Here is a 72,089-nt window from a genome sequence, read left to right as displayed (position 1 = left end):
AGAGTTTGCATTATTTCCGGATCTACCCCCGGTCGGTCTTGATTTCTGATTACGCAATTTATGAGGAAACGTAACAGTTCCCCCTGTATCTCCACTTTCTGGTATTCCATAGCTCTGTTAATACATTCAGAGTCTCGCCCTGTTTGGACATAATGATATATATTATCTAGATGCACAGTCATTCCTGGTAACTTCCCTAAATACACCGCGGCTCGTCTGATACGTAATGATGCCATGATCATTTCGTCCTCTTTGCCGGGCACAGGGTCATATCTACAATCTACCAGAAGTTCCTTAAGCGTGCGGGCATTTATGAGTTTGGGGGTACGCGGATGTGCTGACTCTTGAAAGGTAAGTTTATTTATTCTGGGGGGCGTAGAAAAAATATTGGTAGCACCTCCAGTAGCCCCGTCTGGAGTATCGGGCGTGAAAGGATTCGTAGAACGCGATACAGCAACTATAGGTGTGGACACAGCTATAGAAGTAGCTGTAGGAACAGATGTGGAAACGGACGTGCTTGCCGGAACTTGTGTCAGGATTTGATGCTGTAAGGATACAGATACAGGATCTTGGCGTTGAACCTCCCCGGCCGACGGTCTATGTGGGGCGGGGTTAGCATACTCGGGAGCTGCGTCATCTAAATATGAGGAAAGAAAAACATCTTCTGCGGTTCTAGGATGCCCCTTAGGATGTACTTTTATTGGAAATAATGGGGGTGGCAAGTCTTTTGGTATCCCCGCAGTAGCCTTAGGTAATCCTTCGGCCAGAAGGGGATACATACCCTTCATAAGGGCATGTCTTTGTCTGTCTACTTGTTCTGATTTCACTCGTGTACCTTCTTCAATTAATAGATTTTCTTGAACTTTACTTGAATTCTCTTTACTCTTCTCTTCCTGTCCACGTGCTTTTTCTGTACGTCTATACGATTCTTTACGCCATAATTCAATGGCGTCTTTCTGTGATTGTCTAGCTTTCTTTTTCCATAATTCTTCCTCTACTTTCACGATGCACTCTGCTTCCCAGGTCCCAGCTGCGGGCCACCTCTGACTTTCTGGTAATTCCTTAGTGTAGTCTACCCATAGATCAAGAAATAATATAGCGTCTAGGCCTTGTTTATGATACATGAAGTACCCTGGAGTGTCCCTAGGAGGAATAGGAACAGCTTCTTCGAGTACCCCTTTTCTAGTTGTGATCTGTCTTAGTTTCGAAAAGAGCGGCATATTGAGAACTGGTCTGATACTTGGTCTTGAACAAACTTAATACAATAAACCACGATAATGAACAGTCATTCACACCACAATATGCAGGACGTATTAATACATTTAACATTTAACATTTTTAAATGAGCAACAATGAAGATGACGATCTAAGAAAACTTAATCATAAAACGTAATTCTCGACATTAAACGTAATTATTCTGAATTTATATACTTGATATACTAGATATACTGCTAAACAGTACAGATACACTGCTAAAACAGTGCAGACCGGATTTGTGTACCCAAACCCGTCTGGACCGGCACAACTTATGTGCACGCCAGAACGCCTCCCCAGTAATGGTACTCACCGGGTAGCTCGGAACGGAAGGCCTCGGAACGGAACTGAACTGAACTGGACCGGACTGGACTCGACTCGACAACTTCGGACACTTCAGGACATCGGAAACCTGGTGGGCCTCTGTATACCTCGGATCTTGCTCTCTCAGCTAGGCTCTGGTCGGGATACTTCGCACTTCTCACCGCCTCGTCTGGGTGTTGATCGCAGCCTCAGTCGCCCCCGCTTGACCGGAGGGAGATACAGGAAATCCTGCTGGTACGCGTTGTTGTCCGTCCAGCTGTGGCAGGAGACCGGGCCTGCAACGCACCGCCGGCGTGTGAGATGAGAAAGTGTCCCTGTTCGGGCGCCATTTATGTGGTAAATAATTTAATTACCGGGACTTAATTTGATACAGAACATAATAAAAAAATAGCTCAATAAATAAGAGGCAGAATCCGTGGTATTAGAGGTTAAGAACGGGCTTTATTCCAATGGACGATTTCGAAATCGTGGACTCCAAGTTCCATCACCACGGAGGCTCAGGAAGTGAAGTACATACATTATTGATAATTAATAACTTTTATACAATAGGCATTACAGCGAAGCAAATGCAAGAGGCGTAACAATTGATAGCAAAGATAACATTTCACGTGCGTAGCTGAAGGAGGCGTAATTGGGAGTAACAAGGAAACGTCATTGGTTGTGATGTTACATATGGGTGGACCTATGAAATAATTTCGCAATGTCAGCAGAAATATTTGGCAGAGATGCGTGCGCAGTCGCATGACGTGTGATAGACGTGCAACTAGAGGGAGAAAGGGACTTGACATTTAGCTCTACATGTGGAGACAAAAGTCTGGGGTTATGTCAACCTAATCCCAAATCATATCTAACATCCTATGTTTAAAGAACTATGTTATCCAAAAGAGAGGCCTTCTTGGAGTAGAATCTTATTCTATACTGACTATACTGACTGTTAGTGCGTGTACAAGCGTCTAAGTGTCTGCACTAGATGCGAGGGCAGGAATCTTCCATAGTAACAGGGCTATGAATTACTTGCATAAAGACAGAGAAGCCGGGCCTTTGCTCGGTAGCTGGCAGAATGTTTACTTAAACTACTAGACAGGAATGCATTGGGCAGGGAGCGGAGCAGATAATTTCCGAAGGTGAAATACAGTTCTTGGCAGGCAGCAAGCTGATGTCAGGCATCGTGAGCCGCGCAGAGGATGAGACAAAGTTCATGGTCACAGATGCAGGCTCAGACTGGAGCTTTCAGAGGCAGAAAGCAGAAAAGCTTGATGACAGGATCAGGGCCTACTTGCCTGGACTGTAAAATGGCATAAATGAACCATATAAAGGCGGTGGCCTTTCGTACTTAGGAATGGAATATCCGGCTCATTCATGGCGGATATAAAAGAGGACATGTTAACGGTGGACGCACATGTATTTGCGTCTTCATAACTGGAACTGGAGGGAACATACATGTACTTGTAACATGCACATAGAACCGTTGGGGTCCAAGATAGGGGACATAATTGACCAGAAAAATCCATATTTCCACAGGTCTCTTGCCTCAAAATGCAGGTCCAATCATGGTTAAAGCATTCTTCTTAGAACATAGATATAGGTTGTGAATACATGTCTTGCCTTAAAAATAGGCAAAGATGCAGACAATAGAAACAAAATATAGCCTTTTATAAAAGTTTGGATACCGGGCTTCCCATGATATGGTTCTCTATCACAACCCATAACGGGAGGTTCCAAACATGAGGCTGCATATAAGTCTGTTGTGTCAAATGCAGGGCCATACAATTATGCTCAACAGAGGGGATACTAAGGCCAGCAGAAGATCTTTGGGCAATGAGTTTCCCAATGGCCAGGCGGGACTTCATCATCCCCCAGATGACTGACTTCATGCCCCTGTCACCCTGCTCCAGGATCTTTAAGGGGAGTCAACAGAAGGAGCAAGTCCAACACATAGGTAAATTATGGAAAGTCACCACTTTCACCACCTGCGATCTCCCCCTCTACTACAGGTCCGGGTATGTCCATTTCTCGAAGTCAAGCCACATCCACTCAAAGAGCGGGTACTAGTTGTCCACCACCATACGCTCAAGACTCCTATTGACATAGATACCCAAATACATAGGATGGGAGGCTCTCCACTGGAACAGAAAGCCGTCTATGGTGGCTTGGGTGATCACCAATCGAGAGCGGCAGGGCTTCGCTCTTCACCCAATTAACCTTGTATCCTGAGATGACTGCAAAAGGGTCAGTCGTCTACAGCAGCATTTGATGGAGGAGGGGAGTGCCCAAAGAGTGAGAAGGATATCATCTGCAGATAAGTAGAGTGCCGAAGGCCACCTGGGTTAGGGATTCCCATTATCCGGTCCGACTTCATTTGCACTGCCGCCTGGGATTCCTTGGCGAGGAGGAAAAGCAATGGGGGCAAGGTTACCCCTGCCGGATACACCAGTAAACCGGTGAAAGGTCAAAGAGAAAGCCACGACAAATGACCTGCACCGTGGGGGAATCATATAGCCAGAGGACCTTGGAGATAAAATCCATACCAAGTCCAACTTTACGGAGTGTGGCAAACAGGTAGTCCCACTATATCCTGTCAAAGGCCCTATCAGCATCCAGTGATCGTAGAGCCTCCTCCAGCAGATCTGTAGCCAGCCACACTCCATGTGCCAACGTACGCATATATTTTAGGACGATCAACGAGAACAAACTCCACTTGGGTATGATGAACCAGAGAGAGAAGAGCCCATTTGAGGCAGGCTGTTAGAATACTAGTGTAAGAAGGTGGCTCTGTATATACTGTTCCCAAATAGGTACAGTGTGCACAGAGTCCACAGTCCCCTGAGGTTTGGCAGAGGCTAAAGTTAGATATAACCTTACTCTCTTAAGTGGTAGCTTGGTCGAGCAGTAAGGCAGTATCAGAGGACAGTGTAAAGCATTTGTTGTACACCCTCAGTCAGCAAATGGTCTCACACACTCAAGAACTGAACTCTAGGCGAATGGTTTTGTATAAAAATATATGGTTGTTTTATTTTAGAACCAACAATTGGTATTAAAATATAATTTCACAGAATGAGATGCTTTAGTTAAATACTTTTCAATAGGCAATTGACTATTGAATGCAATAGTTACAGTTGTTGCAAAAGGCAACACAATTTCAAACACAATTTTACTTTGAGCTCAATGGGAATTTCTAAGTAAATGCAATTGATTACTTTTAGGATTACTTTTCTCACTCCAGGACTGGATCCTAGAGTCACTCCTGGGACAGTTCCTGGAAACAGGTAGGTAAATACGTTTTGAAAATAGGAATGATTTTCAAGGAATATTATGGTATTTTAAAAGTTGACAGAAACTTTTTCACATAGAATTACCAATGTTATCCTATGGGAGGAAATTCACATAGCAGGTAAGTAGGGTTATGGTTACTTTTTCTAACTCAGTGTTGGATCCTGGATCCAGCACTGGTGCATCTCCTGTAAACAGTTGGAAGAATGCGTTTTTGTTATACCGGCGATTTTTAAGGAATATTTGTAAGTTTCAAAAATCGACAGAAGAATTTCTGGCAAAAAACAGGCAATGTTATTCCATCGAGGAAAATCAAGTTAGCGGTAAGTACTTTTGTAATTACTTTGCAGGGTCACTGTTGGGCACCAAGATCCAGCACTGGGATCTCTCCTGATAGCAGGTGAGTACATTCGTTTTCGTTGATCGGCTGATTTTTAGTGAATATTTTAAAGTTTCAAAACTTGACAGAAGAATTTCCAAGTGAAACCAGTCAATGTTACCCTATGGAAGAAAAGTGAATTATCGGCTTTTGGGTAAGTACTCAACTGGCAGAGTTAAGGTTCTGGGCATAGACTCAAGGGTCTCCCAGGGTAAGGTAGGTACAGTTGTTACACCCTCAGAGGCACAGGGGCAGCCGGGTGCAGAGTGAGTTAGGCCCAATGTTATCCTATGGGGGGCCGGGGGGCCGGGGGCCCTTGGTTGGTGGCTGCTGGCTAGCAGGCCACGCGGGTGTGGGAGCTGAGCTCCTGGTCACTTACTCAGGGCAAGTGGGGAAGTAGATGAGGATAGGTGTTGCACTTCCAGGGGCCCTCGGGCGGCTGGGTGCAGGGTGCTTTTGAGCCGTCGGGCGCTCAATGGATTTCAATGGAGAAGTTACAAAACGAACAAAGGCTGCAAGCTCGGGGACGGAGATTCTTCAGGTGCGACCACCACTTCGAGAGGTAAGTTGGGAAGCTGTAGGTTAGGTTGGCACCTAGGAGCTGGGCACAGGGGGCCGCAGGGCACCGGGTGCAGGGGAATCTTTTTGAGTTGGGAAATCTTACCCTCAGCTGGCCGCGGTTGGAGGGGTCCCTGGTTTGGAGGCTGCAGGCGTCATCAGGAGCGTCGAGGTGGGTCCTTGGGTTCTGGATTCAGGGTCACAGTCGCTGGGGGGACGTCCTCATGGTGTTTGTCCACTCCGGCACAGGCCATGCTTGGCGGGTGCAGGGTGTGCAGGGTTCGCGGTTCCTGGCTGGTGCCAGATGTTGTTACTTGCTGTTGAGCAGGACCACTGCTCGTGGGACTCCCAGTCTTGGTAGAGTCACAAGGCAGTCAGGTCCTCCGGGGTTTTTGAGGTTTGTGACCACTGGAGACGCCGGGGTATAGCAGGAGCAGGTCTGAGGGTCGACAGACCTGTAGGGCTGGGACCAAATCAGTTGGTGTCTTCCTCTTTTTAGCAGCTGCACGGCAGGTCTTCTTGTTTCTTGATCTTGTTTCGGAATTGGGATCTGAGGAAGGAAGGTTCAGGGAGCCCCTAAATAGTAAATTTAGGGGTGTTACAGGTAGGTAAAGGGCAGGGACAAATGGGTCCCTTCCCTGGGGTGGGTACACCCCCTATCCTGCCACTCTCCTGTGGGAGGGGGCAGTAGCCTAGTCCTGATTGGGCAGGGTTCCCCATCTTCAAGATGGCGAGAGCCCCGGAGATGTGCTTCACCTCGCCTCTACCACCTGAGGGGTGGGGTTGGCAGAGGCTGGCACACCCCCTTTCCTCCCTTAGCTTTTCCCGTCGATCTTCCCGCCAGAGAGGGGGTCAGAACCAGTGGGGGCCAGTTGCTGAGTACAGCAAGTGGCCTGGAGAAGCTCACAAAGGTGGCATGCCTTTGAAGCTTCGCCTGCCCATCCTGGGGGAGGAGACCTAGCACCTTGCCCAGGATGTGCATTGTTGCGGGCCCAGGACAGCGGATGGCTCTCTACCCAGTGGTCCAGCAACATGTCTGCTGTGTGGCAGCCTAGGCAGCCCCTCAGACATGACGTGGATTGTAGGTTAGGTTCAGGGGGCATCTTTAAAATGCCCTCTTTTGTGCATCTTACAGTAAATCCCACACTGGCATCAGTGTGGGTTTACTGTGCAGAGAAGTTTGATACCAAACTTTTCAGGCTTCAGTGTTGCCATCATGGTGCTGTGGAGTTCGTGTTGACGACCTCCCAGCACTATATACTCGTAATGGCAGCGCTGCACTTACAGTGCCCAGGAATGGACCTGGGTACTGTAGGGGCACAGGGCTCATGCATCTGTACCCTCACCACTGGCATGGTGCACCCAGCTAGAGGGGTGACGGAAGTATGCCAGGTCAGTGTGTTTGTGTGCATGGCACACAGGGATGTTTGCCATGTCGACTCTCTGTTTTGTTCTGCACCCAGACACTCAGCCTGCAAAGGCAGTGTGTGTGTGTCAGGGTACAGGGCCACTAAGGGTGGCACAATGAGTGCTGCAGCCCTTAGGGGTCTTTTCTGGTCACAGTGCCCTGGGTACCTATGGTACCATTTACCAGGGGCTGACCTGTGGCCAGAGATGCCAATTGGGTTTAGGCTGTTGGGCAGTTATTAGGGAAGGAACACAGGCCCTGGGCACCTGATTGGCAGGAGTCCAGGGCACACCAAGACAAAGAGCATCAGTAGCCTGGCAACAAAAAATTAAAAAAGGGGGGTGTTTACTGCATCAGAAGCCCACTTTCTCAAAACTAGCCAAGATCTTGATGTCACCATTGAGGAGGGCGATAGGGCAATAGCTGTTACAGAGGATGGGGTGTCTTTCCAGGCTTGGGGAGGTCCATGATAAGGGCCTTTTTCGAAAAGAGGCCAAGGTAGCCCTTTCGGTCAGTCTCACTAAAGGCATCTTGGAGCAAATCCACCGCCTCAGTTTTTGTTCACTTGTAAAACTTGCCCGGGAAGCCTTCATCCCCGGGTCCTTCATAATATAAGAGAGTAGAGATGGCTTGCACTATTTCCTCCTTAGTGATCCATCACTAGAACAACTCATTTACCTTCTCTGTGAGGCAGGGCATTTGGACAGACATGAAGAAAAAAGTGATCTGTGCCAGATCTGAGACTGTGTCTGGGATGTAGAGAGCTTGGTAATAGGAAGCAAATGAATCAGCAATTTGCTATGGGCGGCTGGCAAGGCTGCCAGAGTCAGTTTTAATGGCTCAGATGGCAATCCCCACATCCGTGTGTTGAAGTTTCTCTGACAAAAGCCTGCCTGCCTTTTCTCCATGCTCATAGTGCCTGTACTTCAATTTCTAGAGCCGGTATTCAGATTTGGAAGTAAAAAGAGCATTAAGATCCCTGTGTGCCTTTTCAGGCTGCACCTAGGGGCAAAATAGAGGTGGGATTGTAGATGTGCTTGAGGCTAGCTATGCCCCCCTTCATCTGTTATTACCATGCCTCTTTTTGTTTGTTGAGCACAGCTGCATTCCTCATCAGCTGGCTCCTGATGGTCCTCCTTGCCGCGCCCACCAGGTCTGAGCTGAGAACACAGACCCTTTATCATGCTCTAGATAGTTTCAGACATGGGATTTGAGCTGTTCCTTACACACTGACTGGTTAAAGAGGGAGAGGTTTAGGCGCCAGAGCTTGTGGATTGGCTTTTGCAAGCCCCTGGTCAAACAACAAGAGAGTTGAGGAGTGGCCTAAAGCGGACCCTCTAGAATGGTGGTGTCGCTCATGATGTGGAGCATGGACTGGGTCATGAGAAAGACGTTCAGCCTCAATTGGGCCCATGCACTGGGGCGATATAGGTGTATTCTTTGCCTAATGGATGCTGGAGGTGACACATGTCCAGGAGGCTGTGATCTGCCTGAAGGTCACCCAGAAAGGCCAGGTCTGCATTATTAACCACATCAACCAGACTGGTGCAGTCCAAGATAGCATCCTAAGCCAGGTTCCAATCAACCCCTAAAAGCAATCAGTTAAGTTGGAGGAGAAACTGCCATACTGGTCCATCAGCACATAAAAGCAGCCCACGTAGAGCACCCTGTCACAGTCTGCACAGAATGAATAAATGAATGAATTTATTTATTGTTTCAATTAATTAAAATTGTTACAAAATAAAAGATTGGGTGTGATGTCTCCATCCACAATCCCTCTTCAATCATTGATAAAACTTGATGAATTCATTTAAAAAGTCTAATAATCACAATAAACAACAGTAAGAAACAATAAAATGAAGTATGTAAACATTGATTTGAAGCTGTGTTCAGCCTCTAATCCTTGGCTGAGTCTTTTCTTATAAGTCCTTTCAGCTGGTGTGCAAATGTCGCTAGTGTGGCCAGTTCCATTGGAATCTCAAAATTAAAAAGAAGTTTCATTGCATATGTGCAAATATGTGTGCCATATTTTAAAAACAGAAGTTTCAATAGAGTGCAACGTGAATAATTCTGTCGGTGGCAATTGCATACCAAGTGAGCCATGGATTCCATGTACTGGTGGCACAGTCTACAGTTGGTGACTGCCTCTAATGTTTTCCCGCGAGTATTTATATCTTTTATTGGCAATACCATGAGTCTCACTGACAGAATTTCCTCTACGATTGCTTTGCTCAAGGCTGAGTCAAGATATGGCTGTCTCAATTTGTCTTTGAAGGAACTAGCTATTAACCTGATGTTGCTGCTGGAGGACTCAATTGCCTTCATGTCGTCTTCCTTGGATAATAATCTGACTTGTTTTAAAAAAATAGATTTTAAAATTCCGGGTTGATGGATAAAGTCTTGCCAGTTGGACAGGTCAAGGTTCAGTTCAGTGCAAGCAGTGAGGAGGCCATTTGCCCACAGATTGTTGCCTTTTGTAAACATTTCCATCAAGATTGCTTTCATTGTATTCAGAGGTGCTGCACAGGCCCCAAGATAATACCAGACAATTGAGGCCCAATGTTCGTAGCATTGTTTGTTTAGCCCGAATTCCAGCCATACCAAGGCATTCCTTGTGTGGGCAGGTATCTGAAAGATCTGTTTGAATGCTTGGCAATTGGCAAATTCCATGGTGTTGATAAATGCCACAGGAAATACCAATTGGCCATATGTAATTGAAGGCAGTAACTTAGCTCTTATGACCTTTCGAATGGGCTCAGTTGTCGGGCTACTTAGTTTGGAGTTCAGTTTGCATAGGGAGTATGCCAGTGCCTTAGCTTTTAATTCAATGGATGCAGTGTGTGCTGTGGACTTCCCGTTGTTCATGATCCAGACCCCCAGATAGTCAATTTGAGTTGTTGTTGCTGTTTCAACTTGCCCATTCTCCATTCTTGTTTAAGTTTATCAACATACTTCCCAAAAATAACTATCTTTATTTTTCCTACGTTTGCTGTTAGATCATTTTCGTTATTATAGATGCTTAATACACAGTTGTATATATAATTTGCTGGAGAAATTGCATCAGCCTTGAAAAATGCAAACACCAGATTTATTAAGGACGTGTGTTCTCCATGTGTGATGCAAGTTACTGTGAATCACCTTAAGGGCCTCATTTATGGGGATTTTGTGTAGGGCAGTGCAGCAAGTCATCTTGCTGCTCTGAACTACATCACAGTGAAAGGGCAGGAATGCACTGCATCTATCCATTTTGGTGCATTTTCTGTCCTTTCCCCCTGTGCTAGTGCTGTTTGGGCAGCCTTGCGCCAACGCAGGCATCCTTGGACCATGGTGTAAGGGTGCATGTGTTGTCAGCAGGATTGTTTAAGTGCAGGTAGGGGCACTTTCCTGCACAGAAACAATTCATTGACGTGTGTTCCTCTTTTCATATGTACTGCATAATGTAGCACACATGGAAAAAAGAATAAACGAGGAAAAAAAGTAAATTTCTCCATGGTACGCCTCCTTTCGGGAGGCGTAAGTTTTTGTCGCATTCCCAGGTTCACAAGTCCTTTTGAATCTGGGAATGCATCAAACCCATGGGAGTTGCATTGGAACAACCTCCGCACCACCCATGGAACACCTCCCTTTCCCAGAGTAATGCAATGCATTAAATCAGCGCTGCATTGCCTTACTCAAGATTTATGAAGCCACGCAATGCAGCTTTGTGCGGCTTCATAAATCTAACTCATAGATTTGAGTCACACATGTACCACTTTGCATGGTGCAAATGTGACGCAAGTCTCTCATAAATATGTCTATAATTTCCTAAATGTTATTTTGAAAGCCTTGTAAGGGGCTATGTGTGCCGCCTTACATGTCTTTGTAAAGGAATGTAATGCCACGCAGCAGCTTGTGTTGCGTTGCATTATATTTTTTTGTAGTAGGCGTTCTATGGTGGAGCATGGGCTCTTCCATGCCTCCACCTATGGAATCTGACGCAATCACAGATTGACTACAGGTAGTAAACATGGGATGGCAACAAAAGGATGTGCCTGCACAGAGATGCATAATGAAGAGGATTATCTTTATTTCTCCTTAGTATTTCCTCTTTCCACATGTGCGGCCTTCTGCAGCACAATAGAAAGAGAAATAGCCTCTATAGATTGTTTTTGTGTGGGAAGGATCGCTTTTTGCACAATAACAATCCTGCCCCTAATGCAGACACCCTTGCAGCATGGTATGAAGGTGCCTTCATTGGTGCTAAACAGCACACAGTGTGACTGCACTAGAAGGTAACATAGGTTCACCACATTTTAGTAGATATGGCATATTTCTGCTCTCTCCTTTTCACATAATGCAGAGCAGTAATTTTGCTTGCTGCCATGTGTTGCCTGAAACATGGATAAAAGTTCCCCCAAATGTATATATAATACATGTTCTCCAAATTATTTTTTAAAACTGCCCAACGATTGTCATATTCCCCAAGCCAGGAATAGATCCAGTGCACGAGTGCATCTATATCCCTAATAAATCGGAACTCTCTATTGGATTATTTATCAGATAATTAGTACGCAAAGTCCAATAGGGATTTATTAAAAATAGAACTGAATCATAAGCTATCAGGCAGATTTCTAAAAGTAATATTCCTATTATTTGCTTCAAATGAAATACTAAGTAAAAATGCTGCAGCTGTGCAAGGCTAAAATTCAAATCCTGAAATAGCTTGGATGCTGTCAATGACTGGATTGAGTGTGTGCAAGGTCGGGAACCTTAAGGCGCCCAGAGATTGCACTTGAAAGGGAATAATATAATTCCCAACCTATCTAATTTAATTCCCAAGCTTCAAAAAAATGTCCATATATTTTTCTCAGGGAAAGTTTATGATGGACACAGTGGAGCCACATAGTTCACAAGACAATTAGCTGTGATGATAAGTTTAACATTTTATTCCTGCCAGTGAATATGAAAGATCCAAAAGATTAAAAGGAAAAACAAGTTTGAAATTATTTTAATACTCAAGAAAATATTCCACATATTTTTAGCAAGATGCTCTAGAGCAAAATCACAACTTTTAGAAATTTTGGTTGAACCTTTTTCCCATCATCGGAACCTGTTGCCCACCTCATGTTTTTTCGATTGGGTAGCACCCAAGCTCATATTTTAGGGGTGGGCGACATAGTCTGTTCTGCTGGCAGAATTGGTGGAATTTCAGGCACTCTGTGTTATGCGGAGTTCCAGCCAAATTCCGCCAACCACCATGTGGCAGAGTTTTTTCTCGCTCGTGGCTCAAAAACCATAAATTGGTGAGTGCGAGCAAGATTTGCTGTCCACTAATGTGATTTTTGGTCGCTAGGAGGTCACCAGGAGAGATTCCTCCAGCACAGACGTTTGCGGTCAGAAAGCTGTCTCTTGAGTAGAAAGTCTACTTGAGCTGCAGCAATATCAACTCGAGAAGCTGCACGTTCTGGTGTACTGCTTTGTGCCATTTGCACTGACTTCAGCACGGAATGAGCTCCAAGCACTAACTCCCAAAAAGACGTGCCTATTTCCGCCCATTGGCAGAATTCCTCTGAATCTCACAGAGTCTTTTTATATCACCGTGAAATTCCATGGAGTAACACTCTGCAAGTTCCACCCAGGCCTACAATTTATCTGTTTCATCTTACTTGTCATTCTGGTAGGCAACCTCTCTAGTTACTGCGGTGTGGCTGAGAGGAGTAAAAATTAAAGAAATGATTAATATACAGTGAGCCATGTAAGATAGATTTCTTTAATTTAAAACTCTTCATAGAGGTCTCTAGGCAAAAATGATTTTGAATCCACATTTATTGCGCAAGGTCACTTGGAAACAATCCCTCAATATCATTCTGTCCAAGATTGAAAACTACTCACTTAAGGCTCAATTTAGACTTTGGTGGACAGGATACTCTATTACAAATGCCAAACCCTCGATTCGCATGCCTAATTTAGAGACAGGCAGAACTCAATTTCCCCCAGCAGAGTCCACTTTTGCTTTGCTAATGGAATAATTCTTCTGATGGCCCAATGGAGTGTGGGCTGGCAGCGGTTGAAAATTACACAACTGACCCGATTTAGGGAGGATGATATAATGTCTTTTTTTCTCCTGTCCATCCAAACCAGGAATAGCCTGGTGGTGAGGGACTGAAAGAAATAATGATTTCCACACACTAGGGGGACACTTCTAGGGTGTGGGGCTCATTAGTTTTTTGTTTTTCAGACACAACTTTAGCTTTGGGAGTTTGTCTCTGTAAAAAAAAAAGGTTAGAAATTTAGAAACCGGCTGTCAAAACTGGCAGTGGCTGTCTATCAAACATTTTGTACATTAAATGGAACTGTGATGACAGTGATTCCTTTCAATGCACAGGAATGACCACTGGAATGACGGTCATCTCTAAGTTTCATTGATTGTGGTCCATCAGGATGGTGGAAGTAATTCCTCCAGCACACGGAAGGATGGAGTATCATCTATATAATCCTAAATTAGACCCTACATTGCCACATTTATTTGAGTTACTCATTCCAAGAAGGTGGAGCTATTTACAATAATCAAGGGGCATATTAACAATGGCCAGCGATAATTATCGCTGGTCGTGCTTTGCGATAAATGTATTATCGCAGGCTATCTCTTGAATTTATCGCCCTGGTAGTGCGTTATTAAAAACACGTTACTCCAGGGCGATAAAAATTCCAGAGATAGCGAGGTTATCGCCCTTTTGCAGGGAACATCGCTGATTTCCCAGCGATGTTCCCTGCAAAACGGCGATAATCTTGCTGATACGACCCACAGGGTCGTAACAGCATAATCCACCCCAATGTTGGGGATAGGTAAGTCTGTATTTTAGCAGACGTTAGTTTTTCTCCAAAAACTAACGTGTGCTAAAATGCTGGGGCAGCCTTGTAAATATCGCGATGTGAACATCAGCGATATTTGCAAGGTTGTCCATCCGGGGTACGCCCAGTGACGCCCACTTTGCATCTCATTAGAGATGCAAAGGGAGGCGTTGGGAAAAAGGGTGCTAACATGCGATTATGCATGTTAGCACCCTCTTGTAAATAGGGCGATAGTTTTATCTCTGCTTTTTGAGCTTTTTAAGCCAAAAAAGCGGAGATAAAGCCCTTGTAAATATGCCCCCAAGATGATTCTGGTAATTGCTTTATTGAAACTCAAAATCTATGAGATTTCTACAGATTTAGAATTTGATTTGGTAATGGGATGAGGAAACAGTTTTGAAGACTGCGCGTTTAAACGGGTGACATTGACTTCATCTTTTTGCTATGCAAGTGGACATTGATTTACTAAAAGGACAAGTCGTTTTACTTCATTTTTTTCTACTACTACTGTCTCGAAATACAAAGACTGTGGTAAATGCGCATAAAACCAATTGCTGCACATTTAGCACGATTTTCCTCTCCCTGGATTTTATCAAGCAAGAAACCTCATAATGGAGGAAGTCCTAAAATTAGAAACTGAAGCATTAAAGATTATTAGAAGGGCATTTCAGTTAGTAAGGGATTCATTTAAAAAGGTTGCTATCCATGTTGTTGGATGTGTGCATGGTGGTACTTCTTGTTGACAAGCTGTTCCCTAAGGATGTGGTTCTTCAGTTTCCCCCTTAAGGCTGGAATGATGTTGTGAGACAGGTATGTTATGTTGATGATATTTGTCCTAGATACATATCAGGAAATAGCCTACTTTTTAGCCTTCTGCCACTTGTACCTCTTTGATCGTATTGCATGTTGCATGTATGTATACGTTTTTAACGTGTTTACAATTATATTGATGTTAAAAATACAGTATACTGCAATATAGTTTTGTATTATGATATTTTATTTTATTGTCTTATAATTTTCTTAAATTATTTATGGGATTATTACATTTTATTCGTAACTATTGTAAATAATAGCATAAGACTTTATTTGTTTCATTAGGGTCTTTGAGTTTATTAATAGATTTATTGGGTAGTGTGCTTTAAATATATATATATATATATATATATATATATATATATATATATATATATATATATATATATATATATATATTCATATATATATATATATATTCATATATATTCACTTAAAAAACCATAGATTTCACACATGTTATAGTTAGGTGGATATTTCACTCGTAAAAATCCACTGAAATTCCACCATTATAGTTAGTTCAGATAACTATAACTCGCGCGCCCGCAATCCTCTGCTCATGACGTCACATATTACATCACTCATGACATGGTCAGTGGCATCACTCTTGACATCACTGATGACATCATCCTTGTGATAGAGTGGCGGTCGCGCGAGTTATAGTTATCTGAACTAACTATAACGGTGGAATTTCATTGGTTTTTTACGAGTGAAATATCCACCTAACTATACCATGTGTGAAACCTATGGTTTTTTCAGTGAATTTGTACGGTTTTTTAAATGCTAAGTTATGTATGTATTATTATTTTTTGTATATATTTATTTTTCAATAAACTACGTATTAAAATGTTTTTTTTTTTATGGTTTTGCACGGTGCGCGCACCCCCGCGATTAAAAAAAAAAAAATGTAAATGTTTTTTTCTGCCTTCGGGGTCCTTCAGGGACCCCCTGACAAAGGCTAGGGGCTCGGGAACGCTCTACCATGCCCCCTTTTCACGTTCGCCACCTTCCTTTTCCACTCTCGCACTGAAAACAAACAAAATGGCGGCCGACACTTCCTGATTTCGACTGATTCGAACGTTGACTGACATGTAACAACCAATCAGAATTACGCTCGCGCACTTTAGGGTGCGCGCACGGTGCGCGGCTATAGATATGTATGTACTTTTAACTGCAATTTTCTCAGGAACTACTGAACAGATTGACTCCATATATGCAAAAGGCACATTCCTGACCTGAGGACTACCTCTCTGCCAAATTTCAAGTAATTCTGTTCAGCCGTTCGGGCTGTACCTTCAACTAAAGGTCCTATGGGAAAATGCATCGGGAAAACTCGTTTTGGGACCCCCCTTTTTTCTCGGCCCCCGCTTGACGAATCCCCCCGAGACTTTCAGGGTAGGAGCTGAGCGGAGCGCCCCATTAGTTTTGAAAATTTCGCAAAGATTCGTCAACTGGCGCCAAAGTGATTCAAAATAGAATTGTGAGATTTCCTATGGAAACACGGTCCTAACTATAACTATCTACTGGCGACCGGCAGTAGATAATATATATATATATCAGTAGCGGCTCGTGGAGGGAGTGCTGCGAGGCGGTGGGGCGGGGTGGGGGAGGGGCAGGGTGGGGGTAGTAAACTACGGCATACGGCCGAAGAGTTAAGTAACTAAATAAATCAATAAAACGAATTAAATTGCGCACGCTGCATCGCAAATGGCGATATAATTTATTTTATTTAGTTACTTAACTCTGTTCGGCCATATGCCGTAGTTTACAACGCCCCAACCATGCCGCTCCCCCGCCTAACCGCCCCGCAGCACTCCCTACACGAGCCGCTACTGATATATATATATATCTATATATATATTTAAAGCACACTACCCAATAAATCTATTAATAAACCCAAAGACCCTAATGAAACAAATAAAGTCTTATGCTATTATTTACAATATATATATATATATATATATAAATATATGTATATATATAATTTAACTGATTCATTTCTTATTTGTAGTTGCTATTTATTTGTTTATATGTATAATACAGTTTTAAAGTGTTTATTACATTTGAAATATGGTTCTAGGATGTATTGCGGGATTGGGTAGATACTTGCTTTCTGCTGGGGGAGAGTTCTTGCAAATATGCAACCAGTACCATGGATTAGCAAAACAACTAAAAACGCTGCATTGAGTTCATTTGGAAATAGTGTTGGAAATGGCCCTTTTTGCAGGGTTACCCTCTTTTACTTTTTTTTTTTAAGCATGGTAGCCATTGCAAGTGTATAAAAATGCATAAAGCCCTAGGAAGCTGACACACATTAATTACAAAGCTACTAGTACTACATGGGCAGTTGCCAACTGGCCCCCAGTCAGGTCTCGAGAGATGTGACGCATACTTTGTGGTCACATTATAGGCACATTATCTCCATGTGACGGCTGTTAAACGTTCCTTATTAAAACATTGACAGGAACAGTTTAGGAACAGGACAAAATGTAATTCCAACAGTACCGTGACTTTTTCATTAGTACAAGGATTGAGATTAAAATGGCTGTATATAAATTAGATGAACCTCCTACTTGATGGCTCATTGGCATGCTGCAATCTCTGGTCTCTGCATGAGCATCAATTTACATTTTTTTCTTGCTCTGACCTCAGTAACTTTGATAATGAAAGGCACGCTTTTCTTTATTGATATCAAAACCATGTATCTTGTTATGTTACGCGTATTTTTGTAGAGCACTAGCACCCATGAGAGTAAGCTGGCACTTCGCAGGTGAGTAAGGTTAGCCCGGAGGGTACTTTATCGAAGAGCCAATTCTTCAGCTTCTTGTGGAATCCAAGAAGAGATGAGGAGGCCCATGTGTGGTGTGGGAGGTCGTTCCACAATCTAGGAGTGATGTACGAGAAAACTCGAACTCTTGATTTGCTTTTGTGTATGCTGGGCTTGAACTGTACAGGTTTGTTTATGGGGTGTCAGGGGAGTTGCCTCATGTGGTGTGATGTGGGATCAGCGAGAAATGTTGAGCATTGCTTGTAGATTCCTGCGTAGATTGAGTTCCAGTAGTCAACTTTGCTGTTATGAGGGTTTAAGTGACAGTCTTTCTGGTGTTCTTTGATACCCTTTGAATATTTTTCTCAGCATCCTCAGAGTGTTGAAGCAGGATGTAATGACGGAGTTGACTTGGGTGAACATGTCCAGCTTTATTTTGTATGATGATCCCGAAGTTTCTTGCTTGGTGGCTGGTGTTGGTGGAGTCCAAGGTCTGATGGCCACCAGGTGGAGTCCCATGGGAAAGCTCTTTTGCCAAAATCTCAACTTCAGTTTTGTCCGTACTCACCTTGGGGCAGTTGGACTTCATCCAGGTGGCCACTTCGGTCACGTAGGTGTTAAAGTTATTCCTTGATCTGGGGCTTTGTATGAGAGGGATTGCATCAGTTGCATGTTATTGACATAGATGAGTATGTCTGATGACATCAGCTAGAGAATCATGTCCATGTTGAAGGAGTTTTAGTTGAGCAAGGATTGCTCAGAAACTCTGAAAATAAAGGTTTCAAGCTTTCGACTTGTATAGTGGCATGTTGACTGTCTGGGTTCTTCCTATTAGGAATGTGCAAATCCATTGGAGGGTGGGGTCATTGAATGCCCATCTTGTGTAGTCTTCTCTTCTTATCAGGATAGGGTGGGACACTATGTTGAAGGCTTCTTAGAAACACTCTCTAAAGAACCAGCATTGCCTGTGTAAGCCCCAGCTATCTGCTTTCCTTTATCTGTTGCTTAGAGGGACAGAAAAGTGCACCGTCTCCTACTTGTGCAACCCCTTTACAGACAGTACTGGTTTCTGTTCAGAGTACAGCAGCCTCTCAATTGCCAGTGACACAGAAGCTCTGCTCCCAGCGTCATACCAGAAAGGTCTTCTACCTTTACTACGTGGTCATTACTTCGTATTACAATTACTACGCATATTTTAGTTCGCAGATGCCATTTTTTAGCATGCATTTGCTAAGCATGCATTTCCTATGCATGTTCCATTACGTAGCATGCACTTACTATGCATAATGGAGTAACTGTGCAAATTAAAGTTTTGGGGTACAGGGGTATTTTTAGGAGTTAGGGAGGGTTAGGGTTTGGGGGTGTAGGGGGTATTTTTAGGGTTCAGGGAGAATTTAAGGTTTTGGGGTGCTGGGGTATTTTTGGGGTTCCGGGTGCATTTATGTTTTGGGGTGCTGGGGTAATTTTAGGGGTCAGGGTTGATTAGGGTTTTGGGGTGTAGTGGGTATTTTTAGGGTTCAGGGTGCATTTAAGGTTTTGGGGTGCTGGGGTATTTTTGGGGTTCAGGGTGGGTTTAGGTTTTGGGGTGCCGGGGTAATTTTAGGTGTCAGGGTGAGTTAGGGTTTTGGGGTATGGGGGTAATTTTAGGGTTCAGGGTGCGTTTAAGGTGTTGGGGTGCTGGGGTATTTTTGGGGCTCAGGGTGCATTTAGGTGTCAGGGTGGGTTAGGGTTTTGGGGTGCATGGGGTATCATGGGGTATTTTGAGGGTTGAGGGTTCAGGGAGCGTTTAAGGTTTTAGGGTGCTGGGGTATTTTGGGGGTTCAGGGTGCCTTTATGTTTTGGGGTGCTGGGGTAATTTTAGAGGTCAGGGTTGGTTAGGGTTTTGGGGTGCATGGGGTATTTTGAGGGTTCAGGGTGCGTTTAAGGTTTTGGGGTGCTGGGGTATTTTTGGGGTTCAGGGTGCGTTTAGGTTTTGAGGTACTGGGATATTTTTAGGGGTCAGGGTGAGATAGGGTTTTGGGGGGTAGGGGGTATTTTTAGGGTTCAGGGTGCGTGCCAGGGGATAGGTTACTATTACAATTAATTTTTTGTTTTAAAGTACCAATAACGCGTTGTAACGGTATGCGTAATAATTAACTGCGAAGTAAAAGTATTTTTTATGTATTCGTATATATTTGCGAAGTAAAAGCTTTCACCACTTTGGCTCACACACCCACATGCACAAATTCGGCACCTCCTTCAAAAAATCTCCAACAAAGTGCCCTCTTGTAGGGCCTGTGAGGGACTGCAGCGCCACCCCCACGAGGAAAACCGCCCAATGATGATGCTTTACACACGCAAGAGTGTGTGAGGGCACAAGAGTAAAAAAGGAGGTATACCCCCACCTCGAGCACACTCAACCATCCTTTTGGAGACAATGACTAATGACTCACAACCATAGTCAGATTGTTGAGCATTTATCAGCCCCTTCTTCCCCCTAAGGAACCGTTACCATTTTTGTTATTACTGAAGTAAAAGCATGCCCACTAAAATTATGCGTAGTAAAGGTATTTGCGAAGTAAAAACTTTGAAGTAAATACCTGCGGAGTAACGGTATGCAAAGTAAAATCATATATTCTACCAGAACATGTGCAAGGCTCAGGCCACAGTGGGGCACTTGTTTTTGTGCAATTGATCATTTTTAAAGAGCAGACATTTAACTTGGAATTTCTCTGAGTGTGCGCATGAGCTGCAGACAGAGCAGCTTGGAAACAGGTGGCTGCTGTTGCCTCTCTGTTTCTGCGCTGCGCTGTCTGCGGGACATGCACTAACTTTGAAAAATTCGGAGTTAAACGTATGTGCTGTTAGGCAGTGCAATTGCATACAAACGGGAGCACCGCTGAGACTACTGTAAGGGGATACGTTCCTGCCATGGCTCCTGGTAGGCAGCAGTCATAGGGCATGGAAGGGAGAATCCTCAATTTGCCTTTTTGGTGTATAATGAACATAAGTGTTATGCAAAGTACATTTGAAAACCTGATTTAAGTGGTTGTACTGTCTGAATAACATATAATAATCTCAGATTTTCTCAAAGTTTTTGAATCAACGGAAGACATTTGCCACTCATGCCGTAATTAACAAAAATGTGTACTTATCTGTATGCACTATAGAAAGGGAATTCACACTTAAACAAGTGCACAGCTGTGTCTTTCACGAGTGGGTCGGTAGCAGCCATGTCAGACTGAAACCTAAGAGGGAGAAGCTGCCAGTACCGGTGAACTAATTAATGATTGAAACAAAGCCATCACGAAAATAATTTTTCTGACCAATGAAGGCACAGCAGATTAAAGCAGAGGTCGGTAAAAGGGACCTATAAGGAAATGCATAGGGGCAGATTTACAAGCCCCGTATGCCACATTTGCGCCGCCGTTGCGTCACTTTTGTGACGCAGCGGCGGCGCAAAGCCAGCGCCATGCTGCGGGGTATTTACAACCTGACGCATCTAGGGAGATGCGTCACGTTGTAAAGCCTTGTGCCACATGTGGGCGTTCTGGCGCAGGGTGAGTTCCGGTGCAGGAAAGCCTCCTAAAAGTGGCTGAGTGAAATCTACAAGATTTCACTTAGTCACTTTTACGGCCATGCTGCGTAAAAACCCTGCGCCTGCTTGAAGCAGGCGTAAGGATTGACGCAGCATGTTAGGCATAGGGGCACCAGAGCCCTGCTGGAGCTGCGTCGCGCTTGCGATGCGACTCCAGCAATGCATTACCTTTACAGCAGCAGATGCGTCACGTAAAGGTACGTACAATGCGGCGCATCCATGGTGGCGCAAGAGGTGTCTGCCGTGACGCAAAATAACTGGCGCACTGCTGATAAGCAGGGATGCGCCATTTATTGGAAATCTGCCCCTAAGTTTGCAAAATATTTTTGGTTGTCACTTTCACAAGAGCAAGTGAAACACTCCAGAAGGCGGCGATTGAGTAATATTTCACATAGTATGAATTCAAAAAACGTAATGCTGGAAACGCTCATGGACAAAGGACAAACGTGGTTAATAAAAAAAAGTTACACATTGCCAAACAACCATGAGTCCGCTTATTAGACGATTCGTTGTCAACAGTGCCACACGCAACGTCCCCTTGCTGCATAGTAGGATAGGATAGGATATGTATTTATATAGCGCAACGAATGCCAAAGCGTCTTGGCGCTAGTCATTTACCAACCCTGTGTTTTCTGAATACAATAGTTGTGGTTTACCTCATTTGGACCAATTGAACTAAAGTCCTAGATCACAGTGGTTTGTAGAAGAAAAAAAGCTGCAATTTAAATATTGTTCCGCTGAACGTTACCTATGGATGACCGTGGTTTACCCTTGTTTTTAACCGAGCACTTCATGGGGTGCAGCAATATGTGGCAGTTTTACCTCATGGCATGTCGTCATTCATACAGCGTAATCTGAATAAATATGAACCATACTTTGCTGATTTCTGAGAAACGAGATACTTGTAACTGCTACTGCCACGTTAGTGCGGCTCAGAAGGAATGCAAATTTGATGAACTTTGTTTATTTCTTCTATGTGGATTCCCCACAGCTTGTGGCAACGACGTTTTGTTGTCTTTGAAACCTAATAAAAAACATTTTCCACAAGTCCATCTCTGGAGGCGGTATCTATTACCACATCGCATTCCCACATCGTGTAACCAAAGTGCGTGCTTAGGGAACATTTAATGCTCCACATGGTTCATCGAAAGGAGACTGAAGTGTTGTTGGAGGGCATGAACTTTTTAAGCCCTGATCATTGTAACTTGTGTTTAAATTTGCTCAAACGTATTCAGTTTTTGAATGACTTTTGCTCCAGGCCACTATAGTTGAGGCTTGACATCTTAGGGCCTTATTCACAATAAAGTAATGCAGAGTGGTGCCGCAAGCCATTTGGTTGCACCGCGCTGCTTTACTTTCAAAGCCAAAGGATGCGTCATATTTACAACAATATGACGTATCCCTGAGCTCTCTCCTGCGCTGGCTCACAATTGGATACCATGGTGCAAGCGTGCCTGTGTTGCGGGGCTGATTGTTTCTGTGCAGGAAAGGACAGATGCTTGTGAGGCACTTTCTGTAATCCAGATGGCGCTGGCCCACATATAGAGCCAGCGCTATCACAAGAAGAGTATCACTCATTTGTATGGGGATGTGGCCTCATGCAAATAAGGGAATCCCTTTGCCTCGGTGCTACCGCCATATGTAAACCCCCTTATAAGTGCTGGAGAGGGTACTTCAAAGCCGCTCAGTATTTCATTTGAATGCACTGCCCCCAGGGCAGCATGATTTTAAGACTTCGCTGGGGCAGTGCATTCAATATAATAAGATGCACTCTCCGTTTTTAGCAGGGCACACTTCTTGAAAGGTGCACCCAATGCCAACAAAGAGGGAGCACAGTATTCTATAACATGGCCCCCGATTGATATTAATCAAGGAGGTTGTGTATACCTTCCTGCACACAATCCCTTTTTAAGGTGGCTTCACAAAGGCAAGAGCTGCATTGAGAGCAGTTTCTTTGAGAATCTGGTCCCTGTGTACCTCTTGCCAGCTCTGTAATTCATGTTTTCACAAATAAATCTATTAATTCAGAATTTGAATCATATTCTGGCATGTAAGGCAATCATCAGATTAGTCCTAAAGAGCATGTTGCAGTGATTCATTTGATTTTGCCCAATAAATGTCTTCATAACAAAAAACAGAAGTAAAACTGCTGTCCCCATAGATGCCCTGAAAGTCAGATATGTGTTCTTGTGACTATGGGGCTCATTTAAAATGTAGTGGGTCATACTCAGTTTTGCTGGGCCAGTGGGGGGATGTACTCCACTGCCCTGGCAGATTACAGCCGAATCATATTTAAAGATTTCCTTCTACTTGACGGCAATCTCTGTTGCATTCAGAGTAGCTGCCACCGTGGTAGTTCTTCGGAAGGCATTGAAGCTTTACTGTGCAGACTGTGTGTACAATTTATATTTTTTTCACACAACACAATGTGCGAAGACAACTTATTGTGCTGCGCTGCATGAAAAGGAGAGGGCAGAAATGCACCATATCTATCAAGATATAGCATATTTTTGTCCTTATGGTGACACTCAATGCAACCTAATGTCAATGGAGTGCACCTGGCCCCTTGGTGCAAAGGGACCGGTGTTGCAGGCAGCATTTTGTTGTGCAGGAAGAGGCATCTTCCTGCACAAAAACAGGCTATAGAAGCATGATCCACTTTGTAGGTGTGCTGCCGAATGCAGCACACTTAAAAAGCGAAAACAACGAGTAGAAATAAAGATATTTCTCTTTTTTGAACATTCCCTGGGACGGCTTAGCATTTTGATGCATTCCCAGATGTATCCATCTTGGTAAATCTGGGAATGCTCCAAAATCCATGGGTGGAGGCATAGAAACACCCACGCTCAACCCATGGAATGCCTTCACAGGACAGAGTAGTGCATGGCAACATAGCTGCATGTTTTCTGTCTTAAATAGGATCAATACTGGCAGTGTAGACTTCCTATCCGAATTCTTACGTATAAGCACATTCACCACACATAAAATATGTGGGTTTTAATACCCCAGTTATGTCTCCTTGATGCAAAGCTGTGCAAAGTGTTTTTTTACACTGAGAAAAGGGTACCTTTCCAGTGCAGAAAATACAATTTTCATGTGAAATGAAACACTAATACACTGCTTTGCCTCTCTTTGTGATGGTACAAATCCTTTTTTGCTACACATGTCTAATTTTCTGTACTAAAAAGCAGGCATCTTGCTTACCTAGTCACACCCAGCTGACACATGCCCAGCTGGACAGGGCTTAATGTGAACAATTATTTCATAATTTGTAGGTGGTTATTACATAATTGACAGGAGTCACGAAGTAAGGAACACAACACCTTTATTCTTTACAGTAAGACTGTCACCTGCCGTAGGACATTTTTTTTTGAGTGAGAGTGGTGAAAATCGTTCTCAAAATACAACCACAATCTATGTCAGGGCGAACCACCAAAATCACTAACATAATCTGTGCTCAATCCTCTGGTAGCACATAAACAGTAATAACTTAAAAATGCAACAGAAGAGATGTCCCACCAATTTAGAAAAAGAGAGTAAAATAAAAAAAAGAAATGAAAACAAATTCAATTAGAAGAATCGTAGTTAAGCAATTTTAAAGCATTAAGTAAAAATAGCACTAAGAAGCAGAGAGCGCTAACTGTCGGTATCTGGTCAGGCTAGACCGGGACAAAGTTCCAAGTTCAAGCCGAATGGATGGATGGAGTTCAGGCCGAATAAAGGGACCAGGTTAGTCTAGGTAAAATGTTCTCAAAGTCTAGAACCAAAGTTAAAAACTTCCAGATTTCACAGAAGGAACTCAACTGATGCCAGCCAAGGGTCCAGGGCCTGGAGAGGCACCTTTTGGGCACCACGTTCCAGCTGCACGTGTATTGTTTCCTAACCTAGACCTAAGTAGCAAAGCTGCCTTTTGCCTACATTTGCCCTACCTTGCTCTGCATAACGATTCTAGCAATGAACTTTAACCCAGTTATGTGCTGAATAAATGTTGATTGGTTTCCTTGAAACTAGTTTAATTTATTATGCATGAGTATTCTTAGCATCATATCTTAATCCACTGCACATGACGTACATAACAGTATTAACATACTCTGTACAAAAAGTCATTGCTATCTTCATCCTTGGGCGACAGGGCTACTTTGCAGAGTTACAATTATTGACTTAGGCTCATCCACATAATCGTACTCACAACATATCGAATGTGGTAGAACTCCAGAGGTGACCTTTTTGGTATAAAAGAACCACACCCTCACGAGGTAAAGGGAGGAGACGCTTCTACTCTGACACGGACATGGAGGTCCCTGCGCATGCAGCGGTCTGACATTCCTTGAGGGGTGTCCAACTCGTGACCCAGACGGGGTCCTTCATTCTCTCCCATCAGGTAATGGGTTGGCTCTTTCCTAGGGGATTCTTGGCTTCACATCTACATACTTGCTAGGTACATTAAGGTACACTTAGGTGGGGTATGCCTAGTAGGAGTATGCTAAGATTACTGTTTTTACAAATGCCTGCATATATTCGTTGCTTAGCACCATGGCGGAAATGTATCTACTGTTATTAAGAGCTGAATTTTTCTGGATCAGAAAATTGCAGTCCATGCAACCGACTGGAATGAATGATCGCATTGAACTGTCTTGTTTTCTATAAATGCATATAAGAATATTTGTTGTAACTTAAATCGTTTAAATTGATTATGGGTAAAGCATTTTTATGATCAGTTTATATATAGAAACCGTAAATTGTAACTGAAATTTTGCATGATTACTATGCTTGTTAGCGTTTGCACACTGAGACATAGTACTGTCTTTTATCCTTGCGAGTCATCAAATACCCTCGCAATTAATTGTTTTAGATCAAAGCATGACATTGATGAAATGTGGTGAATCCCTTTTAAATCACTATCATAGATTCATTACATGTCTACAGCTGAGAGCACTGCGAAATTAGCTGGCGTTACTTTACATACCACAATAGTGCATCATGGTGAGTATAGTTTTCTACAATCACCTATCACAAAATAGGGGCACGGACACTTTAAGATCCATTCGAACCAGTAAGATGTATTTTACGTAAACACCTGAGGTATAGTGAGAGCAGCCACCATCGAAAAGTTTCTCGCGCATCATTCCGCGATTGAAGCAGCGTTCTTCAATGTAAGTGTTTTCGTTAAGCAAATAATTGAAATGCAAGAGTATTTTCGTTATGAGAAAGGTTCTATGACAGTAGCAACATTACCGAAACCAAAAATTCTTTTGAATTTTTGTAACTGCGTAATGATTGATCATGTACGTATTCTTTTCGTAAGCAACGGCTATCTGCCGATACAATGTAACCAATATTTTGACACTGAAATGTTCCTCGTGCTTGCCCTGCGTTAGCTTAGCTTGTGCACAGAATACTAAAAGTCTGCATACTTAGCGTGTATCTTAAGATTCCAAAATTGGTAAGGTTGTTTTTATGATTAATTTGTCAATGTTTCAAAACGCAATGATTATTGACACACAGAAAGATTGCATTGTATTTCGTGAAGTGCGAGTTTAATCAGAATACTGTTACCATGCGTAATCTAGCCTTCGTTCACAGCTATCAAAAATAATTCAGTGTAAATACCAGTATGATAAAATAAAAATATGGATATTTACTGACAAAGTGACAGAAATTGAAAAAATATCTTACTTAGTCCTGGCCCCTTGATATACTTCTGAAAATTTTTAGCCAGAGATTTTCGTTTTTGAATTGTGTTTTTCTCATCATTAGAAAAGTAATTTAGCTTGGGTGGACATTTCTAAACCAGGCCAAATTTTTCTGGATGAAGTATATATGTCTCATAGTTCCTGAAATATTACATCATCACTGCAACACATCTGCCATTTTTAAAATGTCGTCCAGAAAAATTTGGCCCGGATCACCAATGTCTACCCAAGCTAAATTATTTCTCTAATAAACCAAAAATACAAATCAAAAATGAAAATCTCTGGACAACAATTTTTTATGGAGGTATATCAGGGGGCTGAGATTAACTGGCCAGAAATATAATCACCAGCCGCTCTAAATAGCAAAGCAATATCATCATCAGGGATGAATATATCACCATTCAGTATATGAGGGGAGAACACGGGGACACACCGGGAGGTGTTACCAAGCGCTCTACAAACTCCTTTAAACTAAACTAAACTAAACACAGATAGGGACATAGAAGCACGAAACGTCCTGAGCATAAAGGAGAATGTAACATTGTCAAAAGTTGTGATGTTTGACAGTCTATGGAAGCTCCTTAGTGTCACTGAGTTTGGAGTTAGTCAATTGGTGATGAGTGTATGGTAATCTTGATGGAGGACACCTACTATACATTTAATGGTGTAAAATGGACCTGTTTAATAAAGTCAATGGGTACAGAAGTGCAGAAGATCCTTCCAGGCAACACACTGACTTGCGTTTGGAGATGAATTTTCAACACACATGCGCAGTTTACTATTTCAAAAACAAGCAGAGTAAGACATATTGAAAGGATAGCGCAATTGCAAGACTAATGCATACAAAACGTCCAAAGCTTTTAGAATAAAATAGATCTTGTTTTGGGGTAGTTTAAGCAAATTATGCCGATTTTTTCCTATGAAAAGAAGAGATTTGTGAAAAATCAGTATGAGTAAATTGCATTATAGAACATGCAGAAACTTGAAGGGAAGGTAAAAATACCTTTATAAAGGAAATGTATTTATTCTTGTTTGAGAATGCCCTCTTTTTAGAGTTATTTTTCATGTGAGAATAGCTGCTGAACAATTTTAAACCAGATAAGACCGTTCATTTACCATTATGGGAGCAGGCAGCAAATATGCATATAAATAAAAGTATTTTCTGGTAAAAAGTACATGAAAGCTTTAAACCTCATAGAAGGTAGGAAGCAAGTTCCAATCGGAAACACACTTCAAAGTAACACAGCACAACGGAGACATAAACAAATCCTGCACAGTAGTAAGAAGTAAGGAACAGAGCCCAATTGAGATGGTTGCATGCCCTGTGTTCTACACTGGTAAGAAAATATACCTTTTCTCCTTAGATAATGCTTGAAATCCAAGCAGGGCTGGACTGGGAACCGAAACCGGCCATCGCAAACAGCTCAGCTGCAGCACCGCCCTTCCAACAGGGAAGGGGGGGCGGCCGAGTAGTTTGCCAGGGCCGGTTTTGGTTCCCAGTCCGGCCCTGCTTGGATTCCAAGCATTATCTAAGGAGAAAAGGTATATTTTCTTACCAGTGTAGAACACAGGGCATATTCAATAGAAAATATTGGAGCGCGGACCTCTGTCAGCTTTGGCAGCGCCATGGTCCAACGTTTTAAAAATGCAGGTATGCACCATATTCATAAAAATAGGGCGCACCCTTGTGTTCCCCTAGCGCTGGCGCTAAGCAACCTGCCTGGCGGCTGCGCAGGCATCCTGCCGCCATGTTCCAAGGGTGTCTGCGCTGCAGGGACGATTGTTTATGTGCAGGAAGGGACACCTTCCTGCACATAAACAATCAATAATGGTGATTTGCACCTCCTATGTTTGCTGCACAATGCAGTACACAAGGAAAGAGCAACAAACAAGGAGAAATTAATAATTTCTCCTTGTTGTGCCATTCTAACGCCAGATATTCCATGGCACTGCATCAGCCTTGTAATTCTGGGACAGCACCAGAAAGCAACGGGTGTTGTGGTGGAACCCTTTTGCCGCAGAGTACTGTGGTGGAAAGAGGCATATTCACATGGTGGGTTTAAGCCACGCAAAGTGGCTTAGCTCCTCCTTGTAAACATGAAAATGGCGCTGCTGCACCGGTGCATCAAAAAAGTGGTGCTCCTGGGGTGCTGAGGGCTTGAAATATGCCCCACAGATTGTTCTACATTTTCCAGAAGAACAAAATCGGAGGTTAAAACAGTGAATTTTGGGAATATGGCAAGTTGTGCTCCTCTTTGAAGAGGAAAACTGTGCACCAACCTGGTTGTTTGGAATTTGGAACTGTAAAAGATATACTGACTATTATTTATAGTGGTCTGTTACTTAACTACCAGTACTGAGAAGGAGAAAGTTGCACCTCCCACCATCATACCTACCAACTTTGCCTGTAATATACATGCAGGAACACTCCTGCGGATGCTTCCTGAACATAAGTGGCCTGTTGAAACTCTGCTATTCTTCCCTAATGCTGCCACCCTTGCCTGTATGAATGACACACAGCCAGACCAAGGCGTTCAGAGAGGTAGACACAGAAGCCCTCCTACCCCTCTCCGCCCCTTTCAGAGGAGCTTTAGCTCAGGATGCCACTTTTGTAAGTGCAAGATAGCTGACAGGTGTCTCTGCCTAGGAGAACACTACTTCTTTGCACCACAGTTTATTTTCTTTCCTGTCCTCTGACACTGCTCCGTGTGCACAGATCCAGTACCATTTTGGAATGTTTGTAGCTAGATCCAAATGGGTCACAGCTGTCACGTGTAACATTCGTATCCTGTGTGCCACCCACTGTGCTTCCCCTCAGAATGCACTTTGTCTGCTTTCTCCTATCCACAACTTAAGTTGGTTACCTCTTAGAGTCAAGTCACCGAACCAGAGCCTGTAAGGCCCTGACATCACGAGGCTTCATATTTTTAAGGTACGAATTACCAATAGCCCTATATCTGGAGGCAGGCATTTCTTCCTGACCCTATTTCCTCAACTTCATGAACTCTAAGACACTTTTGATTTTATTTGCTTTGCAAGACTATTGCAATATTACTGTTTGATATGTTCTTGGGTTGCTCCAGTTTTGCAGCACATGAAAACTGAAGGATCAAGCAATGGTAAGGTTTGCACACCGGTAATCAAGCAACGAAGTTCTTTTGGGAAAATTGCAATACTCTATTTTCAGTTTAGAATCGCAAGAGACCTCAAATGCTTCCTATCTGTGAACATTATGTGTACCATTCCTCCATTCCAACCTTATTTAGAGTTGTTAAAATCATAATCAAAGAACAAACAATCAAAACCCTCATCATGTGAGTGTGCCAAGGATTCTCAAAAAAATGTCAGACTGCCACAAGTCAGAGTTCGACAATCATAGCCATTTTAAAGCGTGATACAAGAACTTGACATGAGCACCTAAAAAAAGATATCTGGAGTCTATGAAACACTCAATTCCCATCTTAAGTTAAGTAGGTAGATATATTCTCTGTTGTCTCTGTAGAAGGTGGAATCTGACTGCATCGTTGCCCCCACTTTTTTTTCCTGGTGTTTTGCTGGTTTTCAACCTGCATGAGCAGAGCCCCTCTGCAGCCTTTGGAAACTATTTTCCAGGGGTGTTTGTGATGCAGCCACCCATATACACTTTAGTGCATTATAACCTCGCGGTAAATGCTAACTTTAAAACAGCTGCATGGAAACATGTTGTGTTTGGTGTCAAACACCTTGGAATCAAAATTCCACACCAGTAACTGGTGTGGGAAGTATGATTCCACCCTCCTAGAGGGAGAAATATGACAACACTGGTACACCCGGTACCCACTTTCTCGACCCTGGCATCACAAAATGGATTCTGCCAGCCACAGACACAAGTCTGCACTCCTGCTGCTGAGCCAAGCTCGAGCAGGGGAAGGCTTGACAATAGGCTTCCTGTCACAGGGAGGTGTGACCACCTCCCAGACAGGCTTTAGTGTATTGGGGCTGGGTGGGTGCACTTTGAGAGTGCTTTGATGTCTGCACTGGTGGCACATTTGGTGTCCCTGTGCATAGTCCAGCTCAAACCAGTTGCAGGAGCCATTTGCTCCTGCCCGGGTGCAAAACTGGACAAAGGACATGGGTGTAGCCATCCCTCTGTCCTGACTTTCCCATAGGTGGGTCCCCAGAGTTTGTCCCATCCCTTCCTTGAGTATAAAGTAGGAACCCCTGACTACAGGACGTTAGATTTTACCTGGACTACACTCTGCTACAGAAACCAAGTATCCTTCGACTGTGATCCACGTAAAGTGAGAAGAAGCACCGAGTCGATCGTGCTCCCACAGCCCGCAGGGGAAGGAGGCCGGGAGACGTGGCGACGGCTGGCCCCCGGCAATCTGGAAGCTCGGAGGCATAAATGAAGCAACAGACTGGCTGTTGTAACGTAGCCCATCCCTGATGCTGCACTGGAAGGCCCCGGGATTCCCAAGATGACCCTGATTTAGAGCTGAGACCAGGGGCCTAGATGAGAGGAGACATCGAGTGAGGCTCCTGTGGATGCGGGGATGGAGAGGAGACCCGGACTGTGGACACAGACTGGGTGTTTGGAGAGGTGGCAATACTGGGGAGGAAAACGCAATTGCGGGAAGATAGAGGATGACTGAGATCTCTGGGGCAGCCCGAGAAAGGAGAGTGTGGTCTGCTGGGAGCAAAGCACTGAGCCCCAGAGAAAGCCGAAGTAAAGAGAGCTCCCAGTGTGCACTGCCCGGCGAGGGCACAAAAACGTGAGGAGGAACCTGGATGAGCCAACCTGGAGAGGGTGTCATAAGAGCTGGGGCTAGACCTTTATGGACTCAGAGGCGGCGGAAGGGAGAAGGCCCCAGATTGGTTCATGAGGGTGAGAGGTCTGAGTCTTGGCTACCCCACTGACAGCAAAGTCACAACCTTGGGCACAGCGGGTGACCTTTTTTCAAAAGACATGAGGAAGTGACAATTTTGCTTGGTCCCTGCCTTTGCTTCAGTGAAGTAAAGAGCAGGTATCGCTGGAATGGGTTTGGGCGGCTAGCCCGGGATGCACCTCTTACTTCCCCTCCTTCTTTGAGGATTACCATATATCTGTGAAGTAGCATTGCACTAGGGAGGGTGTGGAATACATCACAGGTAAACACCGGGAAAGGGAGCTGAATCCCAGCACTATTTGGATGAATGCGAGTACAACTCTTATGTTCACGAAGAATAGGGAGACCTAAAAGAGCCATTGGGTGTGATCGCTCTTACTCCTGCCCGGTGGCGGTCAGTAAAGACGCTAGGTGCACAATCTTTGACCTGCTGGGACGGCAGGCGAAGAGGCAAAAGTGAACATGGGCAAAGCAGGAGTGAAGTTGGTGGGAGCTCCTTTGGTGCAGGAAGATGACCCCCTCGGACCCCCAGTGGCCGAACACGCCACTCCAGATGACAATAGACCCGGTACAACAACAGCTGGACAAAATCCTGGAAGCCATACCGGATACTAAGGCCACACTGCACCAAGACATAACTGTGGTTTCAGTAGTTCTGGTGCTTCTCCAAACTGAACATCACAAATTATCAGTGAGGGTAAAGGCAGCAGAGTCAATGATAGCAGAGTTAACCCCAGCGCATATGGCACTGTCACACCAGGTTGAAGACATTTTGTCCAGAGTGGACATGCTTGAGCGACATGTGGAAGATGCAGAGGGCTGTAATAATTGGAACAACATCTGTGTGGTGGGTTTGCCTGAGAAAGTGGAAGGAGGAGACATGATAAGTTACCTTGAGACATGGCTTCAGACAGTAGTTGCACTGGAGGGGTTGTGCCCATTTAATACGTTAGAGAGAGTGAATCAGGTCACCAGGAGGTCTCTGGCCCCGGGCCGCCCCTCGGAAGTGGGCTCAGACTCGGTAAAGGGAACGGAAGGCTCTGGGTCTGAGACCTCTGGGAACAGCAGCATAGTGCTGCCGACAGTTTCCCCTGGAACGGCAGATGACATCATTTGACTGCTGTATAGAGAGCCACCATGTTGTAGATGGAGCAGTGAAGAGACAGAGCCCATGCAAACTTTCTGGAAGTTGTCCCACCTAAGTCTGAGTGCTTTGGGCCCATGCAACAAGGTGAGGTATTAACTTTGCTCTACTGGCTACACACCTCCGATGGGTGGGTACCACGATGGGCCCTGCCCTACATTGGTGGTTAGTGAATTGGGCACAGTTTGGGCAGCTGACCATTGTCGAGCCACTCTGGGTTAGGGCAGTTGTAAGTTATGGGATGTTTTGTTTTAATGTGCTAATGTCATTTCTGCTCAATAGGTGTAGTTGCAGAAAGGAGGGGCTCCTGGGGGTGTCATGAGGAGCAGTGCAATCTCATTCTACCATTAGACATGGCAACCACCCCAGGTACCATTAGATTCCTCACGTGGAACATAAGAGGGCTAGGGTCAATGAATAAGAGACACACTGTGATTCACTACCTGAAAAGGAGGGGGGGGTTCAAATTGCCTTGCTCCAGGAAATGCACCTCATGCAAAGTGAAATTCAGAAACTGCATAAAAGATGGAGAGGGCAGATATGTGCAACAAATTATTCGGCCTTTGGGGAGATTTTAACTGCTTGAGGATGTAAAGTTAGACCGCTCGCACCCCCCTCTCTGGAACCCAGCCACACCGCACCACAATGGGTTTCCAGGAATGGAGTAACCATTGGGTGCTAGTTGACAATTGGAGGGTGCAACATGCCATGGACAGGGAATACGCCATCTTTTTCCCCCTGCATCAGTTGCACACCAGACTAGATACATTTCTTTGCCCTGCAGGTATGAATGAGACTGTCACACACACTGAATACTTGGGGCGCATATGTTCGGACCATAATCCACTGTTACTAATACACCAGCCCTTAAGAGCTAGACCCCTGGTTCCTATGTGGAGGTTCAGACCTGAATTGTAGGAAGATGCTCTCTTTAAAGAGTCCCTAGGCTCCTGTATTGACACTTCGCTACAAACGCACACTCTGCCTCAACTGAATTGATGAAATGGGAAGCCTTTAAGGTGGTAGTCCGGGGGCACTGTCTGAGCCAGTCAGTTGGGGTGCGGAGAGTGCTATGTAGGGAACAAGACGAGCTTGAGAAATACATACACACACTTGACAATATGCTGGGGATGGATGCAACTGCACCAGTGGCCCTTTTAGACACCAGATCCCTATTTAATGAAGCCCTGGAACGTCTACGAAGATATGATTATAAAGGGTATCTGGGGAGGGTCCATGATGTGGAAGGTAAATCAGGCCACTTATAAGAAAGACTTATCAAACCGGAGATGAGGTGCTCACAAATCACTCACATATGCAATGTTGCTGGCTTGGCTCGATATAAGCCAGAAGTGGTTAACGCCCTCTTTCAGGAATACTACAAAAGGTTGTATGCTGCCCTGCCCCCCTAAGACTCAATTGGGGAGTTCTTGGGCCCTTGCCGTTAGTGACCTTAGACAAGGGCTGCCAAAACAGCAATAAAAGAACAATTGAAGAAAGCCCCCTTTATTAAAACTACACCCTCATTGCGTTCTTTTTTCAAAATACAAAACAAGTCAGCACTTGCACTAGAGACTCTGTCCTCTACAGAACCTTCTTTAGCCATATCATCCTCTCTCCTAGCCTCAATGGAGTCTCCTAATAAATATCAGGTACTTTTGATAACTGACCAGGAGGCAGACAAAGACCACTCTACAGTAAAACAAGTAGCACAGCCTGCCCAGATGGAGGGCCATACATCTCTATTGAATTCAAGCTCTGATACCCCATCATTAGTACTAGAAAATGACTACTCTACGAATAGTGGTATGGGCGGCGATATTGGAGGTCTTGTGGCTACATTATTAAATGAAATGAAAGCAGGGTTTGCGAAGTCGGAAAAAAAACAACAGAAAATTCAGGCAACATGTGAAACACTGGAGAGTAAATTCAATGCATTACTAGAAAGAGTAGTGTCTGTGGAGACGGCCCTGGAACAGATTAAGGAGGAAGTGAGACTTTGCCAAAGTAGTAATGAAAAAGCCTTGGCTACTGAGAAAGAGCTCCGTGACAAAATTGAGATCCTGGAAAACAATTCCAGGAGGAACAACCTCCGCATATTAAATGTCCCGGAAGCCCAAGAAGGACAAAACTTAAGGTCCTTTGTTATAAATCTTTTAAAACAATTTGTTCCTGAAATGGATGAAAAAGATTTAGACAGCGATATACGGAGGACCCACAGAGAACCATTTAGATTAAACAAGGACAGGAAAAATCCCCGAAGGATTTTAGTTAATTTCAAATCATACACAATAAAAGAATCTATTTTGAATAAAGCCCTAATTTCGGGAGTTCATACTAAAGATGGGTATAATTACAAAATCCGTTCATATATTTCCAATGTTACGTCTGACAGGCAATGGGCTTTAGGGAAATTTATCCAAGACTTAAGGGCAGAAGGCGCCACTGTGCAAATGAAATTTCCAGCACTCCTACGTATAATGTGGTGTAATAAAACATACAATATAAGAGATCCACATGAGGAGGAAGTGTTTCTACAACGCATGAGATCCAACAGTAACACATAGCTCTATGAGCCAATTTGTAAGGATGCCGCGGTTGCGGTTCTCAAACAGGGCAACTGGGATGCCCATGACAGTGGGGAGGGTTCTCCAGGGTGGGCACTTTCTTAGGTTTTTTTTCTTTTCTTCATTTACATTATTCTTTGGTGGGGAGCATTGGGGGAAAAAAGGAAAAAAAAAATTGTCCGATATGTAAATTGTATTGCAATCAGGTCCAAAATTGATCCAGTAGAAAGGTAGTCCAATGTTTGACTTAAAAATATTAACGTGGAATGTGAATGGCCTAGGAACAAAGGGGCGGAGGCAAAAGATTTTTGAGTATCTTAAACATGTATCTCTAGACATAATTATACTACAGGAATCCCATCTTCTTAGGGAAGAATGGCTCGAGTTTATAAAAAACGAGAGCTGGATCGGGGAAATAGTCTGCACAACTCAGTCATGCAATATTAAGGGTGTCTCAATCATCCTTAGAAAATCTCCATATTGCACTTTGGTTTCACAAAGTGTAGATACAAAAGGGAGATGGGCCATAGCCAACATTAAACATCGAGATTATGCACTGTCTATAGTGGGCTATTATGGCCCCAACACGGATGACCCCGAACCCCTGTCCTCCTTGTACGCCCAAATGATAATGCTACAACTACCTATTATTTTGGGAGGAGACTTTAATATTTTATTAGACCCCAAGTCGGATAGATTTCCCCCTAGCAAAATTCTTAACCTGCCTAAGATGCGACAATGCTTGTCCACGCTTATGGAGGATTTGAACTTAGTCGATATATGGAGAACTAAAGGTAACCGACTTAACAAATACACTTACAAGAACTATAAATACGGACATTCCTCCAGAATAGATTTCTTTTTGGTTGACAAAACATTAAGTAACAGAGTTAACCTAGTGAAACATAACCCTGCACACTTATCTGATCACTCCTCAGTTTAAATAAGCATAAACTGTGGGCCAACTAGGAGTGATAAGAGGTGGACTTTAGATCGATCTCTTCTATTAGACCAAAAAGTTATCGATAGTTTGGAAACAACAACTAAAAACTATTTTAAGGAAAATAGTGGGAGAGAAGTCTCAGATATAATAGTGTGGGAAGCATTGAAAGCGGTTATTAGAGGGGCTTTAGTCGGCATAGCAGCGGGCAAAAACAAAACCAAGAATTCTAAAATTTTGAGGCTAGAATTAGACTTACTAGAACTACAAACAAAAATAGACTGCTCTACGTCAGAGGAGGATCAAAAAAAGTTAATAAATGAGAGTCTAGTAAAGAAACAAGAACTATCACTTTTCCTAGAGAAAAGGATAAGAGAAGGATGGCAAGCTAGTTCTCTAGCTAATTATGAATGGGGCGAGAACTGTGGGAGGCTTTTAGCGTGGAAGCTTAAGACTGATTCCAACAGAAGCAAGATAACCGCTATTCATAAAGAAAACAGCACGCAGCCGACCGAGGATAAATTAGGCATAGAAGAGGCTTTTGAGTCCTTTTTTCAGACATTATATGGGGAAGAGTTGGTACCTCGGCAAACATCAATTGAAACCTATCTGAACAAGTCACTAACCCCTAAACTTGATAATGTCTCCTGCAATACCTTGAATGTTTGGATTACCCAAAAAGAGGTGCTAGATATAATGAACAATCTTAAAAGAAATAAAGCGGCAGGCCCAGACGCCCTACCAAATGAAATCTATATTGTATTGAAAGACTTATTAGCTCCTATACTGACAAATTTATTTAATACCATCTTCCTTGAGGAATTACCAACTCCTAAATCTTGGAACGAAACCACAATTAGCCTGATCCTAAAACCAGTGAAAGACCCCACCCACTGCGAGTCGTATAGACAAATTTCGCTTCTTAACTCCGATTATAAAGTGTACAGTCAGATATTGGCTAAAAGACTTGGTTCTCTCTCTAGTAAATTAATACATGAGGACCAAAAGGGTTTTATTAGAGGGAGACAGTTGCATGACTTAACACATCAGGTGATAGGAGTCATAGATATAGCAACGCATGAGAAGGTACCTCTAGCAATATTTACCTACGATGCGGCCAATGCCTTTGACCGGGTTAATTGGGCATATTTACACCAAGTCATCACATATAATAATCTAGGTTAATACTTTTGTAAGGCGATAGCAAATATTTATTCTGCCCCGACTGGGAAAATATTGATAAATGGTGCCACAACTAACAGTGTTCAAATTAAGAGGGGCACAAGACAGGGGTGTCCTCTTTCCCCATTACTTTTCAACCTATACATAGAGGCCCTGGCAAATACGATTCGAATCTCTAAGGAGCTTATCCCTTTTAGTTTCAACAATTGGGAGATAAACGTGGCACTATTTGCCGACGATTTGATGGTCTACTCTAACAACATAGTAGACTCAACTCTCATTATGAATGAATTGTTGACAAATTTTGGGCAGATTTCTGGGTACCAAATAAATCAACAAAAAACAGAGACTATGCATTGGAATTTATCTCCCTCCGAACATGATTCCAAGAAGGAAATCCGATACTTAGGGATTCAAATTCGAAAAAACATCGATGAAATTGCTCAGGCGAATTTGTTATTTAAAACTAAGGAAATGAGAAAATTATTGAAATCATGGTCTTGTCTATCCTTATCCTTTATAGGAAGAGTCAATGTGATAAAAATGACTATCCTACCCAAGTTTACCTTCGTTTTTAATGCTATCCCTTTGGAGTTTAACACATTCCAAATTAAGAAGATTCAAAGTGAGTTAAACTCCTTTATTTGGGCATCTAAAATATCTAGGATTGACTGGAAAAACTTGAGCCAAAAAAAACACTGAGGAGGGATTGCTAGTCCAGACCTTTTGATGCACTATAGGGCTTTTCACTTTAAAAACATAAGACACCTCTTTCAAGAGTATGCCCTGTACTCCCCTTATTGGAAAGCAATAACAAATCATAGTAACTGTCTGTACAAGTTTGGACATCCAAGATTCTTTAAGAAAATTAAGTTAAAGGTGCTGAGATCAGCATGTAAACTATGGTCTGATATAAGGAAAATTTGGAGCTACCCATACTATAGCTCACAAGCTCCGATATGGAATTCGCCTGGTACTCCAGAATGTTTCCAGGACTCTTTAGCTCTTCCCTTGATAAGATCTGGAATAACAACATGGGGAGATCTCGTAGAAAATGGTAACTTAAGATCATGGGAAGATTTGGCAAGAGTAACTCCGAATGGGATTTCGAGGTTCAAATTTTACCAATTGGCGAACTGGGTTAAATCTCAAATTATTGGAACAGAGGACACCATAACGGTAGGGGATGATCTACATAAAGCCCCTGGAAAGAAAGAAGTTGTGAAGTGGTATTGGTCTATGGTAGAGAAGAAGGAATCAGACTATGATGTCCCAGACCATAAGTGGAAGAGGATCTTCCCGGCTGAAGACCTGCAACAGGCTTGGCAAGTATCTTATACTCATTTGTGGTTTACTACTATTTCTGCACTGTTGAGGAAAAACCATTTATTTACTCTGCATAGATCATATTGGACTCCTGGGAAGTTATCCAAAATGAATATCCAGATGACGAAAAAATGTCCAAAATGTGGTGAGAATGACGCAAATGACATCCACATGTTTTATTCCTGCCCTCAACTTGGTCAGTTCTGGACTGAAGTCGGTAAAGTTATTGGTAAAGGCTTAGATTTAACTCTCAAGGTAAGACCTTTTACTGTTATTTTTGGTATCTTGGGTATGGTAGACGGTAAAATTAATTTGACAAAAAAACAGAAACAGCTTTTATTTATACTTATACTTATAGCGAGACTTGAAATTTGTATTAACTGGATACTTCCCTCTTCCCCACTGATTCATGAATGGGTGGGGTCTGTGCATACATTTAGATTTATGGATAAATCTAGAGGAGTAAGTAGACGCACTGAATTTTGGGATTTATGGAACAATATTAGATGGTAGGGCAGGGAGGGCTGTCCGATGATTTAAACACCGTGATCAAACCGATGGTTCATAGAAGCAGGAATCAAATCCTTGATCTATGGAGTCGGTGGTATTGAAGTAAGGCCTCTAATTCTATTCCAAGGGTGCCTAAATTTAAGAGGACCTGACTGCACTTCTTTTCTCTAAGATCGCATAAATGAGGACAATAAAATAAAAAAATAAAAAATATATAAAAAGGCTGTATGCTGCCCTGCCCCCCTAAGACTCAATTGGGGAGTTCTTGGGCCCTTGCCGTTAGTGACCTTAGACAGACAACATCGGGAAGTATTGGGAGGCCTGGGGACACTGATAGAGATTACACAAGACATAACATCAATGGCCAAGGGGAAGACACCAGGCCCAGATGGGCTCCCTGCTGAATTTTACTGTCTTTGATTCCAAACTAGTGCCCCGTTTGGAGGCCCTGTATATGGCCCCGGTGGGACTGGGAAGGCTCCCTGACTCCCTGCAAAGTGCCATAGTGATACCACTTCCCAAGTCAGCAACCCCAGGGATCTGGGTAGAAGGTTACAGACTGTCTATGCTCAACATGGACTTCTAAATCTTAAGTAAGGTCCTGGCACTGAGACTGCTCCCACACATGCCCACGTTGATGCACACAGATCAGAATAGGTTTATCCTCTCACGCAATACCTCATACAACCTGAGGAGACTCTACTCAATCCTATACCACCCTGTAGTCAAGGCAAATGAATGGGTCAATAGACCTCGAAAAGGCTTTCAACACAGTTAGTTGGAGCTACCTATTCGAATGTATGGAAAGAATGGGATTGGGCGAGGGCTGGATTAAATGGGTTAAAGTACTATACTCTAATCCAACTGCAAGAGTAAAAACTGGGGGGACAGTTTCTGCCCAGTATGGGATCTTCCGGGGCACACAACAGAGATGCCCGTTGTCACCTCTACTGTTCGCACTGACAATGGAGCCGCTGTTGGCTTTGTTTCACCAAGAGGGGACTGGGATGGGGTGTTCCTTGATAGAAGACAACACATTGTCTCTCTTTATGCTGATTATCTTTTGGTCTATCTGGGGGAGGCTGTGGGTGGTCAGAGATGGTTCTGCACCTGCTGGACAGATTTGCCACTCTGACTGCACTGCAAGTCAACAAGACCAAGTCCTACCTCTTCCCGGTATCGGGCCATTACCTTGAATGGGCCCAAACCACGTTTAAATACCTAGGCAACCATATCTACCACTACCTGGAGGATTGGGAGTGCCTGACTTTGAATTCTATTACTTAGCCCCACAAATACAATGTTGGCTGGTGGGAGCTAATGTTAAGGCAACATACATGGGTGAGAGGGGTGGGCGTTCCAACCTCCTACTGGCTAAGATACTGGAAAATAAGATAGATCGATACTACAAACTACGGCACTGAAGTGCTGGAGGAGGAGAGTGTCCAGGATGCTGGAGGCTTCCAGGTACTCGCTGTGGCTCCCTCTGGTGGGTCTCCCGCATGGAACCCCACACCAGATATTTACCTCTGAACAACTGATGGAATGGGCAGTGGTTGGCCTAAAGACGGTACGAGACTGCTATCAGGAAAAGACACTGGTCCCTTTTGTAGAACTAGTGGAGCAGTATGGTCTATCAGTGGGCCAGTTTTTGCAGCATGCAGCCCTGACATGCACATTCGGGGATTTATGGGGAAGGGGAGGAGAGGAACCAGACACTCACACCCTGCTGCATGCATTGCACTCCTCGGGAGAATCTAAGCATCAGGTGAAGTGGTTTTATATGATGCTGGTAGAGACGTCATTGACACCGCTACCCAAAATCCGGGATCCCTAAGAACAGGCCTTGAGTAGGCAATGTGCAGACTGGGAGTGGGAGAAGGTCTTGCCTTTCCCCAATTTCGCGCAGCACGAGACTGAAATATATTCAGTTCAACTGCGTATATATGACGTACCTGACTCCGCACAGACTCCGAATGATACATGGGGAAGAGATGCGTCAGTGCACGAGGTGCGACCAGCAGGATGCAAACTTTGTCCACATGTTGTGGAGTTGCCCGACACTGACTCCCTTCTGGAATGCAGTAGTACGATTGACGGGGGAGGCCCTAGTGAGAGGGATGTCTAATTCGATGGAGGTCTGTTTGTTTGGTCTATTCCCCCGCCCACCTTAACAGAAAGTAGGGAACAAATTCATGGGCCTCGCTATGGCCCTGGCTAAGAGACGAGTGTCGATGCCTTGGAACTATAGAAATGGATCACAAGTAGAGACCTGGCAACAACACAAGCAGAAGGGAGGACACTCTCCGGGGAAGAAGCATGGGGATTGCGCAAGCGGCCTATCGCGAACCAGTGGAGGGAGCTCAGGTGGTCTTGGAGAAGCCTGGCATTAGGAAAAGATGACTCTGAGGAAGAGGGTACCACAGGGACGATAGGCGGAATATCTGATACCGCATAGAGATGAGGAGGAAACAATTAAAGCAATCAATAAACCCTAGACAAGGAGGAATACACTAGATCCATAGTACATAACCTTGCAAGGCTGTCATTGGTAGTTAAGAGGAAGCTTCCGCACATATGGCGCAGTCCCGATGCACCCACCCATACCCCACAATAGAGGTACTGACAATGAAACACACACACGTCAAAATGAGTTAGATGCAAGTAACAAGTTGATGAGTTCACAGTTCAGTTTATAGCTGGCTTCCACACAAGATTGCTGATCTACGAATACGACTGCATGATAGAAACAGGAAGAAGCGTTAGGAAGACAAGGTATGAAGAGGGCAACAAAACCAGAACTAGTAGATAAAGGGTATCAGGATGAACAAGACGCAGAAAGCTGATTGAGGCCCAACTGCTAACAAGTGGCAAGAAAAAAATTGATGTATTACTGTACCGAGATGTAAAGACTAAAATACATGCATGATGTAATGATATGACCATATTTTTGGAAATGCCAATAAACTAATGTTTAAAAAAAACTGTTACAATCCAGGCCTTTATCACAATTTGCTTACAGCTAACTAAAAAATAAATACTTGAGCTGTCTACCACAAGTATAAGTAGGGAGACCATCTGTGGTATTCAACTCGATTAGGCCAAACCATACCATGTAAGACACTTAGATGTACAGCATTCAACTAACTCCGACTTACTTTTGATTTTACACTTAGAGATGTTTGTAATGTACTTCACTCAAGCAATCTCTCTCTGTTCACTCATATAATGTTAATAGTATGCCGGACAATAGAACAAAAAGGTTGAGTAATGAGCTTGTGTTGACAGATAGTGTATTTACAAATCAGGTACCGCTAGACCAACCCTTTCCAGTAGCATAGTGAGAACCTCACATGTTAGCACTACTCTTAACTTCTCAAGACATATCTTCAGCAGTTGCATTTTATATTCAAATCATAAATAAAGGATTTTGGTGATACCATCATCTTATTGCAGTCAATCCACTCCATAATCTGGAAGAACAAGATGATCCACTCATCTACCTGCATTTTCTAATTTACCATATTTCTCTCCATTCATTGCCTCAACATTGCTATCAATCTGAATGCTGAGATATTTTATTGAGTCTTCCTGGCATTTTAATGTGAAATCATGGCTGATATCCCATGGATGGGAATATTTCTTATTTATACCAATTGATCCACAGGACAGAAATGCCTCCAAATGTAATCACTTTGTGAGCTATTGATTAAATATTAACCAATAGGTATTGTACATCAACAATTATATCATCTGCCTATGATGATGATAGTGTTCACCCATTTTTTTTGAAGAAGACCATAACATCTTATTGATTGGTTGACTGGGGTATGTGCCCCCGAAGATGACTGAGCAGTCCGATTTGGGTGTGGATCATCCTGTCACACATTGGACAGAATTGTATTGATACTGTCAGTGATGCGTGGTCAGCTCTGGACTTGCCCCACTGACGCTTTCTTTGAGCCTCGGCAGTATGCCTTGGAGGTTTGGCAGCCATCGCGAATGAGGCTGCACCATGCTGGATGGTTCAGTGCAAGAGTTGCCTGGGTGGGGGTGTTGATCTCAAGGGACTTCAGGGAGGCCTTCTTTTGCACCGAGAAAAAGTGCCACTACCGGTACTGATGAGTCACTATGGCACAACAATGCAATGAGTGTATGAAGATTGTAGAGGGTAGATTACTCTGGTATAAATCTGGATCCATATGGTACAACCATGAAACCATGAGTATATATTATGTTGCCAACAGTTATTAAGGACTACAGCTAATGCAATGAGCAGAATTCTGAAGAGTCTTAATATATTGCAAACAGATCAGAGTCTATATTGCCTGTGTAATGTTTATAAAACTAAACTGTGGGGCCATCCAGCCTAGGGGTTCTTCCACTCACCAAAACCTTAACATATATTGCAATCTCTTCCGGCTGCAAAGAACTATTAAGTACCTCCTTTACTTCTGCATCCACCTAAGATAAAACTATATTGTCTCAGGGCTGGACTTATTTAGTGGCACTTTGCCCATTCTCTACCAGAGCGAGGTAGTGAATTACTCTGTTGCTCTGACGGTGGTGCCTACAGTCAAAATTGAGAAATGTCTGCTGCCCTAGAAGACATTTCTGCTATTGGCAAGAACCAACGTCACATTGGTTCCTGTCAATTCCTTCAATTTTGCCATTTGGTTCGATCAACATGAAGGAAACGTATGACAAACTTACCAAGATGTTTTTTATTTTCAAAGTTGTATTTTCTCTTTTTTTTAAACTGCCCCCCTCTCTATGGCAAAGAGGACATTGAACATTTTTCTATATCCCCTACTGCCATGTTTTTCCTGGCAGTGAAAAGCATTGAAAAATGGCTAATTGTCCACCCATCTAAATTATGTGGGAGGACATACAGCCAATCCTCCCAAAGCCCTTGCTCTATCAGGCCATTGGAATGTTTAACCACGGTGTAGAAGGTGTAGTTTATGCCCTCGTCAAATTATGGTCCATCAGCATTCAATGGGGCAGGTGAACCATAGTTTTTACCATTGCAACAAGTACCCTCAACGCCAGGAAATAAATCAGGCCCTGGGTAATTAACAGGGAAAGGCAGTCATGCTCGATTTGTAAAACTGAGGGCAATAATTCACATAGGTGGTAATTATGTCTCTAGAAGCAAAGGCATATTTCTCCATGGAAGAGGAGATATGTGCAATGTAATTTTGTCCCTTTTGGCCTTTCACTGTCCATGCCAGTGTCAATGCAAGTCTATTTTGCTCTCCGTATTGCCACACCCAATCATCTTTCCCCAGAAATAAAATCGCTAGTTCAGCTGTCCTAGATAATTCTAGTAATTCGCAGCTAATTTCAACTAATGTAGCACCATCACAAGTTTTTTTCATATTTTGTTTGTAGTGGAAGTATTTTAGTTTCAAGGGAATTTAGCCTGTCTCTTAGCATGTTCCCTTCACTAGCCTCTTTAGAGATGCCCATCCCCAGTATGTACAATTTAAAACCCTCCCAGACTACTTCAGTGCTTGACAATCTGAAGACACTGATTTCAAAGTATATAGTTATATATTTGGGAATATCTGCTCCTTTGCATCACTTTTGTGGCACAGCCCTGAAATAAAATTATTTTGGCATTTACAAAGTCACACAAAGCCACATTATGTAGCTCTGCGTGGTTTAGTAAATACATAGTAAGCCAACACAGCGCATAGCACTGCCTTGAATAATGTTGCGTCAGGTAGGCATCATAGACATAGGTGCAGAATAGGCGTTCCCATGCATCCACCCATGTATTTTGATGCAAACCCAAATTTACAAAGACTTTTAAACCTGGGTTTGAACCAAAATGTCTATCTGACAGAGGCGTAGCAAAGAAAAAAATCTTTATGTCTACTCTTTGCCTACATATGGAAAGAGGGATATGTCTCTTTGGATTGTTTTTGTGCTAGAAGTCATCTCTTCCTGCACAAAAACCATCATCCTCCTTGTAACACAGGCACCTTTGCACTATGGTGCACAGGTGCCTCCATTGGTGCTAGGCAGCAGACAGTGCAGCAGCAGAAGGAGGTAACAGAAATTATTGATATCTTTGTAAGTATGGAGCATTTCTGCTATCTCTTTCATGCAGTGCAGCTCAGCAATTTCCCTTGCTGCGCTGAGTTGCGTGAAATAATACTAAATATGCCCCTATTTGTGTATTGTCTGCCCATTAGTGTGTTGCCATTCCTCATATCTATCAAGTTGTATAATTGGATTAAGTGAAGGATGGCAGTGGAGAGATGTTATGTCTCAGGGTGTTACCTTTCTATGTATAGGTCCAGTAGTTTGTTTGGTGCGCGGCCGGGTGGACCCAGCCGAGGCGGAGGAGCGACCCCTGCCCGAGGAGGTGAAGGCTGACCGCTGCTGGTCTGCGGATCCCCCCTGTGAGGCACTGCCACCACTGTGACCGACCGACCATGCCGCGGCAGTGGAGCCTTCCCCCCCTGCCAGGCCGAGGGATTGGAGGAGCAACCCCTGACGCTGAAGGTGAGGCTTTCCGCTTCGAGACTGCAGATCTCTTACTGTCGGGCACCGCCATTGGGGGCTGGGTCTTACTGCATCAACACCGAGGAAGACCCCACCTCTGCGTGGTCGGATATGAGAAATATGAGGGGCTGCTGGGTATGCGAGTGCTGCGGCCAGGGGCGGAGTGTTCACTGTCCCCCAGGAGTCACGCTGATGCGCTGATTTTGCTTGCGCTGCCGCCCTATGTGATGTTCGGGGCTAACTGAGCAGAGGCTGCTCGGTTGCATCGGAACACATTGGGAATAACTATAATTATACACTGCCTCCTTGACTGCTTGCACCTATCCTGGCTAGCTTGAATTTGTGCTGTGAGCAACGGGTATGCGGCAGGACAAAGCGCTTTTTGTTACATGTAAGGCCAAAGCTAAATGTTTGCCATGGAGAGGCGCCCAAATTAAACTTTAAAATTTTGATTTGCGGGCATCCATTTGGGAGCTAAAGCTCCACTAGAAATATAAGAAGTGACCAGTGCCCTCTTCAATGGTTCATCAACACATTAGTCATGGAAATAGAAAAAGGAAACACGCATGGCAGCCATCTTGAATAGATCTTTAGCTCTCCTTCAATGGAAATAGAAATAGGGTGCAATCCTCTTACGTGGTTGGCAGCAATCTTAGAGTGGTCAGGGCTATTCAATTTCCTTACTTAACTATGAGCAACCACATTCCACAATAAGACTAATCATAAAAGAATACACTCGCCTTTAGGAATCCAGACGATTATGGAACCAGGTCTGCCCGGAGGAGATCCTATACAACCAAGGAAGACTAAAACAGATCAATGCTGCAAACAAAAACATTAAGGCAGGCACTTTGGAGTAGCTCCCACTCTAGGAAGCATCAGTTGTCAGTGTATATCCCACATCACGAAACACTAACAACCGTGGAAACATATAATTGAAGATATCTGTATATTCTACCTACCGTCACAAAACTGAGGACTCAAGTGTAATAAAGTCTATAATTATTACTCATAATCATGACAGAGACCTATCTGAAAAAGGAAGGAATGAACTCTTATACAATCGCATACCCCCCTAATATCTCCAAAAACGCCACCAAGTCCTTTAAACACAACTTACTTAGGAAAAACCCAGAAACCTTCATCTCAGACCCCTCCTTCAACTTACAAAAAGGCACCATCATTAACGACCTAATATTTTACAATACTAAAATGGCTAAATGGCACAACACCTTAAATAACGTGCTGAAGGTACAGGAAGTAAGAAACATTCCTTACGGCATTAAGATGCTAACATCACCCTCTCGAAAACTAAGAGCTACACTGAATATAACATGCTACAAGACCGGCACGATTCTCATACAAGCCACCAACAAAGATTTGGAACGTTTCAATGAATATTTCTCAACCTTAAAAGAACACGTTCTTAACCACCCTCTCTCAATCAACATGCCAAACAATAAATCGCAAGCCATCTCACCGCACAGGATTCAATCTGCCAAGATAGAAAACATCACCACTATAGAGCCCCAATAGTCGATAATGGTGTCCAGAAGCTCCGTAGCCAAGAATAACAGCCCACATTTACCTAAAACCAAGTTATCTCCTACTAACCACAGAGCCAATAGCTCTAAAGCAAGCCCTAACACAGGTCCTATCCCTATATGGGAAAATGTTGTTAGGACGGAATCAGCAAGCACTGACCAGGATAACCGGAAATGTACTGATAGGACAGGCTCTAATAACAGCGAAACAGCAGCAGGATATAAGAAAATATGCATAGATAAACCCAACAGTAGCCCAATCCCTAAAGAGACAACCTATCCCAACATACCAACAGAGTCACCCATACTACCTCCGGACTCTCAGCAACTTGGCATGGAATCTGATGACCTTAGTTCTCTTCAACCCAGTACTGAGTATGAGGATAATCTCAGCACCCAATCGAGCAAAACTTGCAAAGCCATGCAACAAGCTATCAGGGATATGAAGAACCTACTTCTCTTATCAGAAAAATGTCTTTTAAAACTGGAGCGCCTACAGAAATCCGATCACAATAACCACAATAAAGTGAAATCTATCCCAATGGCAGTGACAAACAGACTATCAACTCAGATATCTGACAGACATTGAGCTACAAACCCTTGTGCTATCATATGAACCTTCCCCAATCCTCCCACTAAGTTAGACGAACATCTCATTCAGTCTGTCTCAATGAAAGCAAGCAGAACTGCAAAGACTAGCCTTCGAAGGCCAAACTTCAATGCCCTAAAAAATGTGATACTAATCCCCGAAAAGCAAGAATCACTACTAATCAAACCACAAAAACCTATTTTATGTCTACTACTCAACTGTCGATCAGCAAAGAAACATGCCGCGGACATAGCCGACCTCATCTTAAACCAGGAAATAGACGTAGAATTATGGCTCTCTGATTCATCCTCCCTATACTCCCTATGCCTAGATCTATTAGTCCCCCCAAACGATTGTATTATGAGACTAGACAGACCCAACAAAAAGGGCGGAGGCATAGCCTGTATAAATAGATTCAATATAGCCATTACAAAAGTACAATCAGACCCCTTAGAGTCTTGTGAATATCTCGGTCTGTCATTAAGATCGTTAGATAATCACCTCACACATTTTACCACCCTCCCGGTAAAAATACCTTGTTCATAGACCAGCTGATAGGAAATATAACAGCAAACTCTACTCCCCATTCTAAGGATATTTTCCTAGGAGACTTCAATCTTCACTGGGAGGATCATACCGACAATCAGATCAAGCTACTCAAAACCTTCCTTGTGGAGCAATTGCTGGTCCAAGAATGCCACCTACCAACCCAATCAAAATGCTCCACCCTAGACTGGATTATCTCTAAAGAAAAAGCTGTCGACAAAATCGAGATCACCCCTTGCGACTGGTCTGATCATCACATTATTACCTTCCAAATACCCCACATAAAAAAGAAAACCTACTCACAACCAATAAAACACAGAAAATGGATTCACGACACCAGAGAACTCAATATGGAAAGTCTCACAGCACGCTGTGAGGAAGAATTGCAACCTCCAAATAACCTAGAAGACGTCAATGACCTCACGGAGTACAACAATAATACAATGACGAACATTATTGAGGCCATAGACCCATTAAAACTCAAAAGGGTCCCAGACAAAGATAAAAACCCTTGGTTCAACGGTTCCCTCAACGAAGTAAGATGATCACGCAGACTCACAGAGCCAAAATGGCAACAACACCCTTCCTCACCACACTTTACCCTACTAATACAGGCTAGAAAAATCTACAATAAAAGCATTCTAAATTCAAAAGAAGACTTCTTTTGAAAAGAACTGCATAATGCAAAAAACAGACAGAGGAAACACTTCGAAATACTAAAAGATCAATCCAATAAAACGGCCAAATCTGCACCAACAGCTACAAAATCAAACATAAGCAGCGAAGAGTTCTCCTCCTTCTTTATAGCCAAAGCCATATCGATGGAGATGGAGCTCAAAAAGGCAGCGGATTGCCCTCTAATCAGGAAGAACACCCTAGCCAAGCCTCATTCTCAACCAGCGCTGGAAAGACCTAAAAATAATGCTATGTGGTCAGAATTCAAGCATGTCTCTGACACAGATATCGCAAAGATTATCGCTACCATTAAACCAAACAATCACTTCAACGATCCTCTACCTGCAAATTGCTGGTCTGCAATTAACCATCTGCTCATCCCCTCATGGACAAAGATTATTAACACTTTGCTATCGCAAGGCTCACTACCGGTCTGCCTAAAAATAGGGCAAGTCACCCCAATTTTATAAAAACCAACAGAGAACCCTGCAGACCTAAACAACTTCAGACCAGTAACAAACATTCCCATGCTAGCCAAAGTCCTGGAAATATGTGTACAGCAACAACAACTGAGCCAACACATCGCTGACTTCAAACTGCTGAATGACTTCCAATCAGGATTTAGACCGAAACATAGCACTGAAACAGTAATTCTGCACATAGTGAACGATGCTTTACTTGCCCTCGACCGCCACGTAACCTGTCTCCTAATCCTGCTTGACCTTTCAGCAGCATTTGACACTGTAAACTATACTAAAATGCTAGATCACCTGAAAAAAAGGATGGGCTTTGATGGTACAGTCCTAAAGTGGTTCACCTCGTTCCTAGAAAACAGATCGCAAAAATTCATAGTAAACCAAACTTTATATGCTTCATCCAGAAATGTTATTGGAGTACCACAGGGCTCAACACTATCCCCTGCTCTATTAAATCTGTATGTAGAGCCACTGTTGAACTTGGCCCTTTTTGCAGGGTCATCCCTAAATTTTTTGCCTTTCTCCTAGCCTTTTCTCTGACATGGTGTTGGTGGTTTTAGGCCTCTGGGCACTTTAGCACTTCTGTCCAGTGTAAAGTGTGTTTGCTCTCTGTGTTACATATGGTAAGATTGGTCTACCCCTGTTTGGCTTATTTAATTTACCTGTCAATCCCTTATAAAGTGGTAACTCATATACCCAGGGCTGGTAATTTAAATGCTACTGGTGGGCTTGCAGTGCTGATTGCACCACCCAACAAAGTAGCCTTGCAAACCTATCTCAGGCCTCTGCCATTGCAGTGCCTGTACGCGCAGTGTTACTGCTGCTGTGACGTGGCACCTAAAGTGTGTGCCATGTCTCTGACCCCCCTTTTACTGCATGTCAGTCACCCCTAAGGTAGGCCATAGGTAGCCCTATGGGCAGGGTGCATTGTAGGTAAAAGATAGGACATGTACCTTAAGTGTGTGACATGTCCTGGTAGTGACAAACAGCCATTTTGGTTTCTCACTACTGTGGGGCTGCCCTCCCATAGGAATGCATTGGGGATTCCCTGATAAGTGTTTCAGTGGTAATTCCTGATATGAGAGGAGCAGCGTGGTCATGTTTAGTATATTTGGAATTGTAATGATAAATGCTGAGCAATGGTGTGCACAGATTTATTATAACTATTTTAGAAATGCCACTTTTAGAAGTTGGCATTCTGTGTGCTATGTGCCTGCCTGCCTGATGTGAATTGCATGTCTGGCTTTTGAGTGACAGGGGCTGGGATGTGTGTGTGGCTCCAGGAGGGGCAGGGTGAGTCAGCACTAGGCTGAATGGGACATCTACATTGGGAGTAGTGGGAGGAGTAATCCCCTGACCCTGAATAGGTCTGTGCCCAGCCTGTACAATGCTGGCTGGCTCCGCCCCCTGTGGTGTGTCTGATCACCGAGCCCCCACCTGACAAAGGGGAAGAGGAGCCTTGTAAACAAAGTGCTCCAATTCCCCCCTGAACCAGCTGCAAAGGAAGATGCCATATAAATATAGGGGCTGTGACCCCATGAGGTTGTGCTGTTTTTGGACTTGCAGGGGCTTGCTGCTGCTGGGGGCCCAGGAGGAGCCGCCACAGGGGCTTGCCTCCCTGCTGTGGGGCCCTGTGTGTTGCCCTCCCTGGGGCCAGCTATGCCCCATGGACCTATAGACTTTGGTTGCCTCTAGCGCCTCGTGAGCGACATACTTTAATGGCCCTGAAAGAAGAGGAGCTTGAGGGCCTTGCAGCGCTGAGCTGCAACTTGTTTGGAGGGAATCCCGACGTGGGGTCCCCCCCCATTGGTGCCAGGAGAGCGGGTGACCACCCCGCATTGTGCCTGACCAGCGCTTTATGTATATTTAAAATAGCGGGTGCCCACCCCGCATTGTGGCCGAGAAACTGAGCCGCCGGTCCCACCAGGAAGCCAGGCGGCCTTGCCTGACTCTGGGCAGGCCAAAAACCGGAGGAGGCTGCCCGGGCCGCCAATCACAGCGTGGTCGGGCGGAGGAATGGCCCAGGAAGAGCCTGTGGTTGGGCAGGGCTCCTGTAAGCTGAGGGAAGCCCTGCGTGTACCGCCAGAGAAGGAGATAGAGTCCCCGAGGAGTGGGGGCTCTCCTGAGCATGCCGCCCGGGACCGGAGGAGTCCCCAACAGAGAGCCGGTGAGTGGCGCAGGCCGGAGCCAGCTCCATTTCCAATGTCCACAGTCCCTGAGAGGTCCCAGGAGAGGGGCCAGGCTCAAGACACATTGTCGGTGCCTGAGCGGACCCGCCAGAGAGCAGGCCGCTCTTACTATTGGGGACATTTATTTCACAGAGTCCCAGAGTGGGGCTCATGAGGCCATTATTGTGCCTGTGCCTCTTGTTGAGAGATTACCCAAGCTGCCCCGCACGACAGTGGGCAGCTGCAACCAAGGGGGCACTTTTCATTGTTAGAGAGTCCCAGAGAGGGGCTCAGGCGGCACAGTGGTGCCAGGGCTGATTTCTTATTCACAGCTGTGCCGCACCAGCGCCGGACAGCTGCAACATTTGGCAGTATTATTTTAGAGTCCCAGTGGGGACCCACCCAGAGAGCACAGTGAGTGCCCATGCCCACATTTTGCTTCACAGCTACACAGCAATTAGTGGCAGCTGCAACGTTTAGGCCAGCGCAGTTGCGCACTTTGGATTCTGCTGCATTGGCAGCATGCCCTGACATTATGGGCATAGAGCATTTGAGCCCTCTGAGAAGGCCAGTTGGCCAGGGGGTCAGTGTTAGGTTGATAGGGTGCCAGGCCCTAATGTGATTTATGTGGTGCCCAGGATATGTGTTTTATGCACCACGATTTATGCCTCTGATGTTTATGTTTAGGAGGTTATTCCCTAATCTGAGGTTTAGGCTTATGAGTTTATTGCCTAATTTGGTTTCTGCTTATGAGGTTATTGCATACTGTGGTTATGCTTGTGAGGTTATTGCATAATGTGTTTATGCTGGTGAGGATATTATTACTAAATATGTTTAGGCTCATGAGGTTGGCGCCTAATGTATTTTACGCCTGATGTGATACTGATTGCATAATATGATTTTTATGTTGCCGAATATAATGCTGAGTACAGTGCTTTGCCAGTCATTACTGGTTGTGTCCTATATTTACTATTTGGGCTTGTGATGGTTCTGGCAGTGGCCCAATTGGCCCTGTCATGTGTATATAATCCCCTGTAAATATTGCCTAGTGCCAGTTGGCACAATGTATATTGTGTGATTACTATTCTAATGTATTTATGATAGTACAAAGGCTATTTTTATATATAACCTTTTGTAGAGTTCCTTTTGTGGTGTACATAGTGTGTTGCTGCTGTGTGTGTGTTGCGCAAACTCTTAACACATTGCCTCTGTGATAAGCCTGACTGCTCGTGCCAAGCTACCAAGCTGGTGAGCAGGGGTTATCTTCAGCGTGTAACTCCCTTGCCCTGACTAGAGTGGTAGTTTCTGCCAGGCTTAGGCGCAAGCCCTAGCCATTCAGAAATCCCTTTTTTAACAGCCACTCACTGATATCTTACAGCAAGCAAACATCTCCTTTCACATGTACGTTGACGATACACAGCTTTACATAAAGATCACATCGATAGAAGAGATTGGTATCATGAACCAGGCATTAAAGAAAACCGTTCATTGGCTAACCAGTAAACACCTCAAGCTTAACCCACAGAAAACTGAATTCCTCTTGATTTCCATTTAAGCTACCTCAGAAAACTGAAACCTTTCATAAATAACGCAGACCTTAAAACTGCAGTACAGGCACTAGTCATATCAAGGATAGAGTATGGTTGCACAACACTAGCTGGTCTTTCTAAGATTTTAACAGCTCCACTAAAAGCCTGTCTCAATGTGGCTACAAGACTTATAACTAGATCCAGAAAAGTTAACCACATCACCCCCATCTGAAAGCGCTCCACTGGCTGCCCTACTAAGAAAGAATACAGAAAAAAATGGCATGTAGCACTCACAAAGCGATACATTACAATACACCCAGGTACCTAGCTCAGAAAATCACTCTATCAGGAGGTTGCCGGGTTTCCCGGAGTCATGGAGATCTATTACTAAAACCGGCCCTCTTCCGAAAGAAAAAAGCTTATGATCGAGCTTTCTCTGGCAGAGCACCAAGAATTTGGAATGCTCTCCCCCCTAATATTAGAAAAATTTCGTCCATCGCGGCTTTTAAAAGGGCAGCCAAAACCTTTCTTATGAGCAAATTCCTGCCATAACTTAAGCAAGCCGTTCATTATCAGAGGACCCTCTTGTTTAAATCAGACACTAATGTCATTTTGATCTTGATTTTGTAAAATTGTATGTCAGGCACAAATGTCTCTATCACAATTCAATGTACAACTAATTTATGAGTTTGTAGCATAACTGTTGTTAGTAACTTACTGTATAATGATTAGGTTTACTGAAATTGCAAGGTGTTCGTGCTGTGATAAGTGGAAAACATTATGTGATTGTAAAGTGCTCTGATACCCTGTTAGGGTCAAGTTTGTGCCATATAAAACACCAGATAAATAAATAAATAGTAGTGTATTGCAATCTCCATCCCATATCATTTTGGAGGTCTGGACCTCTGAACATGTACTTAGGATCTTGTTGTAAATTGTAAGCGTGTTTATGCTTAGACCATGCACTCACTTCTGTATACAATAGCCTTTCGGTATAACATACCTGCCCTTTGTGTCTACTATTCACCTCTTCAATTGCAACCCTGAATTTCCTGTGAATCAGTATTACTTCTCCTCTGAAGCTTGTACTGTAACAGAAGAAGAATCTTGTGGATCCCCTCATGTAGCACTACAAGTATGCATGCCGGAATGAAAATATGTCTCTTGTAACACAGCCATGTCTATTCTATGTCTGCCGACGAATGACTGGGTCTGTCTCATCTTTCCAGGACACTGGGGTCCTCGTACGGCCCGGTTCATTAATTAAATTGTCTCCCCCTTCCTGTGTTTTCTTGATAAGACATAGCCATAGCTTATTTTGCCACTATGCGTGCTGATCTACATGTTACTCGCGGCTAACACATCAATAGTTGCCTTAATATCTGTATGGTAGTCCTGGGATTGTAAATAATCTCCCCATACCTTCTACCCAATCCCATCCACATTGACTTTTATAACCCTTGAATAAATCTTCCAAATTCAACCAGAGGTTAAATCTTGGCTCTAGAACAATCTGGAGTAGTACACGGTGTGTTCCACATCTGGGGGAATCAGAGACACACAGTATCCCCTGGACCTATGACTTGAGCCGAGTTGTTATCTCATCAACTGCTGCAACAATACATCTGCATTTGTCGTACTGTGGGCGAAACCCCTCAGATGGCCCACCCTTGAGCGTTCATATTTAGCGATGACGACATATTAGCATGTAATAAATGGTATTTCATGGAGTAAAGTGATGTACATTCTTCAGAGTTAACTATCATGAAATGACCAATCACTGGTGACTCAGGGCATTCTCCAACATCATTTAACACACCAAGATGTCACATAGGATTTAAGCATCACGTTTGGCCGAGAAGAGAACCAACCATTAGTCACTCATCATAGAGTCATGTGAGGAGCGCCGCCTCCTCATCTGCAAGCTGGACGTGCTTTTCACGGCGCGCTGGACTTTTTGAGGTGGGTGGTTTTTCCCCTCTTTGACGTGGGTGGGTTTTTTTCCGAAATATTCCACACAACTTTTGGCCTGCCAGATCACTGCATATTTAATTTCTAGCAGTCGTAGGCGTTTATTCACAGCTGAGGAGTATCTGGCATCTTGATGAGTTGTGGTGAAAGGATTCGTTTTACTGTTGTTTTTTGAAAAAGACATTTAATTCTAGTGGCATCTATCTACATGTAAGCAGATGCAATAAACCAGACATGTACAGTGTTACAAATTGAAGTTTTCTGGCCATCAACTCTAACGTTAGCCCTCCAAAGACCGCAGAGCCCTGTCAAAAATGAAACAGTTTTCCCCAGACATGTTTATAAACCACCTGTCTCGGAGATCAATGTATTCCAGCCTGCCCTGTAATGTGGCTCACGGTTCCTTTGAGCAGCTTAACTCAGGGGGAGGGCTGCTTGCTTGGTTTCTATGGGTAATGAAAGACTAGGGGCCCAATTCACAAAATACGTAAGTTTAAAATTGTTTCCAATTCACAAATGTGTTTTACGAGTAGTATCTTTACGACTGTGGAGTCTCAGCAATAGCGGCGGAGACTGCGCATAAAAAGATAGGACAGTCCTATGTTTTTTTTTATGCGGAGTCTCTACCCCGAGTGGGCAGACTCTACTACTCATAAAATACCTTCATGAATAGGAAAAAGAAATAAACTTACACAAAATTGTACGTTGTGAATCAGGCCCACAAATTATGAATTTACCCGAAGGATGAAAGGCAGGCACCATTATAGATACTATCCAGTTGCAGGCCTGTTCATTTAGTAATTTACCCCATTCCTAGCATGTACAAAATACCAGGGAAAGAAATAGAAATGTAGTTTTAGAGAGATTTTGAAGTCTCAGAATTGAGACAATACAGCTTAGCAACCAGTTCGTGCGTCAATCACTTTATGCTGTGTGTAGGGGGTGGGTGCATTTCTTTGTATAACTAGTGTGTGACCTTGTAAGAGCTGAAAGGGGATTTGTGTTCTATGTATATTGTACAGATTCGTTTGAAAGTCAGTGTTCACTGCATTATAATACATAAAACGTCTTTCTTTTGATTCTTCTTTCTAGCATTAGCATCTGTAAGCCAGAGACCATATGTTTGCAGAGCCATCTGGAGGCAATTGATGTAAACTAGAGGCTACTAACAAGGATGCCGTTCAGATTTATAGGCGGATCACATAACACAAGCACTTCAAGTTCTAATTTAAGACAGTCACAGTTTTTGGCTGAATATTGCCTCAAATACTTAGGAGCTTATTCACAAGAGGTCTGCACCCCCGTTGCATGAACTATTGTGACACGCCAGCAGTGCAGGCAGTACTCCATATTTACAAGTCAATGCATGTGGCCAAATGAGTAAGTTCTTGTAGGACTTTGTCAGACTGTACCTGCTCCAGAACCAGCTGCACCACACAGAGATTAAAATACGCATGGTAAGCATTCCACCTCAAAAAACCAGCGCAAAACCCACACAATGATATTTTTCCCGAATGTTTGAGGCATCTTTGGCAAGTGTTGCGCAGAGCCTGAAATGAGGCAAAGTTCCTGCGCATCAGCAACCCAGGCATTAGAAATAATGAATTGGCTGTACTATCTGAAGACAAGCCACACAAAACAGTCTGGATGCTCAACTATGCCATGGAGATACCTATCTTTTAGCTGGGAGTTGAGAGGAGACCACCACCACCCCCCAACCTCCCCTACCACAAAGTAGGCAGCGCAGGAGAAGGGAGCGAGTTTACCACCAGCATACTTCCCTCATTGATCTCAGGAAGGATGAGGTCATCACATACTCCAGACTCAGGAAGGAGTCCATCAGAGAACTGCTGAAGCAGATAGCATCAAGGTTCCACCCACTCGCTGCCAGGCCCACCAATATCTCTCTGCAGGTCAAGCTGATGGCTGTACTGCACATGCTGGCATCCGGTTCATTCCAGACCTGAACAGCCAGAGTGGCAAGAATATACGTAGTCATCTTTTTCTGCCTTCGTACCCTCTGTCTTGGATTCCATCATCCACTTCACACCTCAGTACCTCCTCATCCACAACACACAACAACTGCAGCTGGAGACCAAGCAAGATTTCCATGCCAATGCTGGATTCCCACATGTGCTGAGTGCTATAAACTGTACATGTGTGCAATTGGTTCCCCCTGCAGCAGCATCACATCTGTACAGGACCTGGAATCAGAAATAATATGGTTCCTCCCTGAGCACTCAAAATGTAAATAACAAGTCCATCAGTAATAGAGTCCCTTATTGTGCTTGTTCCACTTTATTTCTTTAATATCCTTTAGGGGACTCAGCATCCGATGTTCAAGAGTACAGTGTCAATCAGTATACAGCTTCTAAAATGTTGACATGCGACAGAACAATATTCTACAGCCACATGTGTTCCATTGTGTGTGTTTGCACACATTGACTTCTTCAGGGCTGTAATTCCAAATATAAAATGTTACTATCAATATTCCTAACTCTGAGAAAAAGTAACTAAAGGTACCCTTGTGTCCTACGGCAGAGTCTCCACCACCTGAGAGATAACATAAAGTGTGAAGATAAGTCATTCCCAGCAGAACCATCTACCTTGTTACTTGAGTAACAGGGAAAGAGAAAGTACAGAGCGATTCAAGCCTGGCCAATATGCAGTATAGTATCACTGGGTGCAAGGGAGGTGTCCCATGGGTGTTGTTGGGGTGTTTCCATTCCAGTCCTATGGTTCAAGGTGACTGTTATGCTTCACAAACCAGGTAGCCTTTGAAATGTGCGAGATTATCTAGTTCTACGAGGTGATGAGTAACTGGGAAAAAGAACTGAAGTCATCCAAGTATGACCCACTTCCCATGTCTGCCACTTTCTGAGGCACCCATTCATTGATGATCTGGCCTCTGAGGGTTAATCATGTGCATGAAGGTGCCCCATCCTGCACAAAGACAACTCAGTATGCAATGCAAACATCCAAGTGCTGTGGTGCAAGTGTGGCTGTGTGTGTGGCAGTCAGCACGTTATGTGCCAATGTAGGGTGAAAGAGCAGGAATGTGCTGTATGGCTTTAACAATGTCCAATACTTCCCTGCCTAAGTGACGCAGTGCTGTGCAGACAGGTGACTTGCTGTGCTGCACATTGAAACTAACCCATATTTCTGGGCCCCTGGGTCATGTGCACACAATGGAACAATCCACTACAATGTGTAGACAATAAAGTGCCACACTGACATGCACTTACTAATCTGTAAATGGCATTAGTGGTTGACTGTCAGTGTGTAGCAATGTGTCATTTCACTCTGTGTGGGTGGATGGAACTACATCAACTGAACTGAGTAACAAATCATAAATTAAATCATATGGCATGACAGACAAGTCAATTATGAGCACCAAACCAACACCTGGGAAAATTCTAAGGTGTGTCAGCTCAATGGCGTACCAACTCCTGGTATCAGTCAAACCTCAACAAGCCCAGTGGTGTGAAAAAAAATACAGTGGAAAACAGCCAGTGTGTCACATCCGGCAGTGTACTTGTATGCTGATCAAAGGTTCCAGAGTAACACAGGTAGAAATGTGTGGAAAGTCCATGTGTGGCATGGCATGACAGTGCAAGCTCCAGACATGTGGAATGGTCAATACTGGATAAAATTGTGACACCAACAGTACAAAACACACACAGCCCCGTCTGCGCCCATCTGCGCCGACGGGCGCAGACGGGCACGCCAAAGGCAAGCCCGTCTGCGCCCGTCGGCGCCCGAAGCGCGCCCAGCGCCAGGACCCCTGGTTGTTTTGGGCCCCAAGTCTATTCTAGAGAGGTTTTGATGAAGTTTCGTGAGGAGCGTTGCAGGGACTCCGCCATCCTTAACATGGAGGGTAAGATGGAAGCGTTTTTGTGCACTCATTGTCACTACCGAGTGGAGGGGGACTTCAACAATAGCGTCATGAAGAATGGTGGGGAAGCGAGGCGTGCGGAGGGGGATAACCGGGTGGAGTCTTTGCCTAAGGATAATACATCCCCCACTCCCAACGACCAAGGGCCATTGACAGGATCTGTGGCTATACGAGAAAATAGTCTTCACTGTATACTTTTGAACACACGTTCTGTTGTCAAGCACAAATATGAGTTAGAAATTCTGCTGAATTCACATAATCCTGACATGGTCTTTTTAACAGAAACATGGACGGATGACACTTCCGTCCCAGACTGGAATGTGGCCCTGCCATTCGGCTATGCACTATGGAACCAAGATAGAATAGGAAACAGAGGGGGGTATAGCTATTATTTATAAAGACGTCCTGAAGGTTCAGGTGGAAGCAGTGGGAGACCTCCCGGCTGAAGCTATGCAATTTTGTGCCAGGCTCAAGGACCCATAAATTGCAGGGCTTATTGGTGTCCCGACCGTTGGGCCCTAGAGCTGTCTTTTTTTACAGGCTCTCTTGTCTTATATGGAATCTTGTACAGACTCTGAATTCTTTACAATACTTGGAGATTTCAGCTACCATCTGGAATTGGGCACAAACCCGAGACTGCAAGACTTCTAGATCACCTGGAGGTGTATGGCCTCCGTCAGCTAGTGTCTGAGTCTACACACCAAGGGGGGTCATACTTTGGATGGACTCTTTTCCAATAAATCCGACATCATACTGGAACGAGTGGAGTCACTTCCCTGGACGGACCATAAGGCAGTGTTCTTTGATGTCAGGGGTAAGGCCCTAGAGAAGTGTCCCCCCTTAAAGCAACTTAGGTCACGTTCTGACGCTGGAATAAAGTAAAAGGCAAAGATCTAGAGGATGCTCTCAACCACTCATCTCCAATATTAGATAGCGACAATGAGGTCGCCTCATCCCAGTTTAATGACTGGATTTTGAGTGCAGTCAACTGTGTTGCCCCTGAACATACCGGAATAGCTAAGAGGCGCCCACTGGTGACACCGTGGTATGGCCCTGAACTTAAAGGGCTAAAGGTGGAATGCAGAAGGTTTGAACGCCTCTGGAGAGCTGGAAGGGGGATGGGAGCACACTGCTACCTCCCAGCACAGTTGCGCGCTAAGAGAGGTACTAGACCTGATTATGTTTTTAGCAGCTTACACAGCAACCCCACTCTCATTTTCCTACTCCCTGCTGACGAGAGGCAACTACCTCGAAACACGTGTCCAGGGATGGCACACGCCACGCATACTTGCACGCACTCTTGAGCATAGGTGTATCCGCCGACGCTGACCTTCAGGGACCATTTTCATTGGGGGAACACGACTGGTAGGTGTAGCAGTGTGCGACCAATCTGATGTAACTTTATATTCAGGCTCCCTTGAGCCGGTGGAGTCGACGGACTCATGGTTACGCACCTGCGCGCTGAGAGAGGTACTAGACCTGATTATGTTTTTAGCAGCTTACACAGCAACCCCACTCTCATTTTCCTACTCCCTGCTGACGAGAGGCAACTACCTCGAAACACGTGTCCAGGGATGGCACACGCCACGCATACTTGCACGCACTCTTGAGCATAGGTGTATCCGCCGACGCTGACCTTCAGGGACCATTTTCATTGGGGGAACACGACTGGTAGGTGTAGCAGTGTGCGACCAATCTGATGTAACTTTATATTCAGGCTCCCTTGAGCCGGTGGAGTCGACGGACTCATGGTTACGCACCTGCGCGCTAAGAGAGGTACTAGACCTGATTATGTTTTTAGCAGCTTACACAGCAACCCCACTCTCATTTTCCTACTCCCTGCTGACGAGAGGCAACTACCTCGAAACACGTGTCCAGGGATGGCACACGCCACGCATACTTGCACGCACTCTTGAGCATAGGTGTATCCGCCGACGCTGACCTTCAGGGACCATTTTCATTGGGGGAACACGACTGGTAGGTGTAGCAGTGTGCGACCAATCTGATGTAACTTTATATTCAGGCTCGCTTGAGCCGGTGGAGTCGACGGACTCATGGTTACGCACCTGCGCGCTAAGAGAGGTACTAGACCTGATTATGTTTTTAGCAGCTTACACAGCAACCCCACTCTCATTTTCCTACTCCCTGCTGACGAGAGGCAACTACCTCGAAACACGTGTCCAGGGATGGCACACGCCACGCATACTTGCACGCACTCTTGAGCATAGGTGTATCCGCCGACGCTGACCTTCAGGGACCATTTTCATTGGGGGAACACGACTGGTAGGTGTAGCAGTGTGCGACCAATCTGATGTAACTTTATATTCAGGCTCCCTTGAGCCGGTGGAGTCGACGGACTCATGGTTACGCACCTGCGCGCTAAGAGAGGTACTAGACCTGATTATGTTTTTAGCAGCTTACACAGCAACCCCACTCTCATTTTCCTACTCCCTGCTGACGAGAGGCAACTACCTCTAAACACGTGTCCAGGGATGGCACACGCCACGCATACTTGCACGCACTCTTGAGCATAGGTGTATCCGCCGACGCTGACCTTCAGGGACCATTTTCATTGGGGGAACACGACTGGTAGGTGTGGCAGTGTGCGACCAATCTGATGTAACTTTATATTCAGGCTCCCTTGAGCCGGTGGAGTCGACGGACTCATGGTTACGCACCTGCGCGCTAAGAGAGGTACTAGACCTGATTATGTTTTTAGCAGCTTACACAGCAACCCCACTCTCATTTTCCTACTCCCTGCTGACGAGAGGCAACTACCTCGAAACACGTGTCCAGGGATGGCACACGCCACGCATACTTGCACGCACTCTTGAGCATAGGTGTATCCGCCGACGCTGACCTTCAGGGACCATTTTCATTGGGGGAACACGACTGGTAGGTGTAGCAGTGTGCGACCAATCTGATGTAACTTTATATTCAGGCTCCCTTGAGCCGGTGGAGTCGACGGACTCATGGTTACGCACCTGCGCGCTAAGAGAGGTACTAGACCTGATTATGTTTTTAGCATCTTACACAGCAACCCCACTCTCATTTTCCTACTCCCTGCTGACGAGAGGCAACTACCTCGAAACACGTGTCCAGGGATGGCACACGCCACGCATACTTGCACGCACTCTTGAGCATAGGTGTATCCGCCGACGCTGACCTTCAGGGACCATTTTCATTGGGGGAACACAACTGGTAGGTGTAGCAGTGTGCGACCAATCTGATGTAACTTTATATTCAGGCTCCCTTGAGCCGGTGGAGTCGACGGACTCATGGTTACGCACCTGCGCGCTAAGAGAGGTACTAGACCTGATTATGTTTTTAGCAGCTTACACAGCAACCCCACTCTCATTTTCCTACTCCCTGCTGACGAGAGGCAACTACCTCGAAACACGTGTCCAGGGATGGCACACGCCACGCATACTTGCACGCACTCTTGAGCATAGGTGTATCCGCCGACGCTGACCTTCAGGGACCATTTTCATTGGGGGAACACGACTGGTAGGTGTAGCAGTGTGCGACCAATCTGATGTAACTTTATATTCAGGCTCCCTTGAGCCGGTGGAGTCGACGGACTCATGGTTACGCACCTGTGCGCTAAGAGAGGTACTAGACCTGATTATGTTTTTAGCAGCTTACACAGCAACCCCACTCTCATTTTCCTACTCCCTGCTGACGAGAGGCAACTACCTCGAAACACGTGTCCAGGGATGGCACACGCCACGCATACTTGCACGCACTCTTGAGCATAGGTGTATCCGCCGACGCTGACCTTCAGGGACCATTTTCATTGGGGGAACACGACTGGTAGGTGTAGCAGTGTGCGACCAATCTGATGTAACTTTATATTCAGGCTCCCTTGATCCGGTGGAGTCGACGGACTCATGGTTACGCACCTGCGCGCTAAGAGAGGTACTAGACCTGATTATGTTTTTAGCAGCTTACACAGCAACCCCACTCTCATTTTCCTACTCCCTGCTGACGAGAGGCAACTACCTCAAAACACGTGTCCAGGGATGGCACACGCCACGCATACTTGCACGCACTCTTGAGCATAGGTGTATCCGCCGACGCTGACCTTCAGGGACCATTTTCATTGGGGGAACACGACTGGTAGGTGTAGCAGTGTGCGACCAATCTGATGTAACTTTATATTCAGGCTCCCTTGAGCCGGTGGAGTCGACGGACTCATGGTTACGCACCTGCGCGCTAAGAGAGGTACTAGACCTGATTATGTTTTTAGCAGCTTACACAGCAACCCCACTCTCTTTTTCCTACTCCCTGCTGACGAGAGGCAACTACCTCGAAACACGTGTCCAGGGATGGCACACGCCACGCATACTTGCACGCACTCTTGAGCATAGGTGTATCCGCCGACGCTGACCTTCAGGGACCATTTTCATTGGGGGAACACGACTGGTAGGTGTAGCAGTGTGCGACCAATCTGAGGTAACTTTATATTCAGGCTCCCTTGAGCCGGTGGAGTCGACGGACTCATGGTTACGCACCTGCGCGCTAAGAGAGGTACTAGACCTGATTATGTTTTTAGCAGCTTACACAGTAACCCCACTCTCATTTTCCTACTCCCTGGTGACGAGAGGCAACTACCTCGAAACACGTGTCCAGGGATGGCACACGCCACGCATACTTGCACGCACTCTTGAGCATAGGTGTATCCGCCGACGCTGACCTTCAGGGACCATTTTCATTGGGGGAACACGACTGGTAGGTGTAGCAGTGTGTGACTAATCTGATGTAACTTTATATTCAGGCTCCCTTGAGCCGGTGGAGTCGACGGACTCATGGTTACGCACCTGCGCGCTAAGAGAGGTACTAGACCTGATTATGTTTTTAGCAGCTTACACAGCAACCCCACTCTCATTTTCCTACTCCCTGCTGACGAGAGGCAACTACCTCGAAACACGTGTCCAGGGATGGCACACGCCACGCATACTTGCACGCACGCACTCTTGAGCATAGGTGTATCCGCCGACGCTGACCTTCAGGGACCATTTTCATTGGGGGAACATGACTGGTAGGTGTAGCAGTGTGCGACCAATCTGATGTAACTTTATATTCAGGCTCCCTTGAGCCGGTGGAGTCGACGGACTCATGGTTACGCACCTGCGCGCAAAGAGAGGTACTAGACCTGATTATGTTTTTAGCAGCTTACACAGCAACCCCACTCTCATTTTCCTACTCCCTGCTGACGAGAGGCAACTACCTCGAAACACGTGTCCAGGGATGGCACACGCCACGCATACTTGCACGCACTCTTGAGCATAGGTGTATCCGCCGACGCTGACCTTCAGGGACCATTTTCATTGGGGGAACACAACTGGTAGGTGTAGCAGTGTGCGACCAATCTGATGTAACTTTATATTCAGGCTCCCTTGAGCCGGTGGAGTCGACGGACTCATGGTTACGCACCTGCGCGCTAAGAGAGGTACTAGACCTGATTATGTTTTTAGCAGCTTACACAGCAACCCCACTCTCATTTTCCTACTCCCTGCTGACGAGAGGCAACTACCTCGAAACACGTGTCCAGGGATGGCACACGCCACGCATACTTGCACGCACTCTTGAGCATAGGTGTATCCGCCGACGCTGACCTTCAGGGACCATTTTCATTGGGGGAACACGACTGGTAGGTGTAGCAGTGTGCGACCAATCTGATGTAACTTTATATTCAGGCTCCCTTGAGCCGGTGGAGTCGACGGACTCATGGTTACGCACCTGTGCGCTAAGAGAGGTACTAGACCTGATTATGTTTTTAGCAGCTTACACAGCAACCCCACTCTCATTTTCCTACTCCCTGCTGACGAGAGGCAACTACCTCGAAACACGTGTCCAGGGATGGCACACGCCACGCATACTTGCACGCACTCTTGAGCATAGGTGTATCCGCCGACGCTGACCTTCAGGGACCATTTTCATTGGGGGAACACGACTGGTAGGTGTAGCAGTGTGCGACCAATCTGATGTAACTTTATATTCAGGCTCCCTTGATCCGGTGGAGTCGACGGACTCATGGTTACGCACCTGCGCGCTAAGAGAGGTACTAGACCTGATTATGTTTTTAGCAGCTTACACAGCAACCCCACTCTCATTTTCCTACTCCCTGCTGACGAGAGGCAACTACCTCAAAACACGTGTCCAGGGATGGCACACGCCACGCATACTTGCACGCACTCTTGAGCATAGGTGTATCCGCCGACGCTGACCTTCAGGGACCATTTTCATTGGGGGAACACGACTGGTAGGTGTAGCAGTGTGCGACCAATCTGATGTAACTTTATATTCAGGCTCCCTTGAGCCGGTGGAGTCGACGGACTCATGGTTACGCACCTGCGCGCTAAGAGAGGTACTAGACCTGATTATGTTTTTAGCAGCTTACACAGCAACCCCACTCTCTTTTTCCTACTCCCTGCTGACGAGAGGCAACTACCTCGAAACACGTGTCCAGGGATGGCACACGCCACGCATACTTGCACGCACTCTTGAGCATAGGTGTATCCGCCGACGCTGACCTTCAGGGACCATTTTCATTGGGGGAACACGACTGGTAGGTGTAGCAGTGTGCGACCAATCTGAGGTAACTTTATATTCAGGCTCCCTTGAGCCGGTGGAGTCGACGGACTCATGGTTACGCACCTGCGCGCTAAGAGAGGTACTAGACCTGATTATGTTTTTAGCAGCTTACACAGTAACCCCACTCTCATTTTCCTACTCCCTGGTGACGAGAGGCAACTACCTCGAAACACGTGTCCAGGGATGGCACACGCCACGCATACTTGCACGCACTCTTGAGCATAGGTGTATCCGCCGACGCTGACCTTCAGGGACCATTTTCATTGGGGGAACACGACTGGTAGGTGTAGCAGTGTGTGACTAATCTGATGTAACTTTATATTCAGGCTCCCTTGAGCCGGTGGAGTCGACGGACTCATGGTTACGCACCTGCGCGCTAAGAGAGGTACTAGACCTGATTATGTTTTTAGCAGCTTACACAGCAACCCCACTCTCATTTTCCTACTCCCTGCTGACGAGAGGCAACTACCTCGAAACACGTGTCCAGGGATGGCACACGCCACGCATACTTGCACGCACGCACTCTTGAGCATAGGTGTATCCGCCGACGCTGACCTTCAGGGACCATTTTCATTGGGGGAACATGACTGGTAGGTGTAGCAGTGTGCGACCAATCTGATGTAACTTTATATTCAGGCTCCCTTGAGCCGGTGGAGTCGACGGACTCATGGTTACGCACCTGCGCGCAAAGAGAGGTACTAGACCTGATTATGTTTTTAGCAGCTTACACAGCAACCCCACTCTCATTTTCCTACTCCCTGCTGACGAGAGGCAACTACCTCGAAACACGTGTCCAGGGATGGCACACGCCACGCATACTTGCACGCACTCTTGAGCATAGGTGTATCCGCCGACGCTGACCTTCAGGGACCATTTTCATTGGGGGAACACGACTGGTAGGTCTAGCAGTGTGCGACCAATCTGATGTAACTTTATATTCAGGCTCCCTTGAGCCGGTGGAGTCGACGGACTCATGGTTACGCACCTGCGCGCTAAGAGAGGTACTAGACCTGATTATGTTTTTAGCAGCTTACACAGCAACCCCACTCTCATTTTCCTACACCCTGCTGACGAGAGGCAACTACCTCGAAACACGTGTCCAGGGATGGCACACGCCACGCATACTTGCACGCACTCTTGAGCATAGGTGTATCCGCCGACGCTGACCTTCAGGGACCATTTTCATTGGGGGAACACGACTGGTAGGTGTAGCAGTGTGCGGCCAAGCTGATGTAACTTTATATTCAGGCTCCCTTGAGCCAGTGGAGTCGACGGACTCATGGTTACGCACCTGCGCGCTAAGAGAGGTACTAGACCTGATTATGTTTTTAGCAGCTTACACAGCAACCCCACTCTCATTTTCCTACTCCCTGCTGACGAGAGGCAACTACCTCTAAACACGTGTCCAGGGATGGCACACGCCACGCATACTTGCACGCACTCTTGAGCATAGGTGTATCCGCCGACGCTGACCTTCCGGGACCATTTTCATTGGGGGAACACGACTGGTAGGTGTAGCAGTGTGCGACCAATCTGATGTAACTTTATATTCAGGCTCCCTTGAGCCGGTGGAGTCGACGGACTCATGGTTACGCACCTGCGTGCTAAGAGAGGTACTAGACCTGATTATGTTTTTAGCAGCTTACACAGCAACCCCACTCTCATTTTCCTACTCCCTGCTGACGAGAGGCAACTACCTCGAAACACGTGTCCAGGGATGGCACACGCCACGCATACTTGCACGCACTCTTGAGCATAGGTGTATCCGCCGACGCTGACCTTCAGGGACCATTTTCATTGGGGGAACACGACTGGTAGGTGTAGCAGTGTGCGACCAATCTGATGTAACTTTATATTCAGGCTCCCTTGAGCCGGTGGAGTCGACGGACTCATGGTTACGCACCTGCGCGCTAAGAGAGGTACTAGACCTGATTATGTTTTTAGCAGCTTACACAGCAACCCCACTCTCATTTTCCTACTCCCTGCTGACGAGAGGCAACTACCTCGAAACACGTGTCCAGGGATGGCACACGCCACGCATACTTGCACGCACTCTTGAGCATAGGTGTATCCGCCGACGCTGACCTTCAGGGACCATTTTCATTGGGGGAACACGACTGGTAGGTGTAGCAGTGTGCGACCAATCTGATGTAACTTTATATTCAGGCTCCCTTGAGCCGGTGGAGTCGACGGACTCATGGTTACGCATCTGCGCGCTAAGAGAGGTACTAGACCTGATTATGTTTTTAGCAGCTTACACAGCAACCCCACTCTCATTTTCCTACTCCCTGCTGACGAGAGGCAACTACCTCGAAACACGTGTCCAGGGATGGCACACGCCACGCATACTTGCACGCACTCTTGAGCATAGGTGTATCCGCCGACACTGACCTTCAGGGACCATTTTCATTGGGGGAACACGACTGGTAGGTGTAGCAGTGTGCGACCAATCTGATGTAACTTTATATTCAGGCTCCCTTGAGCCGGTGGAGTCGACGGACTCATGGTTACGCACCTGCGCGCTAAGAGAGGTACTAGACCTGATTATGTTTTTAGCAGCTTACACAGCAACCCCACTCTCATTTTCCTACTCCCTGCTGACGAGAGGCAACTACCTCGAAACACATGTCCAGGGATGGCACACGCCACGCATACTTGCACGCACTCTTGAGCATAGGTGTATCCGCCGACGCTGACCTTCAGGGACCATTTTCATTGGGGGAACACGACTGGTAGGTGTAGCAGTGTGCGACCAATCTGATGTAACTTTATATTCAGGCTCCCTTGAGCCGGTGGAGTCGACGGACTCATGGTTACGCACCTGCGCGCTAAGAGAGGTACTAGACCTGATTATGTTTTTAGCAGCTTACACAGCAACCCCACTCTCATTTTCCTACTCCCTGCTGACGAGAGGCAACTACCTCGAAACACGTGTCCAGGGATGGCACACGCCACGCATACTTGCACGCACTCTTGAGCATAGGTGTATCCGCCGACGCTGACCTTCAGGGACCATTTTCATTGGGGGAACACGACTGGTAGGTGTAGCAGTGTGCGACCAATCTGATGTAACTTTATATTCAGGCTCCCTTGAGCCGGTGGAGTCGACGGACTCATGGTTACGCACCTGCACGCTAAGAGAGGTACTAGACCTGATTATGTTTTTAGCAGCTTACACAGCAACCCCACTCTCATTTTCCTACTCCCTGCTGACGAGAGGCAACTACCTCGAAACACGTGTCCAGGGATGGCACACGCCACGCATACTTGCACACACTCTTGAGCATAGGTGTATCCGCCGACGCTGACCTTCAGGGACCATTTTCATTGGGGGAACACGACTGGTAGGTGTAGCAGTGTGCGACCAATCTGATGTAGCCTCTGGAGAGCTGACTATAGTAGAAAGAGAAAAGACGCCTACAATGGGGCACTGAAAAAGTATAAGGAGGCTATTTTGGAAGCTAAAAGAGTGCATTTTACACTAAAAATTCAGGAAGCAGGAAATTAAGCTAAAGAACTTTTAAAATCTGTTACTTTTTTAGCCAAACCAGAGCAGGGAAATTTGTTTAAAACCGACCAGGCTTTCTGTAACCAGCTGGTGGCTTTTTTTCAGAATAAAGTACAAATGATATATGACGGCCTTGCTAATCCACTAAATGTTCAGACATTTAGCCATCAACTTTCTCTCATGGGGGAGACAGTGCCATCCAATCTAATATGTTTTAAACCCCTTTCTGGAGAGGTGGTAATAGACCTCTTAAAGTCTATAAAATCTGGGTCACCTAATGACCCCTGCCACCCTGCCATTATGCACCTGGTTGCTGAGAGTATTAGTGAAACTCTTACTCCTCTGATCACCCAAGTCCTAGCATCAGGGATCTACCCTGTGGCTTGGAAGACTGCGTGTATCAAGCCAATTCTAAAGAAAGTCACACTAGAGCCTACTGAATTTAAAAATTATCGACCGATTTCGGGTTTACCATTCGTAGCTAAGGTCCTCGAAAAATCGGTCAATAAGACACTGACAGAATATTTAGACAGCAATAGGCTACTGGATCCCACCCAGCACGGCTTTCGACCAAGATACTCCACAGAATCCGCACTGATTGCAACCTCAGTGGGGATTCGGAGAGTAGTGGATGGTGGAGGTAGGGCAATCCTTGTTCTCCTTGATCTGTCGGCCGCATTCAACATCGTGAACCACACGGTGTTGGTGCGGCGACTACAGGAGATAGTAATCAGTGACTCGGCTCTGGCCCTCCTCTCCTTGTTTTTAGAGAACAGGAAACAAAGTCTGAACTGGGATGGTTTACAATCAGACAGTTTCAACTTGCCCTGTGGTGTTCCACAAGGATCAGCTCTGTCCCCGACGTTATTAAACGTCTATGTCAAGCCACAGGCAATACTTGTCAGGAAACATGGCTTCACATTTGTGTCGTATGCCGACGATTCACAACTGGTGATATCCTTGTCGGACAAGCCCGAGCTAACAGCTGCCAGTTTTCACTCCTGTCTGAAGGACATCATGAATTGGATGAGTCTAAGCTTTCTGAAAGTGAATATAGAAAAGACTGAAGTGATTGAGTTTGGCAACGGAACACCAATATGGAATACTTCTTAGTGGCCGTCGGAGGCTGGGGAATGTCCTCACCCCGTTAAGAAGGTGAGGAACCTTGGGGTCATTTTCGACGATAAACTTAATACGTCGGCACAGGTCAACAGTTTAACGTCTGCCAGTTTTTTTCTGCTAAAGACTCTGCGTAAACTTTTTCGTTTATTCCCCTCATACTACAGAAGACGGTAATGGTTGCCCTTTTTCTGTCCAAATTGGATTATTGTAATGCGATGTTTCTGGGTATTGATAAACATCAGATCAGCAAACTTCAATCATTGCAGAATGCTGCAGTACGACTGATCCTAAAGCTCCCGAATGGTCATCCTACATCACAGGGAAGAAGGGCATTACGCTGGCTTCCCATCCAGCAGAGAATTGAATTTAAGCCGCTCTGTCTGGTGCATAAGACACGATACGGTGGGGGTTCAGAAGACTGTCATGAAAGGTTCAGGCTTTACACCCTCTCACGAGACCTACGTTCGGCCGATCTTGGCCTGATATACATCCCAAAGTTTCGACGGGCTAGATGGGGAGGCAGGTCTCTGTCTAGTTGTGCAGCACAACTGTGGAATAAACTGCCTGTGGCATTGAGATTGCAGCCAAACCTTCTATCTTTCAGAAAACCTTGAAAGCCCGGCTGTTTACTCCCAAGTAGATCTAGCTCAGCCCCTGCCCAGTGTACACACACCAGCGCCAAGACGCCTCGGCATTCGAGCATTTAATAAGCTCTATATCATCATCATATCATCATCATGTTTCAGCAATACTGATAGTCAACAAACACACATACACTCAGGCAGTCAGCTGCATTGACTGATGTTACCATTGTGATGCTTCACCTGTTCTGTGAAGTCAGTAGGCCAAATGAAAAGCATCAAAATTCAGCAATGTGAATCTTACTAAGTCAAATATGTCATACATTAGTCATCAACATAAAATAATCTCCAAAATGGACAGGGCACCTCTGACTGTGTACTCAGGATACCAATCTCAACATTCTTATGCCACAGCAACGAGGAAGTAATCAGGGTATCGAAGTACACAATACCCTACAAGTTAGAATCATACCCATACATGTGAAAAACAAATGTATTGTGTCTACTTTAATAGTACACAGGTCCTTGTAACAACATCAGTGTCCCACATAAAGATAGCTTACATTGCAATACATAAGTGTTAATGAAAGTGCACCTTGACAACTTGTCTGCCAGAAACAATAGTTGAAGCCTGACAATGAATAGCAAACGATCCATGTGACATATGTAAACTGCACCACATGTATGCCCCCAAAATCACATAATTGTACTATGAAACGGCTGTGCCAAGGTCATTTTGATTCAATCTCAGCACCGGCCAAGTAAATTAACCTAGGTGCAACGACTAGGACTTCTTTTTTGGCCCCCTGAAGTGCCCAGCCATAAGGCCAACACAGACCCTATTTTAAGCCCCAAAAGACAACAGGAACCTCCCTGCGCCTTCTCACCTAGCAATTTGCTCCAGCAACAAGTTCCCCCAGGGCCCATACCTGCTAGAAGTAGCATCGTTGTGACGCCACAT

This window comes from Triturus cristatus, chromosome 10, assembly GCF_964204655.1.
Source record: "Triturus cristatus chromosome 10, aTriCri1.1, whole genome shotgun sequence".
NCBI classification, from domain to species: domain Eukaryota; kingdom Metazoa; phylum Chordata; class Amphibia; order Caudata; family Salamandridae; genus Triturus; species Triturus cristatus.
The sequence above is the reverse complement of the archived record's forward strand: the minus strand, read 5'-3'. Positions refer to the sequence as shown.